Source organism: Lepisma saccharinum, chromosome 12 (assembly GCF_977018435.1).
Source record: "Lepisma saccharinum chromosome 12, izLepSacc3.1, whole genome shotgun sequence".
In the NCBI taxonomy this organism is placed as follows: Eukaryota; Metazoa; Arthropoda; class Insecta; order Zygentoma; family Lepismatidae; genus Lepisma; species Lepisma saccharinum.
The window spans coordinates 5,908,539-5,980,627 of NC_139240.1; the positions used below are offsets into that span (position 1 = coordinate 5,908,539).

The 72,089-nt window shown below is 37.3% G+C and overlaps 2 protein-coding genes across 2 annotated transcripts; both read left to right on the forward strand.

Annotated features, from left to right (window-relative positions):
• The first annotated feature begins 31,204 nt into the window (after positions 1-31,204).
• LOC145996572 (uncharacterized) lies at positions 31,205-45,535 on the forward strand. The gene is made up of 4 exons (XM_083133070.1): positions 31,205-32,342; positions 42,120-42,408; positions 43,082-43,175; positions 44,454-45,535. Exons 1-4 carry the CDS (start codon positions 31,230-31,232, stop codon positions 45,190-45,192), a joined length of 2,235 nt encoding a protein of 744 aa, XP_082989196.1. The 5' UTR covers positions 31,205-31,229; the 3' UTR covers positions 45,193-45,535.
• Positions 45,474-46,417, forward strand: LOC145996211 (uncharacterized; the record flags this gene model as incomplete). The annotated part of the gene is made up of 1 exon (XM_083132629.1): positions 45,474-46,417. A coding segment is annotated over one exon (942 nt), but the record flags the coding sequence as incomplete, so codon positions are not given.
• Positions 46,418-72,089: the final 25,672 nt, after the last annotated feature.

Here is a 72,089-nt window from a genome sequence, read left to right on the forward strand (position 1 = left end):
CTAATTGCAGTAATCTTTCAATTGGTATCGAAAATTTGTTATCACCGGGTGCTTGTGTGAGAAGAAAGGAGGTGGTAGGCCAGGCGTGAGCGAAGGTGATGAAGTGGGCCCCTAGGTCCCCCGATATCACCCCCTGCAATTTTTTTATATGGGGATATGTGAAGAAACTTGTTTATGTCCCTCCTCTTCCACGTAATATTGTGGAACTTAGGGGGAGAATTGAGCAAGCCACAGTTACAGCGGACATGTTGAGCCGTGTTTAGCGGGAGTTTGATTACCGTGTAGACATTTGTCGGGTCACCCATGGTTCCCACATAGAGCATTTGTAACCAAATTGCCATGTGAAAAACTTTTATGTATTCTCTACAATATTTTGTATTCCTGATAGTGATAAATTTCATAGGTTGTTGCAAATAAATTTTTCAAAGTGGGTCCGGAGTTTATGTACACACTGTATAACCAACTACTAGACAATCCAGTTTAACTGGGGACAAGGAATTCAAAACAGGGTATTTGTATGAAGCTAAAACTTCCAGGAAAACATCTCACAAACAAATAAAGATTGATCAGGCCATTGAGAATTCAAGATCAACATTGATTGATTAATAAATTATAGGTGTGTCAACACTTAGGACATGTTGCACCTGTCACATTTATGGAGTCCAGCTCCTTACCATGACAAACCAATTTCTGTCTGAGGACTAAAATATTCTTACCTGCATTAAAAGCCGAGTCTATAAAGGGGCAGTCAGCAGATATAAGGACACACACACACACACACACACAGCCTTACAGAGGATTATACTGTCTCTTTGAGATGCCAGAGCCTCATTAGTCTGCAAACTGCAGTCCAGGGTGTACCATGTGGAAGTGAGGCTGGCATTTGGGCGTACTACGTGGAAGGTCACCCCTTACACACCCTCAGCTCAAGAAAAACAAGGATGAGAGCTTCGTGTTAAAAGCTTCGTAAGAGACTGAACAACTTTGCATAAATTGTTGTTAAGTTTCTGGAACATTACCAAATTCCGAGTTTCCTGGACAGGAACACTGTAAAGAAAATGTTCTGAGTGAGCATCAACAATTCAAACCGGTAATAAAACAAATAAAGAAAACATGTTTGTGTCAAGCTGAAAAAACCACAGCCAGCCAGCACTGGAGTATACGAAAGATTCTCCACAAGTAAATATGCTTAGCTACCTTCTGTAAAATAAGTGCAAGGTACTTTTTACATACCTTCTGAATCTATATATTGAAAATATGCAGAAACAATACTATTTTCAACCATCTGTGCTAGAATCACCACAGAGGATTATCCTGGCTGTGGTTCCAGTCACCAGAGCCTCGTTAGCCTGCACAGCAGTTTCCAGGGTGCACTGCATGGAAGAGAGGTTGATATTTCAGTGATCTTTACTTAAAGAACACTGCTTGCATCCCACAATTAATACTTTAGTAATAGCATGGGAAACATCACAGTAGAAAAACGAGTGTGGCAAATGAAGGGTGTGAAGTGACGTGTGGTTAAGCACCATAAGAAGTACCTTAGATTGCCCAGATCCCTACGCTACTCGAACTGATTTAAGTCCCACCCAATTTGCCAACAAACGCATTGGAAGATTTCTGAAGTATGCTGCCACCTCTGACAACTGCAACAGTTGCTGTTTTCCAGCTAACCACATCACCTCCTTCACTTTCCCTGCTTATATCTTACTCTAACATCTGATCTGAAGTGCACCTGTAGTGAATTGAATCAAAATAACTGGATTTGTTTTACATTATTTAACCACTATATTTATCTATGTTTTTATTTTTATTTTATTTTTTTATTCCTTGATTTTTAGACTACTCCAATGAATGTCCAATGCATTCAATTAACAAATCACAAAAACTGACACAATTATACCAGTTACAGTCTAACATAAATTACTTAAATTTTGTACAAAATATACGATTAATACATTTCGTAGGATGCTGTGCCGAAGTTGGAAAAAAAAAACTTGAAACAGTATCATAAACAGCAGTTCAAATATGAATTTAGAACTCCATAAACTTTGCGTTAATAAATGTTTAGATATGCTACATGCGTGAAGTTACTGGGAGTGTGTGGAGTTTAATAGTAATAAACCAGGAGCATGTCAACTTGCAATACTTGATGAGTTACAACAAGAGTATAAATTTTAATTCAAAAATAAAATTACAAGTTTCTTGAGGATATTTGTTATTATACTAAAGCTAAGGAAAAAAACAAGACTTTGAAATTAACAATTGACATCAGGAAAGCTGAAATGAGATTGTCTCGTGTAAACGAAACAGAAGATATGAACAAGCCCTGAGCAAAACTCTTCTGTAGAGTCCAGATAGTTGCAAAAAAGCCAGATTTTTCAATGGATGTTTTTTTCAATAAAAGCTGGCTTTTTTTTTTAGAAAAAAATCAGGAAATTTTGGCTTTTTACCAATTTCACTTGGAGTGTTTGTTAAGAGTTGACGTTCGTAATGTCATATTTTAAAATTAGCTAAATAATTTTACATGGTGTAGCAGCCAAAAAAACACACACATTTACCATTTAGTTCCAATGAGGGGTTGCTAGTCCCCCATCGGGCGCCTCCCTAGGTGGCAGATAAGGGAAGGCCTTCCAGATATGGAAGGTACCGGAGAGATCCAGGGCGGACCAAAACTAGCAAACTACTGCCTTGTAGTAAGAAAAGGGATCTTCAAAGGCTAAGGGACAGAACCCTGACAGAAAAGCAGCGATCCTGGGAACTGTGAGAGGCAATCCCTTACCAGGTTGGGCGTGGGATTAACAGTCCAACTCCAGAGAAAAGTCCTTGTTACGAAACCAAGTGATAGCAGCCGGATGGATGTGAAGGTACGACACAGGCAATGTAAAAGGAAAAACGATTGGAAAATGGCAACATGGAATGCGAGAACCCTTAATAAAGCAGGAGGATTGAATAACCTCAAACAAATAATGGAGCAATATAAGATCGAAGTTATTGCACTACTAGAAATGAGATGGAAAGGAAGAGGTATTATTGATACGGGAGACTACACAATATTCTATAGTGGACATGGTCAAATATCTTTGGAACTGGTTTTTTAGTGACAAAAAGAATTAAACAGATTGTCATAGATTTTGAACCAATCAGTGAACGTATATGTAAATTAAGAATAAAAGCAAAACTCTTCAATATAACACTTACCACTGTACATGCACCAACTGAGGAAGCAGAAGAAAAAGACAAAGACCACTTTTATGAGTAGCTGGAAAGCATATATAATAAACAGCCAAAACATGATGTTATAATAATTCTTGGAGACTTCAACGCCAAGATAGGAAGAGAGGATGTATATAAGCCAACTATTGGGAAGCATAGCTTACACGTAAACTGTAATGAAAATGGAGAAAAACTAGTAGATTTTGCTACCAGTAAAAATATGATTGTGAGTAGCACGACATTCCCACACAAAAACATACATAAAGCTACCTGGCAGTCTCCAGATAATATGACAAACAATCAGATAGACCATATATTAATAGACAGAAGACATGGCAGTGATATATTAGACGTACGAAGCTACAGAGGAGCAGATGTGGACTCCGATCATTACCTAGTAACCATCAGATATAGACAGCGGATCTCAAACACAAAGAAAGAACAAGGGATTAGACAGACTAAATATAATGTGAAACTGTTGATAAAAATCCAGGAAAAAGAAGATAATATAGAGCCAGACTGAAACAAAATTTTGAAAATATACAAAATCCCGTAACGATAGAAGAAAAATGGAAAAGAATAAAGGAAAACATTCAGAAAACAGCAGAAGAGACAATAGGATGGGAAGAGAAAACTAAAAGAAAGGAATGGTTTGACGAGACTTGCCAGAAAGCATTAGATGAAAGAAACACAGCTAGAAATAAAGTTCTCCAAAGAAAGACCAGAACAAGTGTAGAGATTTGGATAGTGAAAAGAAGAGAAGCTAAAAGAGAATGTAGAAGAAAGAAACCTAATAGAACTATTTGGTCTAGGAATTAATTCGTGCGCCTGAACAAGAGATGGCGTAACGAGCGTATCGTCCCACAGTTCCGTGTATCCACACATGCGTTGAAAACTCCTGTCAGCGTGCATGGTTCATAGTATAGGGCAGTTGATTGACGCGTCAACAACAGCATTTTGTAGTCAACTGAACATGGTGCAGTTCGTGCCAGATAAAGTGTTTTTGCGGGGTGTTCTGCTTCATTACTTTAACATGCAGAAAAGTGCTACCGAAAGTCATCGTATTTTGGTGGAAGTGTATGGTGACCATGCGCTAGCTGAGCGAACGTGTCAGAAGTGGTTTGCACGGTTTAGAAGTGGTGATTTCGGCCTGGAAGACCAAGAGCGAACCTGGACAGCCAAAAAAATTTGAAGACGAAGAATTGAAAGCACTGCTCGATCAGGATTCGTGTCAAACGAAGGAAGAACTTGCAGAAGCATTAGGCGTTGATCAAACAACAGTTTCCAAATGCCTCAAAGCCATGGGAATGATTCAAAAGATGTCACATTGGGTTCCACATGAATTGAAAGACAGAGACGTTGAAAGACGAAAAACCATTTGCGAATTGCTGCTTCAAAGACAGAAAAGAAAGGGTTTTTTTTCCATCGCATTGTTACTGGCGATGAGAAGTGGATCCATTACGAGAACACGAAACGAAAAAAGGCCTGGGTGAAGCCAGGTGAACCAGGTCCATCACAACCGAAACGAGATATTCACTGTGCAAAGGTTATGCTGTGCATATCGTTGGATATGAAAGGTGTGGTGTACTATGAGCTGCTGCAACCGGGTGAAACTATTAATGGAGAATGTTATCGACAACAATTAATGCGTTTGAAGCAAGTTCTGGCCAGGAAACGACCAGAATGGGAGAACAGACATGATAAACTTATTTTTCAACATTATAACACTCGCCCACATGTCACAAAACCGGTCAAAACCTATTTAGAAAATGTCGGATGGGAAGTTTTACCCCACCTGCCGTATTCACCAGACGTTCCTTCGGACTACTACTTGTTCGATTGCAAGAATAATGATTTGATTGGACAGTGGTTCACTTTTTCAGAAGATATTGAAAAATGGGTCTCTGACTGGATCGCTTCAAAGGATGAGGACTTCTTTCGCCACGGAACCCGTAACTTGCCTGACAGATGGGCGAAAGTGGTGGCTTGCGATGGACAATATTTTCCTTAAGGTATTTATGTATTTTGTGTTTGAACTACAGCTTCAATGTGTGCGTAACAACCGCACAAATTAATTCCTAGACCAAATAAATGAACTACATAATAAGAAATATGTATCAAATAATAGCAAATTATAAGAAAGGATTTCAACCGTGAACAAATTTGTGCAGAGATAAAGAAGGAAATCTTATTGGAGATAAAAAGAAAATAATAAGTAGATGGGCAGAATATTTTAAGGAATTATTAGGCTTCGATGAAAATAGGATATTAGAAGTAAGAAATGACCAACAATGGGATGAAGAACAAGACTTGCCTGAACTAATGGATGTAACAAAAGCCATACAAAGCTTTAATAATAACAAAGCACCAGGAAAAGATCAAATTACTGCTGAAATGCTCAAATATGGAGGAGCAGAACTAAAGAAACAAATCTTTGAGCTGATCAAACAGATATGGAAAAAAGCTGAAATGCCAAAGGATTGGACAGTAGCAATAATATGTACGATACACAAAAAGAATGACAAGGCATGTTGTAAGAATTATAGGGGCATATCTCTCCTTAACGTGACATACAAAATATTTACAAAAATTCTGTCAAAGGGACTAGAACCATACGTAGAAACACTGACAGGGGACTACCAGTGCGGATTCAGAAGTAATAGATCAACAATAGACCAAATCTTTGTATTAAGAATGATATTAGAGAAAAGTTTTGAACACAATGTTAACATACATCAATTATATGTGGACTTTCAACAAGCATTTGACTGTATACAAAGAGAAAAACTCTATAAGATAATGAGAGATATGGATATCCCCGAAAAATTAGTAAAATTGACAAAAATGACCTTAAGAAATTCAAAATGCAAAATTAGAATCCAAAACCAACACTCCGAAGAAATTCAAATTGGAAAAGGACTACGACAAGGGGATAGCCTCTCGACACTGCTGTTGAACGTAAGTTTGGAACATGTAATTAGAAAGATTGAAATAAATCCTGGAGGAACTATCTTAAATAGGACAATATAATACCTTGCATTTGCTGATGACGTTGCCTTACTAAGCAGATCATCAAAAGCATTAGAAGATGCCCTGAAACAATTACAACAAGGTGCACATGAGATTGGACTGGAAATAAACCAGGATAAGACAAAATACATGATAACAACAAGAAACAAGATCAGATATCAAACTATAAATGAGTTCGAAACACACAGCCAAAAGTTTGAACGAGTTGGAAATTTCAAATATCTAGGTTCAACAATAACAGAAGATAATAACATTGCCGAAGAGGTAAAAGCAAGAATAACAGCAGGTAACAGATGCTACCATGCATTTGGAAATGTTTTAAAATCCTCACAAGTGAACCGAAAGCTGAAACTAACACTGTATAGAACCATAATGAGACCAATAGTGATGTATGGGTCGGAAACCTGGTGTCTGACAAGAAAGGAAGAAGAAAGGCTAGATATATGGGAGAGGAAGGTTTTACGTAAGATATATGGACCAATCAATGAACATGGCATCTAGAGATTTAGGACAAACGAAGATCTAGCAACACTTTACCAGAACCCAAGTATAACAAGTGAAATAAGATCCAAATGCCTTAGCTGCACGTAGAAAGGATGCAAACAGACAGAGCGGTATATAAGATCTACCAAGGGAAACAGGAAGGCAAGAGGAGTGTTGGCAGACCCAGGAGGAGATGGCTCGACCAGGCAGAAGAAGACCTCAAACGAATGGATATAAGAGGATGGAAAACTAGAGCGAAGAACCAAGATGAGTGGGCAGCTATCACCAAGGAGGCCAAGTCCCTGCATGGGCTGTAGAGACACAGAGTAAGTAAGTAGTTTCTTAAGAGTTGACGTTCGTAATGTTATATTATAGAATTAGCTAAATAATTTTACATGGTGTAGCAGCCAAAAAAAGACACACATTTACCATTTCTACAAAGGGTGTCCAAAAAATCATGCAACTGAGATGTTGTACATACATAAGTTTTGTACAAAAAGTGAGAATGAGGAAAAGAAGCATGAGTAAATGTCTGTTATATCGGATGTTTCCAGTTTTAAATGGTTCGTACTTACCAATTGTGTATTGCGGAACATAGTTGAAGGTGCCATTATGCTTTTTACACGAAAATAACTTCGATTTTTCACATTACGAGTAATTCTTTTGGGTCCTTTCTTCCATTGCGGAACATACAATATGGCGCAGCTGTGGATCAACGTGCGTCGTGCTTGTGTTTTGTCGATTTGGAGTGGGTATGCAGTGTTGCAACCTTCTTAACTGAAAAATACCTACTTTCGTGTTCATTATGTCATCACAAACCATTGACAGATAGCCCCAAAAACCATTCACGATATCCCCACGAACCATTTCTGGCAAGGTTAGGTTAGGTTGGGTTAGGTAAGTATAGTTAAAAACTTAAAAATAATAAAATTCTGGTAAAAAAAAGGCACGTTTGGAAACACTGGCGAGACCGCGTGACTTGACGTTCACACCATCTGCAGGTACATAAAGGAAACAACGGCATAATGTTGTCGCTTTGCACAAAATGCAAGTTTATTATATCAAAAGTGCTTATTTCTTGTTGTGCAGCATTCTACGGTGAGAAAATACCTCCACGACCTTTTAAAATACTACAGAAACTCATTTCCGTAAGTAGTTTCTTCTGTAAAAATGAAGAAATGTGTCTCCGATATAACAGACATTTACTGAATCATGAATCTTCCATTGGGTATTATATTAAGTTTGTTCATGTGGATATCTTTTCAACACTAAATAGAAAATATACATGAACATTCAGTATGCGGAAAATGTTTCTGAACAAAGTGAAAATAAACATGGATAAAAAACAGCTGTGGAGTCACTTGCAAAAATTTTGACATGCATGGAAGGTCTCTGAGGATATTTTCCAAATTGATAAAAGCCAGATAAATGTTTAGGCATTTTATGCATTACAGACTATTTATATTTTACACACCAATATTGATCAATATTTTCAACAAATTTTAATTATTGTAATTTTAAATTATCAGTATTGGTGGGAATCTGTAAGAATATCAGCATCAGTTCAATGTGGTATCGGCTCAGCCCTAATAAAAAGTGTGTTTTTCTTTGTTTTTTGTTTTTTTAATTATGAGGTATACTCGCAACATTGGTCATGTCAGAGAGCAGTACCAAGTGTGCCTGACATCTCCCTATGACATTCAATCAGTGTCCACATGAAAAAGAAGATTTGAAATTTATCGTACAAAAACATAACTTTCTCCCCATTCTAAACATTCATGTGATTTTCTAATTTAATGTATAAAAAATATCAACATGGACAAAATTAATGCCCACTGTAAGTTTCATGTCTATACCACGTTTTGTACAAACGTTACGTACGGTCAAAATCTTCATTGTGTGACTTTTTGGATAACCTATAGTTGCAGTTACCTACACAATGCCATAGTGATAACACTGTCGTCTTGTAACCAATGGATATTAGGTTTGATCCTCAGTGGAGACATATTGCATAAAGATTCGGATTCCATTTTAAAACTGTAGACCCAATCCTCATTACACTAAAATAAACTTAAGAGCCATTATTTTGAAATTCGAACAAAGTGAGAGTTGTATTTTTTGATTGGCTTCATTTTTTATATGTTGAAGTAGGTCATGAGAAATTAATATTGTGCAATTTTGAGACCTTGAAAAATTTGTCCCTCGCCTGTGGGGAATGTCAAAGTTCAAGGTTATTATTATTATTATTATTATTATTTTTTTATTTTTTCAAGAAAATTGTAACATGGCTAAGTTCGGAGTGCTGTATCTTTGGAAATCAACAACATCCCAAACTTTTGTTTTGATATACTGTTAATATAAAACTGATTGCTTATATACATTCAATTGTTTTGATAGAACATTGTTGCTTTCCATTATTATGCCACAACAAGGAGGGTCCAAAATGCAGTTTTTTTCCTGTTTTCAGCCCTTAATATCTTGGTTAAGCAACACTACCCCAAAAATTTGTTTACTGGGCATTCAAGCTCACTAATAGGACAAGCTACCTGATATGGCACATTACCGGGATATTGATGCTGTTAGCAGATATAACCCTTTGAAAACTCAAAAATTGCGAAATCTGCATCTTTAGAATTAGGCCTATCTCAAAACAGCATCAAGGTAAAAATACACTAAGTATGCTAACTTGTAGGCATAGGTGTGCGCAGACCCTCTGATTAGAGGGTTCAAACCTTGATGAAAGTTCAGTTGGGAAAGAAAATCCTCATTTTATCTCACTGTCTTAGTTCTATTGCATTGATGGGTCTATGTATGTATGTATGTATGTATGTATGTATGTATGTATGTATGTATGTATATATATATATATATATATATATATATATAATATGACCAAAACAAATAAATAAATTGTCTCTGAAATGTTTTGCGCTCCTTTTCCAAACAATTGTGTTCATGCATTTAATAAAGAACTGTTTAGCAGCAACAGTCTGTAGTATTTGGTATAACTTGACAAGTTTAAAAACAAGATGCTGCAATCCATTGTTTGCACACTTCATATCACATTTCCCCACTCCATTGTCTGCGGCGACGTTCATTCGCAGTGTTGCAACCTGGAGGGAGCGGAATTGTCTGAGAATTTTCAACGAAATTTGAATGTGAAAGGCATGAATTAGTATCCCCTCACCTACGCTACCTATTGATTATGCTAAATTCTAAATACATTTTGATACTTTCCCTTTAAACCTTAAATGAATTATTGTACGGACGCGATAAGAAGCGGCGTGCAATCAGAACGCAGAACGTGACCAAATTCTGTCTCCTCGTTGGTTGCCATGTGGCTGTGGGGTTTCTACGTTGCCACGTTCGCACAAACACACGGACAGGTTAGTCAGCTGTTGGCAAGCTCGGGCATTCTGGCAAGCATGAAACATTTCATCTTCCTGCTCTACACAGCAACGGAAAACCTTCACTGAAAGAACCTTTGTTGTGTTTTTATTATGGTACATTGCAAGCATCAGCTACCAGCATCTTTTTACTTATGTTGTATCGTATCACAATTACAGTAGAGCGTCGATTATCCGAACGTCGGTCAACCGAACGACCGCTTAACCGAACTGTGTACTCGCTCACTTTCAGATATCTGTAATGAAAAAAGTACGTGACTTAGCTGCTCGTAAGCGTGTAGGCTTGCTTAGACAGACCAAAATAAAGGATTTTTTTAAACGTTAATTTTGTGTACTGTGTGTATTGTTCATGCAAAATGCGTATGTAATATGTACATATTTTTGTTTAATAAACTGTACCACATACTATATATTCCCACTAAAGTTGCCTTTGTACGTTACTTTGTAATACATACTTAAAGAGATGCCTGTTTTTATGAATACATTTACTGTACAGTACTTCTTTTTGGCAAATAAACATGTACAGTTCGATTATCCGAACAAACCAGTTTTCCGAACACCCATGTCCCCCAATTACTTCGGATAATCGACGCTCTACTGTACCAACAAAAGAAAATGCATCTTGTGTTATGAACAACACTGTGGCAAATCGTTCTCCTTTGATTTCATGCCGCCTCTCTTTGCCTTCTTTGTCACGCCGCGAGTGTTGAAGCTTCAGAACGTACAAATGAAATGTATTTATTGAAAATTAGGGCAAATTACGTATAAACAAATTACGTACAACTTCGTTTCGTTAACACATTTTTAAATTATATTTTGAGGAACCTCCAAAAATTCACCTCCAAAACAGAATTTTACAGAACTGAGTTACTGTATTACGGAGAATTTATCAAGAACAAATCAATTGTGTGTGAATTGATTGATTGAGTTGGTGTTTTAAAGTCCACTTTATGCACACTACAGCTAATCTGGAATGGACCTACAGTTGGAAGTGGGATCCGAACCACTATGTGCCTCGACAGGGTATCAAACCCAGGACTACTTGATTACAAGGCAACAACACTTACCCTACCACTGTGCCATCGGGGAGGCACATGTGGGTGTGTGAAGTGAGATAATTTGGGAGCTATATGAGAACACAGGCTCTGGCAATACAGAGTTCAATAAATTACAACGAACGCTTGGCAATTGCTCGATTTCCTTAACATTAATGATACATTTGGTGCATGTGTTATTAATGCTTTGAGCTACCTGTATGTAAAAACATAAAAAATGAATAAAAGAACAGAAGTAGTAGTTAAAGAATCAGTTGTTTTTGCTTACCGGCTATCATTGCAGTGGCGCTATCCCAAGATCATCTTCATTGTTGGTTGGTAAAGGAACATCTTCATCTGAGCTACTACTGTCACTGCTGTCTTCCCGCCCAAGTGAAATTACAAAATCCTCCATTTCCTGCTCTTCAACTCCCTCCTTTTCCCATGCTTCGGAAATAATCTTCCTTGTGTGTTCTATAGCTGAACGCCACCTATCTGCTGTCACATGCCCGATAGCCTGTTCTGTCAATTGCAAAATTTCAGACGGTGTAAAAGGTGGCAAAGTGTTCCTCTGTGCTACCAGCCCTTTGACCTGTGCCCAAATAAGTTCGATTGCATTGTACATACAATGATAAGGCGGGAGACGAACCACCGTATGTCCCGCTTCTTCTGCAAGCTTGTCTATTCGATATATGGGGAACTGGGGTTTGTATAACATAAGGAGCTGCAGTAGTTCAGCCTTCCTCATGTTTTTGTGGGCTCACGAGAATCCTGAAGTAGGTCAATCTGGCAACAGCACGTCGCTACCAGAGTGGGTGGTCCCACGCCGCTTGCTAGCGCGTCCCGACAATAAGTTATATTAGGGATATTTCTAACCAGCATAAGAAATGTATGAAATAAATTGATAGAAAAATGAAAAATATATAAACGATAGAACTGAGCTCACCTTCTAAATGTTTTCCAGTTCTCCTTCTTCAGTTTCACTCTCCCACTCATCCGAGTCTGTGTCTACCAATGAATCTGTGTCCGTGTCTGAATTGGCTTCACCAAGTCTAATTATCAGTTCATCTACACACTCGTCCATAAGTCCATCTCTTTCAAAGTAAGAATCTTGCAGCCAAGAGTAAAGAGCATGAACATTTCAATGCTTTAAAAAAGAACACAGGCAAGCAAGTTATCAGATTGCCTTCTCCTAGCGATTGTTGTACGATAAACAAATGAACCACCACCCCACTCGGTTTTTTTTATAAAAAAAAAAAACTGGCCACTGCTCGATGTCGCATTCAGAAAATGGAGTCATTCGCCCTGTAGTTTCTCTTCGTTATAAACCTTAACACACGTGTGTAATACTACAGTTTACGATCGGCGCACTGCATGCATTTTCAAAGGCCGGATTAAATAAAATGAACAACTGATGTAATAGGAGCCTGCATGCACCATCACGCTAAACAGTGAAAATTGTTTGTCATATTTGTTTTATCTTAATTTTGCTGAGTTTGCACCACTGGTACTCTCAACGCCAGATCAGTGAGTAGAAGAGTGGTGGGGAGGATGACGTAATAGGAAGTGCTCCGCAGCGATCTGCGCATATCGGGCTAAAGTTATAACTAACCTACCTACCTACCTACCTCTCTCTCTCTCTCTCTCTCTCTCTGGTAATTTACAATGCATTACAGAAAAGAACAGAATAGAACAGAATTGCGAGAGAAGCGAGCAAGAATATTTTTATATCCAAATTTTTGCAAACTGAAAACAATATTGAGGTAATATGGAGAAAAAAACAAACTAATGGGCCACCATGGCATTGTTTTACAATGTTTTCATTTGGACACCCAGGTCCAACTCCCGCTGACCCCTAGCTACGGCTCTGAACTTGACAAGACTGTAAGAAAAGCAGATACTGCGAGCGAAGCAAGAAAGAACATTTTCTGAAATGCATTTTTATTTGTACAAAATTTGATATCGAGAGGCCAATTGCCCCTGTGTGCCCCTTGCAGGTGCTCTTGGACATCTGGAAGAAATAATGCAAGAAAGATGTGAAAACAAATTCAATCTTGAGTATATTTTTGTCCTGCTAGTCTTAGATTCTACTAGTCTTGCTTTCTTTTACCAAAATGTTTGCCCCCTAGAATTGATTCCCGTCAAAAGTCGGGGAGGGCCAATAAGAGTATATCATCATCTCATAACGGCAATAAGAATCCTCAACACAAAATTTCTAGGTGAAAGTATAATAATGTAGGACAGAAATAGATGTCTGGAAGGGGGCAAGGATGGGCTCACCTTTCAATCCCTTACAAATCGAATCTCAACGTAAAAGTATATATTTCACACTTATAATTTGATTTCAGTCATAGTAATCTACATTAATGCGATAATTTCAAATTGAAGTGGTGTTTTTTGAAGGGGCAACACTATTATCGAGATAATATGTCCCATGGAAAAATACCTAGCTTGCCCCTCAGTGGAAAAAATCTGCGTATGTCCACGATTAGTGGGGGCAATTGCCCCCCCCCCCTTTCTCCACACCTATGCTTGTAGGTGAATATATGTACTAACACGAGGAAATGAAAAAAACTTTGGGGCCTCCTCCCACTTTCGAGAAAATATTTTTTTTAAATATTAGGAAATATCTGTCAATTATCACACTTCCTCCCCTATCAGAAAGTGGAACAGACCTTTATCCTACTTTTCTTTGTTCCAAATGGAACAGCCCATGTCTTGACAAGTTGTGGGACAGTGTTAGTTTTTCTTTCTTTGATGGATAGCATAGTGGTAACATTTCATCCTTGAAATCAAGGGGTCCTGGGTGTGATGCAAGGTTGAGGTATAAGTTGTTCGCACCCCACATTAAACTGCAAGTCTCCAGTCCCGATTAGCTTTCCTGTGAATAAAGTGGGCTTAAAAACAAAGCTCTATATACAATAGCGTACGAAGGGCTTTCGAAAGGGGGGGGGGGGGCTATACACTTTTTAGTAGGCAGCCATGTATTTGCCATCTTCTTTCCTTTGACATTCTTTTTACTGGGCCAAAGGGGGAGGGGGTATTATCCTCACAACCCCCCTTTATGGATGCCACTTTCTATATTGCAATAAGAGTATGTTTGTAAATGATTCTGTATTATTGTACCAAATAAAACATAACTTTCTTGTTATAAAAAAATGTGAGATTCTCAGAATAAACCAATTTCAATTCAGGTAGCCCTAAGAGCGGACATTCGTGATGCAGTGGTTACCACAGCTATCCAGAATGCCAGTTGTCCCGGTCTGGGATGATTGATTGTTCTTTGCGAGTGTCACTTCATCGATTTCATATATCACTCACCCTCTTTGACATGATTAGTAAATGTAAAATAACCCAATATCAGTCATTCAATCTCAAATAGGCATCTGAAAAGTAGGCTTAGGATATTTCCATCATCTTTAATATTGTTACTGCAAATAACCAACATGCATTTTTTTATCATTATGGCAATTCTTTTAACGAAATTTTTAAAGATCAGCCACAAATTTATATTTTCGGGTGCTTCACCTTTCAAGGATAATGGGGTATTCCAGATTTGCTTCGTTTTCTTTGAATTGTGGTGCGGACAAGCCTTCAAAAAGTGATCAGTTCTCCCGTCTGACAGAACTAGATGATGAGACTTACAACAAGCAACACTTTTTGAAGGCTGCCTATTAAAAATGTATAGCCCCTCCGCCCCTTTCAAAAGTCCTTGGTACGCCAGTGTATATAGAGCTATGTTTTTAAGTCCACTTTATTCACAGGAAAGCTAATCGGGACTGGGGACTTACAGTTTAAAGTGGGATCCAAACAACTTGTACCTCAACCTTGCATCAAGGATGCAACATTAACACTCTGCTTTCCATCAAAGAGAGAAAACTGTCCCACAACTTGTCAAGACATGAGCTGTTCCATTTGGAACAAAGAAAAGTAGGAGAAAGATCTGTTCTGTTTTCTGATAGGGGAGGAAGTGTGATTTTACATTGATATTTCCTAATATTTCAAAAAACACTTTATCCAAAATGGGACGAGGCCCCAAAGTTTTTTCATTTCCTCGTGTTAGTACATATATTCACCTACAAGTTGGCATACTTACTGTATTTTTACCTTGATGCTGTTTTGAGATAGGCCTAATTCTAAAGATGCAGATTTCGCAATTTTTGAGTTTTCAAAGGGTTATATCTGCTAACAGCATCAATATCCCGGTAATGTGCCATATCAGGTAACTTGTTCTGATAGTGAGCTTCAATGCCCAGTAAACAAATTTTTGGGGTAGTGTTGCTTAACCAAGATATTAAGGGCTGAAAAGAGGGAAAACTGCATTTTGGACCCTCTTTGTTGCGGCATAACAATCGAAAGCAACAATGTCCCATCAAAACTATTGAATGTATATAAGCAACCAGTCATATATTAACAGTATATTCCAAAGATACAGCACTCCGAATTTAGTCATGTTTCACTTTTAATGAAAAATGGGCAGTCTGACCTTGAACTTTGACATTTTCGACAGGGGAGGGGATAAAAATTTCAAGGTCTCAAAATTGCACAATATTCATTTCTCATGACCTACTTCAACATATAAAAAAATTAAGCCAATCAAAAAATACAACTATCCAAATATCCCTTTTTTCTTCGAATTTCAAAATAATGGCTCTTAAAACCAACTTGCACATGTTTGGGTCATTGGTGCCACAAAAATTTAAGCAAACATTAATATTAAACTTTTATATCTTTCAGGACAATCAAAAACATTACTATTCATAATATGTATGCAGAACTACAGGCGTATATACCATATTTAATACTTATAATTATGAGTACTGTTGTTGGAAAATGGACAGACATATAAAAGAATAAGCTTTCCTAATGGCATAAAATAATGATACCACATTGTAATGTAATGAAGGGGGTTCCAGGTTCAATATCCAATGAAGGCACAATCGTTCAGGTCTCACGTTAAGCTGTAGGTCCAATCCCTATTAGCATATCTGAGATAAAGTGGACTTATAACAAAATTTCACTGAGAGAAAGCCAGATTTCTTAAATGAACTTTTTCCTTGCCATTTGTGACAAATCTATTTCAGTTTCTGCCTCACTTTAGGGCCACTGTGCACTACAGCAGTGTCTCAACTGTCACACTGTATTCTAGTACCAGGCTGTAAGAGTTCATTAGATCCAGTGGTTGCCAACTATCTGAAACCCTATTTTACATTTGTCAACAACCTACACATGTACCATATGTCATAATTTATTTATTAATATTTAATTTTATGGGGCATATTAATGTATAAAGTTTAAAAAATTAGAAAGGGATAAAATATTTCAGCAAAACATTGACTTTTATAAAATGATGATCTGGTCTCTCACTGGTTGAGAACCACTACACAAGGCTTGATCCATGACCAGGTTTAGCAGCTAATACATGAATACATGATATACTTGAATACCAGAATACAAATAGTTTATGCTAAATACAGAGCATTCCCTGACATTCGCTACGAGACTCTGCAGCAAGCAGCCCAGTGCCAGCGCTTATATTTCCTGGTGAACGGGATCTGCGACAGTCGCTAGTCTGCTATTAAAATTACAGTTTTCATATTGTGTACTAACCTTGACTACAGAAGGTGTTCAAAATTATGTCCCTCTGCTGCAACACATTCCTGGCATCTCCGAAGGAAATTGGCATTTACACGTGCAAGTTCGTCTACTGTAATTATCCCGATTTCTCGTATAATATACTCTCTTTTAACTCACGGATGGTGTGCGGATTGTCTATGTATACTTTATTTTTTAGATTTTTTATTTTATTTTTAGATTTAAGTATTTTAGCGGTTCTAAATGCTGTGGTTTTTGAAACCAGTTTGTTATGAGAGGCGGCGGATAATTTCCGAGAAGACTGTTTTAACCTTTCTTCTATCTCATCGAGCCTTTCCTCAGTAAGTACACGTGGGTTTTTCTTTCCACTTGATACATTTTATAAGTTTGTTAAAAGATGTAGCATAATTTTCTTACTTTCTTCTTTCGTTAGTATACTATTAGAGTCTATTTACAAAATACTGTATATACAAAACTACTCTGAGTAATGTGGGTACGTACACATATATATTTGATCTTTTTCATGTGTTTTAGAGTATATCATGGTGCGCCAAATATATTTTTTTCATGACTTTTGGCGATGACATATTTTAAGATATTCAAGGGCAAGGTCATGTAACAAAATTTGCTTCTTATAGGAATGTAGGCTTGTTAAATACAATTGGACAAATAGGAGGAGAGTTAGAGAACATTTAGTATACCTAAACAAGCTCAGAAAGACAAACAAGACTCAAAATTTTCATAATTACTAAGTTCCATGCATGCTTTCACGAAAATCGGAGATGGTCAGGTTGAAAAATCACACATATCTGTGTTGATTTGGCATGGTATGACTCGTAAACAATGTCATTTGGCTCAAGTTCTTTAGTACAAAAAAAAAAATTAACAACATTTCAGATCAGAAAATAAACTGGGACATATATCAACAATTTGAGTGAACATGACAGTATGAATGAATACACTTCAAAAATGGCTGTATATGAAAATATGCTGAAAATGACCGAAAATCAATCAAAATATGCTCTATCACATAGAAATAACCAAATGTACCCTTGAAAAAAGCAATTTCATTCAATTACTTTCTTCACAATATAAATTTCTATGTACTTAGGAAACACATCACCCTCACCAAAAAAAATAAAAAAAATGCTAAGTCATGAAAATCCTAGAGGTACTCATCATAATTCTTTTGTGTTTATCATAAGAACGGTTCTAAGTAATGTGGTATATAAGTGATCATGCATACATGTACTCACACACACACTTCTTTCATTAAAAAAAATCATCTTTAGTTTGATTCTCACATATAAAGGTTACCGGTACAGCATGCTATTGCATACTGCCTGAAAAGAGCACTGATTTTTATTATTATTGCATCCAAAGTAAATGTATAAACACAAGATCTACCACATCTATCATTTCAGGAAATTGGGTTCTAATTTGCATCTTAAATAGCACTCACCCCAATATGTTAGTTTTTCCTACATTTCCACAGACAAGAGAAAAATTTAGTAAAATAACTTTATTTTATTCCTTTCATCTATTCTTTACAAGAATTAATGTAAGGAAGAATGGACTTTTGTTTGGTGCATTAAATAAATAAAATAGATGTCCAATGATGCAGCAGGAACCAAGTTTTGCCAAAATGGAGTTCCGGAGCATTCCGGATCACTTTAAACGCTGCTCCCCACCAAAAAAGGAAAAAGTTTAATTCGCGTACTGCAACTACATAGATATTCGAGCAATAAATATCAAACTGGCCTGAAGATTGTTTTTCTTGTACAATCTACGATATGTACATTACAAGATAAGAAGCCTATTTTTTCACGTAATGTAATTGTAATTCATCTGCTGTGCCACTTCATTCCATAGTGCATCAATTTTGTTGGTATTGTGCTCAATCGATGAAGAATCGTACAGTGGAGGCTTCGCTTGCACAAGAACAATTAGCTGTTCTGTATCAAATTATTTTAAACCTTGAGCGCACTGTCAAACAATACAGTGACGAGTCACATGCAGGTGGTGCAATAAGAAGAAAGGATTCGCAGGTGCACAGAGTTTTTTCGCATCATAAGAGCCCCATGTTAAACGTTCCCCTAGTCGGTTCGCAACAAAAATGTCGGATCCGGAGAGCAGCTGGCCTAATGAGACCTAATGTGGTAACGTTTCTTTCTATTCACAATACATATTTTGATTGAACTACGAATATCATGAAGGTGAACATGAAAATGAACTCAAAATTGATTTTAATTACTTAAATTAATTTACATGCACAGCCAAAAATGATATACCAAATTTACCCCTTTCTGAGAATAATAGCTATTTTTCTTTAATTCTTTCCTAAATGGAATTAATTTTCATGAATTTTCAAGCGAGGCTCTAAGGCGGCTTTGTGTGCTTCAGACCAGATGTTACATGATCAGATGTTGCAAGCATTTTGGGGCATAATTTCAATGCTAAGAGCCCTAAACCTTACCTGCCTACACTACCAATAAAAGCATTTAGCTATATAAACCTCTTTGCACACACAGCACTCACATAAGTGGGCGGTAGCAACAGGAGTCTGCATCCAAAACCACACTAAGTGAATGGCTAATTTCAAACAAAGAATCACATAGAAGTACACTACAGGGAAAATCTCTCACCAAGAAACATGCATGAAGTTATCACCAAAACTGAAACCACGAAGAAGAAAAAAGAAAAAAAAAGGTACACAGATTAATTCGGAATTAAAAAATCGGAACTTGGGCTTCAAGGGCTTAAAAAAAGCACACACAAAATGTTTCTTTTACAACATACCTTTCAACTTTTTATATGAAAACTGCATGTAATTAAATCAGTCAAGCATTTTTAAGACTGCAAATATCAAGATTGGGTTACGTTCTTCGATACTCAGGAAGCTATGCAATGTATATGGAACAAATTTAATTCTTTATATAGATCGGTAACAGTTTGATACATCGGAGACACATTTCTTCAATTTTACACAAGAAACTACTTACGGAAATGAGTTTCTCCAAGGTTTACAACCTTCGTCGATATATATTCTTCCTAAAACTTCATCGTACAATGCAGCAGAACAATAAATAATCACTTTTCATGTAATAATATTGCGCATTTTGTGAAAATCGACAACATCATACCGTTGTTTCCAAGATGTACCTGCAGATGGCTCTAGCGTCGGAAGTCACGCGATCAGGGTTTCCAAACGTGCGGTTTTTGTCGAGAAAGGAAATTGGTTTTTCTTTGAATTTAGGGGTGAAATGGGTGCTAATGGAACCTAACCTAACAGGCCTAACCTAACCTCGTGTGAATGGTTCGTGGGGCTACCCATGGATGGTTTTTGGGGCTAACGTCAATGGTTTGTGGGGCTACCCGTGGATGGTTTTTGGGGCTAACAAACAATGTTCCATCAAAATGTACAATTTCCAGACGTGATCCCCGGTTTTTTACAACTTTCATGCACAATAGAGTTGGAAACATTGATATTCAAAAACAAAAGAAGCGTTACCATTCGCAAAGCAAGCGATATCGCACCGTGACGTGCTTTCCGTAGCATTAAGGAAAATGGTTTATTTTAGCAGAAAAAGTGTTTGTTTTCGTGCAAAAAGCATAATGGCACCTTCCACTATGTTCCGCAATACATAATTGGTAAGTACTAACCACGGGAAAGACAAAATATCCGATTTAAATGTGTCTCCGATGTATGAAACTGTTAATATATAGATCATATGTTCATAACTTCACAAAAATTCTAATTTACTTTGGTTCTGTCAATTGGGGAACCTAACTTAAAATGCATGCCTCGTAATATGAAAATTGCTACGGATGTGTAAAATGTCATGGAAAAAATCTTCATTTTTCTGCATCTGGAACAGTTACTGAAATATGAGCCAAAAAAAACAACTGGCTGCTGGGTCATTCCACAGAATTTCATCACAAAAAAATAAAAATGGTTGCTCGACCATTTATTATTTTCTTCATATTTAGTATGTTGAACCCCTTGGAAAAGAGAAGTCAAAAACAGGTTTCAATTTTTTTTTTATCTGTTATGGTTTTTAAGTTTCAGGGTGTCGAAAATCGTAAAATTGCGCAATTTCACGAAAAATAAGCTTTTGCAAAATATTTAATATCTTCATAACGAATGAAAATATTTTAAAAATTCCAAGTTTATTGGAATCTGCATATCTTGCAGTACTAAAAAAGTTACATGGTTAAGTTTTGTAATAAAAAGCAACCTATGATCAGTGTATCGGAAATATCAGAACAAATTGTGTAAAATCGCTGAGTTCTGTTTTTTTTCTATTATGAAAGGGGGACAGATAACATGTTAATTTTATTTTTATGTTGTAGTAGTATGTTAGTTAATTTACCCTAAAAATAAGCAAGTTGTTAACTGCTCCCCTTTCTGAGATACAAGAGCTTAAATATCGGAAAATTAGCAAAAACCAGCTTTTTGACCCCCCTGTAACTCAAGAGGGGGAGCAGGTAGGATTACCAAATTTTGAAGTTGCTTCATATGAGTGAGCATGTTCAAAATCTCAAAATTTGGTGTTGTTATTCAAACTACTTATGGAGATACAGGCATTTTCCTTTATTACATTTCAACGTCAATTCGTCATATGCCTCCTGCTATAAGAAACAGGAAAAATTCTAAAAATAATGTTCACACCTTAGAGGATGGATTTTTAAGAAAGAATATCACACATTGACTCACATTAACTGCAGCAATAACAAGATAATGCAGTATAGAGAATGAAGACTGTATGCTTCGTGGTTGTCCTAATTGTCCAGGACTGAGTTGTTCCACCAGTACCTGCGTGAAGGCATATATGTTGACAATGAACTGCTTGATTCACCTCTTAACTACAAACAGTGGACCACAACTGAACGTTGTGAGCTACTGTCTATGTCGGATAAACAAGATTATGAAACTTAGAATGCATCATTATATTGCTAAGAGGCAGTCACAGTACATAAAAGACAGAAAAAGTAATCTCAAACCACATGAATGCATAGTACAAGGAGACTTCGCTGAGAACTTCACCTTCATCCTTCAGGATGAGATTCAATCTTACCACTGGGTAAATGCTCAGGCTACAGTTCATCCATTTGTTCTGTATTTTAAAAAGGAAGATGATGCTGATATCACAAACGAAAGCTTCTGAAACACCAAAAGAAATGTTTACTTTCTGCAGAGATAATATACCAGGGGTAAAATATTCATATGTTACTAAAGAAAAGTATGAAGAAACAGCTGAATTCCTAGCTGAAAGATTTCATTCATCTATTACAATAAAGCATATTCGAGGTTTCCACAGTTTTGTCCCTGCTAATAAGACCACTATCAGATTCCGTCAGACATAATTTTCTGCAAACTTCGAAGATATGAGAATTTCTATTGAGGAAGACTGTGGTTGCAATGTATTATTTGAGTCTATTAAAATAGGCAGCCATGTGGCATGTATTTATGATGGAAAGTGGTGGCTGGCTAGGAGTCGTCAAAGATATATGTGAACATGAACAGGACTTCCATGTACACTTTTTTCATCCTTGTGGTCCAAGTAGAAGTTTCAAATTATCCAAGGATGACTATGTGTGGGTAAAATCAAAAAACATTTTGAAGGATTTATCACCATTAGAGGTAACAGCACCTACAGGAAGAGTACATAACATCCAACCAGAGATGAGTGAAGCAATTGAGAGTTGCTTAAATGCAAGACCATGATATAATAGCCCCCTACTTTGTTAATGAGGAAATATACATTGTTTTTACCATTAGTTATGGCTTATCACAATTTTCTACATTTACACAACTAAGCCTACCTACTCATCAATAAAAAAACACTATTATACATTTTCTTTTTTGTTTAACAAAATGGTTATTTTATTAAATTGAGATAAGTCCCCAAGTTGTAGAGTATGAGTGCTTATTGAACTGGCTGATTAAAAAAACACCTAAAACATTAATTAAATCTGTATTATATGTTTTCTTTGTGTCAGAGCAGAATAAAAAATAAAATTATTTGTACTTTAACAATTTTTTTTTAGTTTTATTTCTCTAGCGATATAACGAATTAACGTTGAAATGTCATAAAGGAAAATGCCTGTATCTCCATAAGTAGTTTGAATAATAACACCAAATTTTGAGATTTTGAACATGCTCACTCATATGAAGCAACTTCAAAATTTGGTAATCCTACCTGCTCCCCCTCATGAGTTACAGGGGGGTCAAAAAGCTGGTTTTTGCTAATTTTCCGATATTTAAGCTCTTGTATCTCAGAAAGGGGAGCAGTTAACAACTTGCTTATTTTTAGGGTAAATTAACTAACATACTACTACAACATAAAAATAAAATTAACATGTTATCTGTCCCCCTTTCAAAATAGAAAAAAAACAGAACTCAGCGATTTTACACAATTTGTTCTGATATTTCCGATACACTGATCATAGGTTGCTTTTTATTACAAAACTTAACCATGTAACTTTTTTAGTACTGCAAGATATGCAGATTCCAATAAACTTGGAATTTTTAAAATATCTTCATTCGTTATGAAGATATTAAATATTTTGCAAAAGCTTATTTTTCGTGAAATTGCACAATTTTGCGATTTTCGACACCCTGTAACTTAAAAACCACGACAGATAAAAAAAAAATTAAAAACTGTTTTTGACTTCTCTTTTCTAAGGGGTTCAACATACCAAATATGAAGAAAATCAAAAATGGTCGAGAATATGGAATAAAGAAGAAATCCCTCAACATTAGAAAGAATCCACAATTGTTCCTGTGTTTAAAAAAGGTGATAAAATGAACTGCAATAATTACCGTGGAATTTCTCTACTCTCAACAACATATAAAGTATTATCTAACATTCTTTTAACAAGACTAACCCCATATGCTAATGAAATTATAGGTGATTATCAATGTGGATTTAAACGTAACAGATCAACTACAGATCAAATTTTTCACATCAGACAGACACTTGAAAAAAAGTGGGAATATAATCAAAATGTCCATCAGCTATTCATTGATTTCAAAAAAGCATATGATTCGGTCAAAAGAGATAAATTATATAATATATTAGTAGAGTTTGGAATACCTACGAAGCTTGTTAGTATGATAAAAATATGCACCAGTGAAACAGAAAGTAAAATTCAAGTGGGTTTTAATATGTCTGACAAATTTACAATTCATGATGGGTTAAAACAAGGAGATGCATTATCTCCATTGCTCTTTAATTTTGTCTTAGAATATGCTGTAAGGAAGGTAAAAGAAACTAAAGAAGGACTAAAATTAAATGGTGTGACTCAGTTGTTAGCATATGCAGTTGATGTAGACTTACTGGGGGATGATGTGAATACAATTAAGAATAATGCTAAAATATTTCTCAAAACTGCTAAAGAGATAGGTTTGTAAGTTAACAAAGAGAAAACTAAATATGCTTACAGGCCGAAACCATGTTAGGTAATAATCAAAATCTAATTATTGATAACAGCTCGTTTGAGCCAGTTTCCAAATTCAAATACTTAGGAGTAATATTAACAAATGAAAATTATATTAAAGAGGAAATAAAAAGTAGGCTTAATTCAGGAAATGCATGTTACTTCTCTCTTCATAAACTTTTGTCTTCTCGTTTAATATCTAAGAAACTAAAAGTTAAAATATACAAAACAGTAATTTTACCTGTAGTATTATATGGATGTGAAACTTTGTCCCTTACATTGAAAGAGGAACATAAATTGAGAGTATTTGAAAATAAGATCCTTAGGAAAATATTTGGACCTAAAAGGGATGAGGAGACAGGTGTGTGGAGAAGGTTACATAATTTAGAACTACATAATTTGTATTCATGTCCAGATATTATTAGAATAATTAAATCAAAAAGACTTAGGTGGGCAGGCCATGTGGCACGAATGGGAGAGGAAAGAGGAGTTTACAGGATTCTTGTTGGGAAACCTGATGGTAAGAGACCTGTAGGAAGGCCAAGACGAAGATGGAGGGACAACGTTGAGATGGACCTAAGGGAAATCGGTAGGGATGGAAGAGAGTATATAGATCTTGCTCAAGATAGGGAAAGATGGAAGGCCTGTGTTGCTGCAGCCATGAACCTTTGGGTTTATGAAAGGCTAGGGAGTTAGTTAGTTAGTTAGTTAACCACCTTGTGATGACATTCTGTGGAATAACCCTGCTAGCTACTTAAATCTAGCATGGGTAACAGTTCATTATATCGGATACACTTTTCTTCTAATTTACAGGAGAAACTATACTGAAATCAGTCTCTGTAGCATTGTCAAAGGTCTTCGAGGTATTTTCTTTCACGGAAACTGAAAACTTCACCATAGAATGCTGCAGAACAAGAAATAATCACTTCTTATGTAAGGAACTTGCGGTATGACTTGAGATGACCGGACCGCTCTCCGATTTTCTTTATATTTGACATACTCACTAACTGAGGCCTCCTAATCACGAATCTGAAGTTAAAATTTGTCGGTAACGTCTAGAAATTGCGAACCATTGACGCTAGCCCCACAAACCATTGGCGCTAGCCCCACAAACCATTGGCACATGGTTATCTTAGTTCGGTTAGGTTAGGCAAACATAGTTAAAATTTGGTGTCATGGTAGTATTAGGAATATATATATTTGGTTGTAAAACAAAATATCTCACGAAAATCGACAGTTCCCATTCCGAAAACTAACACCTTATTTTCGCTTATTTTGCAATTTCTAGACGTTTCCGACAAATTTTAACTTCAAATTCATGATTAGGAGGCCTCAATTAGTGAGTATGCCAAATTTGAAGAAAATCTGAGAGAGGTCCGATCATCTCAAGTCGTTCCGGAACTTGTATTTTCTGTAAAGTGACAACATTATGCCATTGTTTCCATTATGTACCTGCAGATGGCGCGAGTGTTTCCAAACGTGCATTTTTTTTTAACTATGCTTACCTAACCTAACCCAACCTAACCTAACCTTGCTGGAAATGGTCCGTGGGGCTATAGTGAATGGTTTTTGGGGCTATCCGTCAATGGTTCGTGGGGCGGTAACAGTATGGTATAGTGAAAACACATTTCACTTGTTTATTTCCTAATTATTTACATTTGTACTTACCTGTTATGCATAGCGGAACATTTTTGAACGTGGGATTTTGCTTTTTTCACTGTATTGTTCGTTGCTAATTCGCTTTCGTTACACACAATATGGCGGGCGAATCTTGACTCACGTTGTCTATCATCAGCTAATATGTAGTGTTTCCAAACTTTTTAACCGAAAAATGCCACACAAACTATTCACAGAAGGTTAAGCGAAAATTGATACACAAACCATTCACAGATGGTTAGGTTAGGCATACATAGAAAATTAAATTGGAAAAAAAAATTCACAATGCAACCTTCACATGTCATCTTGTAAAACTACCGTGTGGTTGCTACACTAACAGGGGCTTAAATAATCGAACGCATGGAACATTTGATTCGGTAACACTTTACTATACCGGAGACGGATTTCTTCAAATTTACGGGAGAAAGTACTTACACAAATCATTGTCAGTAGTGTTGTTGATGATGGGATTTAGCTCTTTTCTGGAAATCCAATGTGACAGCACTTGCTGATCCGGTAGGCCGCAGCAGCAACAGGGCCCCTAAACAGGCATATAATTAACCCCGTAGCACACTTGCCTCCTCAAGTCTTTCCCCGCTGTTTCCGGTTTCCTTGCATTGGCGCTAATTGGCAGCCTTTCCTCCTGTTGCCTGTTGAGGGGAGCGGAACGGCCTGTCTCTTCGCTTTTGTCGGCTGCAAAAAAAAAATGTCCTCTGCAATATACACTCAACTCGGTTAACTTATTGGTAACACTTTACTATACCGGAGACGGATTTCTTCAAATTTACAGGAGAAAGTACTTACGCAAATCATTTTCTGTAGCGTTGTTGATGTTCGGGAATGTAGTTTTGATCCATTTTAATGTGAATGCATGTGGTTTTCTACGAAAATCCATTTCCTACACGCTATTGCTGCTACCGCCATTTGCTTTCTGCATGAGAGCACAATACGCGATATTGCTGCTGCTACAAGCCGATGTTGTCCGTATATGCTAAATTGAACGAAAGGAGTGCTAACGGAACCTAACCTAACGGAACCTAGTAGGCATACCTCGTCCCCGTGATGGTTCGTGAAGCTATCGTGAATTTTTGGGCTAACATCAATGGTTTTTGGGGCTACCCGTGGATAGTTTGTGGGAAATAAGGAACAACAGTAAGTACTCGTTAATGTAAGAAATAGACATTATTTTCGTTAGAAATTCATTATTTCACCTAAACAAATGTTCCGTAATGCAGAATAGTACGTTAGCAATGTAAAAAATTGTGAAATAAATCATTGATAGGTGTCTCCGGTATAGTAAAGTAGTACCTTTGATTCACGTAGTCGACGGTAATGGTGCCAAAAGCTATTGTGCATCGGAGATACATTAATGTCGAAAATACATGAAATAAGTTGAAATAAGGGAGAACAGACTCCCACGAGCTTCCATAAGTAGTTTCTCCTGTAAATTTGAAGAAATGTTTTTTCACTATACCATACTGTTACCCGATGGGCTATTGTGAATAATTTTTGGGGCTATCTGTCACTGGTTTCTGATGACATAATGAACACGAAAGTAGGTATTTTTCGGTTAACAAGGTTGAAACACTGCATACCCACTCAAAATCGACAAAACAGCATGACGCGCGATGATCCACAGCTGTGTGTGCCATATTGTATGTTCCGCAATGGAAGAAAGGAACCAAAAGAATTACTCAATGTGAAAAATCGATGTTATTTTCACGTAAAAAGCATAATGGCACCTTCAACTATGTTCCGCAATACACAATTCGTAAGTACGAACCATGAGAAACACAAAATATACGATTGTAATGTGTCTCCGATATAACAAACTGTTACCCTAACATGTTCATTAGGAAGGCAAGTACATCATTTCTGCGAAATTATTTCTAACTAACTCGAGCCTTCTTGAACCCGAAGGTTTATGGCTGCAGCAACATAAGCCACCCATCTGTCCCTTTCCTGGCCTAGATCAATCCAAACCTTTACATTCTTACAGATTTCCTTAGGTCCATTTCCATCGAAATGATTTCACCTAATTTTATTACACAACAGTACAGTACTATTATCGTATGAGGGAAACACCTACGAATCATATATTTCAGACTTCTTTACATTGCTAACGTGTTATTTTCGAATGTGGAACATTTCCTAAAGTGAAATAATTCATATCAATGTCTATTTCTCAGATTTACGAGTACTTACTCTTACTTGTTGTTTCGAATCAGTAACACATTATGGCCGTGATAGCGTACTGGTTTAGGGGACGTTCTGAGAGTGTTTTGTCGATTTATGCAGTGTTGCAACCTCGTTCACCGGAAAATATCTACTTTTGTGCCCGGATTTGAAATTATGCGAATACGTCGCAAACCATTGATGTTAGCCTCACAAATCATTGACGTTAGCCTCACAAACCATTGACGTTAGCCTCACAAACCATTGACGTTAGCCCCACAAACCATTGACGTTAGCCCCAAAAACCATTCACATTAGCCCCAAAAACCATTTTCTGTAAGGTTTGGTTAGGTTAAGTTAGGGGTAAATATGCGATAACACCCGGACACCTTTCACTCATTTATTTCCTTAATTTTACCACTGGTACTTACCTAATTTGCCTTGCGGAACATTCTTTAAGGTGAAGTTATGGCTTTTTCCATAAAATACTGTCAACTTTTCATATTACGATTGATTATTTGTCTTACTTGTTCCGCTTCTGTAATATACAATATGACGTGTACCAATTACTCTTTATGTCGAAAATTGAAATTTTTCCCGTGAAAAAATTTTGTGAAGTGTTTTTAATATTTTTCAAAATTCAGATATTTTTCGGTGAACAAGGTTGCAACACTGCATGCACACTCCAAATCTACAAAACACTGGCACAACGCGCGATGAACGGGTAAGCTATTGCCATATTGTGTGGAAATAAGGAAGAACAGTAAGTACTCGTAAATGTAAGAAATAGGCATTATTTTCGTTAGAAATTCATTATTTCACGTAAATAAATGTTCCGGAATGCAGAATAGTACGTTAGCAATATAAAAAAGTGCGAAATAAATCATTGACGGGTGTCTCCCGTATAGTAAAGTAGTACCAACTTATTTAACAATGTTGTTATTTTATTAAGAAAAAAATACTTTTCAATTTCTTTACAACACCGGTTACATGAGTTCATGTAATTTTTACAAGTAACATTATTGTATGAGGGAAACGGATTCCTTCAAATACATTATCGTGTGAGGGAAATGGATTCCTTCAAATTTACAGGAGAAAGTACTTACGGAAATCTTTTTCTTTAGCATTGTGGAAGTTTCTGAATGCAGATTTGATCCATTTTAATGTGAATGCATGTTGTTTTCTGTGGATATCTCTGTTCGACATGCTGTTTCGGCTCCCACCATTCGCTTTCTGCACGAGAGTGCAATGTTCCGTGTGTTAAGATGATGCAACCCCATAGCCAATGTTTCAGCCTCGCGGTGTTTTCACTAGAACATGACGTGTCAAGTATTTTTAATTTTTTTTTTTTTTTTTAACTATGCTTGCCTAACCTAACTTGGTAAATATGCAATATCGCCCGGACGGATTTCTTCAAATTTACAGGAGAAAGTACTTACTGAACTGAGTTTCTTTAGCATTCTGGACGTTCTTGGAGGTATTATCTTTCACGGAAAGTAAAAACTTCGTAGCTTAATGCTGCCGAACAAGAATTAATCACTTTTTATGTAAGAAATTGGCATTCCCTGCCACATTATGCCGTTGTTTCCATTGTGTGCGTGCAGATGGCGAGGGGGCTAGAGTCTAGTTTACGTCCTTCTTGCCCACTCCTTCTTACCCGTTTACGTCTTTCTTGCGCACTCCTTCTTGCCCGTTTACAAAACCATGCTAGCAGACAACCGGCGCTCCGGCATCCGTAGAGTAAGTAAGTTGTTCTTTTTACACTTTCTGTCACTAACCATTCACGGGAACGAGGTATGTCTACGAGGTTAGGTTCCATTAGCACTCATTTCACCCCTAAATATGTGCTTCATCATCGAAAAATGACCTCAGTACGTTCAATCACGCATATCCGGACAACATCGGTTTTTCTCGATTTTCTCCTCCAGGAAATTTTTCCTCGCCTTGGGATTTACTTTGTTGAATTCCTTATCAAATAACCGTTCCAACGATATATGACACGTATTCCTTAGGAAAAGGACGTAAACTAGACTCTTACTAGCGAGAGCGTTGAAAGTCACGCGATATCTGCAGTGTTTCCAAACGTGCTTCTTTTTACGAAAATTTCTATTTTTAACTATGTTCGCCGCACTTTCTTTTTCGATGAATTTAGGGGTGAAATAAGTGCTAATGGAACCTAACCTAACAGGCCTAACCTAACCTTGTGTGAATGGTTTGTGGGGCTAGCCGTGGATGGTTTTTGGGACTAACGTCAATGGTTTGTGGGGCTATCCATGGATGGATTTTGGGGCTAACGTGCATGGTTTGTGGAGGTAAACATGAAAAAAAAATCGAAATAGTACGTAATTTTCCGTCATGAAGGTTTGAAACACTGCTTGCACACTGAAAATCGACAAAACACAAGCTGGCGCGTCATGACGCGCGATGATGCATTACGAGTGCACGCCATATTGTATATTACAGAAGCGGAACAAGTAAGACAAATAATCAATCGTAATATGAAAAGTTGACAGTATTTTATGGAAAAAGCCATAACTTCACCTTAAAGAATGTTCCGCATGGCAAAATATGTAAGTACCAGTGGTAAAATTAATGAAATTTAAGTTAATAAATGAGTGAAAGGTGTCCGGGCGTTATCGCATATTTACGGAGTAATTATTAAACCATTGACTTTAGCCCCAAAAATCATCACGGGGACGAGGTATGCGTACTAGGTTAGGTTAGGCCTGTAGGGTTAGGTTCCATTAGCACTCCTTTCGTTCAATTTAGCATATACGGACAACGGCACGTCATCTTATAGCAAAAAGACGGCGTGGGTTGAAACACTGACTACGGCGTTTACGTTATCAAACACATGGAACATTGTGCTCTCATGCAGAAAGCAAATTTGAAGAAATCCGTCTCCGGTATAGTAAAGTGTTACCAATAAGTTAACCGAGTTGAGTGTATATTGCAGAGGACATTTTTTTTTGCAGCCGACAAAAGCGAAGAAACAGGCCGTTCCGCTCCCCTTAACAGGCAACAGGAGGAAAGGCCGCCAATTAGCGCCAGTGCAAGGAAACCGGAAACAGCGGGGAAAGTGATGGCGCCAATGAGTGAAGTACTTTTATCAGCTCCTCTCAAATTGAAGACAAAATATGATGATAAATGTGCAAAGTGTAAAAGATCTGTAAAAAATGGAATTCTTTGCGACATGTGTGACGAATGGTTACACTTTAAGTGCGGCAACTTGAATGCCGATGAAGAAATCGACCAAAACAGTGAATGGTTCTGTCCGCAATGTGAAAACGGAGAAAAAAGTGTTGAAAATGAGGAACTCGCGAATCTTTTACAGGTAGTGAATCTACTGCAAAGTGATATAAAGGAGTTAAAAAATGAAAATGAAGCCCTGAAAAACAGACTAGAAACTATTGAAAAGGCAAAGGAAATAACAAATTCTACATCCTCATGGACTCAAGTGGTTAGGAAATCAACAAAGAAAAAACATCACATCGATAGCATAAATTTCGAGAGTAAAAACAGATTTTCTACACTACAAGATTTCCAGACTGAAGAAATACACCCAGAAACTAATTCAAGAACGTACAGAAGAAATGTGAAGTCAAAAAACACAACCACAAACATCTCGAAAATTAAAAAATCGAGTGTTAGTCAACCAGAAGTGATCATCTATGCTGATAGTCATGGCAGAGGAATGGCAGAAAAAGTGAAGAGTCAGCTAGGCGATGTTTCAGTGTTAGGTTTTGTCAAGCCAGGTGCAAAAATTGGGCAGATTGTAAGTAGCCTAAAACCTCAAAACAAAGAAATCAGCAGCTGTGTAGTGCTAATGGCAGGTTCAAACAATGTAGCATGCAATGAGGGTCACAATGTGATATATACATTGGAAAAGAAATTATCTGAAATAAGAAACTCTAAAGTGATCATAGTTAATATACCAACGAGATACGATCTCATACCGGAATCTTGTGTTAATGTGGCCATAAAAGAGACAAACAAGAATATCAGACACCTGTGTAAAAACTTTAGTAATGTCGATATTGTTGATGTAAGCAGGCTAGAGAGAAACAATTTCACAAATCACGGCATGCATCTGAACCGATCTGGAAAAGAAAAGGTGTCAAAAGCAATAGGTACGGTGATAACTAAATACATTATAGACCAAAGAAGAAAGTGCAATCCTATTGAACTGAAATGGCACCCCATAAATAATCAGGGAAGTGAAGTGGTAAATGGAAAGAAATATAGTGATGTGGTAAATAGCGGAAAAGTCTGTCTTGTGATGAATGGTGAAAAATGCAGTCAAATGGTAAGTGATAAAAATGAAGATTACAGTGAAGTGAGAAAAAATGAAAAAGACAAGGAAGTGGAAAATGATAAAAGAGTTAATGTAAAACAAAAAGAACCATCTGCACGAACATCCGATAGAATAAGGAGTGTTCCGGGCAAATTTAAAGATGATTTTTTATTGTAAAATGTAAAAATGCAACAAATATTGTAAATGGTCTTACACCCAATAGTTTCTCTCAAATGAAAAAGAGAGTTATACAATGCAATATTGTGCATCTAAACATTCAAGGTATTACAGGCAAAGTGTTAGATTTAGAAATGCTCCTAACCGATGAATGTTTAGATGCACATGTACTGTGTGTTACTGAGCACTGGCTGTCCAAAGATGAAATTACTTACCTTCAAATTCAAAATTTCCACCTAGCTAGTTTCTCATCAAGGTCTCTAATAAAACGAGGGGGAACAGGCATATTTACAAAAAATGATATAATTGCCAAACAAATTGTCCCCAAAACTGTGAGACCTATAGAAAAACATTTTGAAGTTAGTGTTGTACGTCTTGCACAATATAATTTAATAATAGTATGTTGCTACAGAACACCTGATGCAGACTATACAATATTCATAAAAAATCTGTCAGTATTGTTAGATGAATTAAAAAGTTATACATGTGAAATTTTGGTATGTGGGGACCTAAACATTGATTTTCTAAAAAATACAGGATGGAAACTGCACTTTGAAGCCACAATAAACACTTTTGGCCTAAAGCAAATTGTAACTACACCCACGCGCATAACGAAAGAGACACTCTCCCTCATAGACCACATGTTATTAAGTGTACACTCAAAAGAGTTTCAATGTGAAAACATATCAGTCCACTTCTCCGACCATGAAGCACAATTTTTATGTCTCACTTGTAAAAGAGAAGCTACTGAATATCATAGAAAGCCACTAAAAATGCAGAAACGTAAATATGATGAAGGTTCTATACTCATGTTTATTGGAAAACTAAACAGCGAAAATTGGGAAGATATTTATAACTTACCTTCCACAAACGAAAAATTTAATCTCTTTCTGAACAAAATTATCTTGTTACACAATGAATGTTTTCCACCTAAACAAGTAAACATTTCCACCGAGTGTAAACCATGGGTCACAAACGGAATCAGAATCTCAAGTAGAAAACTAAAAATGCTCCATTCTGAAAGTAAGGTGAATCCCAATCCATCTTTTCTGAAATATTACAAGAGGTATAAGCAAATATATAAAAATGTACTCCACCAATCAAAAATTAATCATAATGACCGTAAAATCAATAATTTAAACAATAAATGTAAAACAATGTGGGAAATTATAAGAAATGCATCAACAAAACACCAATCTTTAGGTAATAATATGGTGATATGCATTAATGGAAAAGAAGTCCAACATCCCCCTAATATTGCGAATGCTTTCAATGAGTATTTTGTAAATGCAGTTCCAAATAGAAGGAATGGGTTTATGGCTGCTCCAGAAGAATGTTCTACACACATAACAGTGAATGACAAATCCTTGTTCATTTCCCCCATTACTGAACAGGAATTAAAGATAATCTTCAGAGGTATAAAAAACAAACGATCTTACGGCATTGATGAAATACCAGACTTCCTAATTAAGAAATGTTATAGTTCCCTATGTCAACCATTACTACAAATAATAAACAATTCCATTGAACAAGGTATTTTCCCAGACAGGCTAAAGATAGCTGTTGTTAAACCATTACTGAAGAAAAATGACCCAAAGGATTTATCAAATTACAGGCCCATTTCGCAACTCTCAGTCTTCTCAAAAATTATTGGACATGCAATAATGATGAGAGTAGAAAATTTCTGTAGTAAACACTCAATCTTAAGCTTGTCGCAGCATGGTTTTAGGTCCGAACGAAGCACGAAAACAGCGTTATCAGACTTAGTAGAATGTGTCACACAATCTCTGAATAATTGTAATCACACGGTAGGAGTCTTTTGTGACCTATCGAAAGCTTTCGATTCTGTAAATCACGAGATATTGCTGTGGAAACTTCAAAAACTTGGTATTCGTGGACTACCACAAAAGTGGTTTCAATCTTATCTTACCAATAGAAAGCAAATTATAGAAATCGCTCACACCACAGCAAAAGGATACGTAACACATCAACACTCCACCATGAAAAGTGTAACATGTGGGGTGCCTCAGGGAAGTATTCTTGGCCCTCTTTTGTTTCTTATGTACATAAATGATTTACCAAATGTTATACCTTAGGCAAATGCAATATTATATGCTGATGATACAAATATTATAGTAACAGACACTTCCAAAGATGCTCTACAATCTAAGGCTAATAACGTATTAAACAAATTAGATGACTGGTTTTTAAATAATAATCTACTCCACAACAGCAAAAAAACAAATTATATTACATTTTCTACAATCCAAACCAGAAACCAAATAAGCCTCAATCTAATATCTGGGAATACACAACTAGAGCCTAAAAAAAATTCAAAATTTCTTGGTATCATTCTGGATGAACACCTTAACTATACAGAACATATAAACACGCTACAATCAAAATTAAGTAGTGTGTGCTATGCCCTTCGAGAAATGGTAGACATCTCAAGCACCCAAACTGTAAAGTGCCTTTATATGGCAAACTTTGATGCTTTACTAAGATACGGTATTATGGTTTGGGGTAACAAGGGCCACTCCAATGTCCTTTTTATGCTTCAAAAAAGAGCTATAAGAATCATAGCTCGAGTAAAGAAAACTTATTCATGTAGAACTCTTTTCCGTAAACTTAATGTGTTAACTCTCCCCTGCATATGTATTTATGAATGCTTAATTTATGTTAAGCAAAATATTTCCAACTTTGCCACAAATGAGGAAATACATGGCCTAAACACAAGAAATAAAGACAAACTTCACATAAAACACTGCCGCCTTAACTTATGTAAGAAAGGCCCCTTAAATTCTTCCATAGATCTCTACAATAAACTACCACAAGATGTGAGGAAAGAACCAAAATTGATGATATTTAAGCACAAGATAAAATCAATGCTTCTGAAGCATGTTTTTTATTCTATAGCTGAATACATGGAAGCAACTTTTACATAAGACAAATGTACATAATGTAGAATAATCACATATTATTCTTGTAAAATTAAATGTCAAATGAAAGTGGGTAATTAGTATATCTTCTCATGTTATATTTTTTTGTGATTTTGATATAATAGCAGAGTAAGACCCAATTTTTTACAATTTTTGGCTATATATTTTGTATTTGTAAAATCTATTAATGTACCTGTATTGTAATGTAAGTATTGACATGTCCTATATTACCATGTACTGTAATTTGTACACACCGGTAGTCCTTGGACGCAAATAAACCGCTAACGTAGACGTTCCTGCTACACCCCTAAAACCGGAAGTAAACAATGTCGTGACGTCATCGATGGGAACATGGCCGCAGTGGTGACGTTGTGTAACTGTAATGACGTCACTACTATCTAATCTTTTCATTGGAGGATAAAGAGTAAGGAGTGCGGAGGAAAGTTCAAACGTCCGGCATCCATATTGTTCTTTCTTTTCGTGTTTGTGAAAGGAAGCTGCATTTCTTGGTGTCATAGAAGACCTTATTTAGCAGTAGTTTCAGCTGTATATTGTAAGTACAAGCTTCGTTATGCTTTCGAACTGCATATGTGTGTATGTGTGTGTGCCAAGTTCGTATTAAATTAATCAATCCATGCACGTCAGGATTGGCATATATGCGAGAATTGCAATCTCAGTATCGTGATGGCTTTCAAATTCAGATTGTTTATAGATACAGAATTCTTGCGTAAAACGTTCCTCTACGGCTTTATTGCGGCATATTTTATACTCATAAATGTCCGATGGCTTATTAAAAGCCCATTACAATTAAAAACGATGGTTGGCTTGACCTGCGATACAACCCTCCATCCCAGATTTTTTGTCGTTTTTTGTTGTATCTCTTTGTTGGCAGTTTTCAAAACTAATTTTCATAGTACCCGGGAACAAGGAAACGTGTATTTACCTAGTTGCATAGGTTGTACGAGGTATCGTTCAGTAATGGCTATTCCAGACTTCAAAGGCGGTCTTATTTTTGCTTTTTTCTCTCTCACTTTTCAGATGCATTGTCGATTAATTTCATTCCGTTGTTAATTTTTAATTCAACGCTTGAATTATGCATAGCATTTTTTGTCAGTTGTTCGATATTTCTCCCATACCATATTTAATAGGTAGCTCTTTGGGTGTCGTTGACCTACTGTACTCCCTCCAGAATTATGTTGAATTTGTTTTTAATCTATAGATTTCGATGTTTTACGTAATATAAATTTGGTTCCAGCACGGAAAAAGCAAATAATGGAGATATTTGACCCCAAAGTATGGCCCACGTAAGTTAAAACCTGCAATTTCAGAGTACTTTCGCCGCTTTTTGTTAGTAAGAACTGGTGGTATGCACAGTAAAATAGCGTAAGAACACGTCAAAAATAACTTGTCAGTACCAAACCTTGCAATCCTAACCTAATATGCAAAATTGGTAAATATGCGATAATGCCCGGACACCTTTCACTCATTTATTTCCTTAATTTTACCACTGGTACTTACCTATTTTGCCTTGCGGAACATTCTTTAAGGTGAAGTTATGCCTTACCTCCCAAACCATGCACGTTAGCCCCAAAAACCATCCACGGGTAGCCCCACAAACCATTGACGTTAGCCCCAAAATCCATCCATGGGTAGCCCCACAAACTATTGACGTTAGCCCCAAAAACCATCCACGGCTAGCCCCACAAACCATTCACACAAGGTTAGGTTAGGTTCCATTAGCACTCATTTCACCCCTAAATTCATCGAAAAAAGAAAGCGCGGCGCCATCTGCACGCACACAATGTAAACAACGGCATAATGTGGCAGGCAATGACAATTTCTTTCGTAAAAAGTGATTAATTCTTGTTCGGCAGCATTAAACTACGAGGTTTTTTTCTTTCCGTGAAAGAAAATACCTCCAAGAACGTCCAGAATGCTAAAGAAACTCATTTCAGTAAGTACTTTCTCCTGTAAATTTGAAGAAATCCGTCCGGGCGATATCGCATATTTACCACAAAATTATATCTGCTGTTGTGGAAAGTCGTTTTGGGTGCTATATTCACTTGTGCGAAGCTTTCGGGCTGTTCTGCTACACGTTAAAGTAACAAGATAACAGCTGTACTTTACTTCACAATAACACATTTCGGCGAGCTAAAATCAACTGAAAACGTTCATAAACAACAAAATCTTCATCAACCATGTAAGATATTTCAGTTTCTCAAGGGGGTACAGAGGGTCAAGGGTACAGCTATTTGTCGATCAGGTCCGGAAACAGGTTGTGTGATAATTTTCGCAAGTTTTACTAGGAGTGAAGGGTCATTTAGTGGATCGATATTTATGGGCATTATTTGGAAGTTTGGAGAATGTGATTAGTTCAGATTAAGTCATTGAAAGTGCCATTCAGTCAGGAATTATTCTGTGGAAAAAAAGTTCTCAAGCTATCATGATTCTAAGGTCCAAGTTCCGATTGTTAAATTCCGAATAAATCCTGGTATATGGGAATTTTTACATTTTTTTTTTTTTTCAGATCACATTTTGGAGCTGTCCAATTGTCCACAATCCTATTATTATGCGGCAAGGGTAAAAAAAAATATAACTAGTAATAATAATGAAAGAAATATAGAATGATAAAAATAAAAGAAATATTAAAAGTATTTCAATGTTAACGGGTTACTAATGTTAATGTGGCTAAGGAGTCCGAGCAGTCTTGTTTATGGGTCTAGTCTTTTGAGGGGTAAGGCTCAGGGGCCAATCGGGATAGTTCCTTCATTCTTGTAATGGTGAGTTTCCTGCCGGTAGCGGTGCGCACCACGATCCTGCCGTCTTCCGTGTAGCACGCGCGGCGCCCGAACTTCTCTTTCGCCGCCCGCAGCATCTCCTGTCGCACTGGAGTCAGCAACTCGGTGATCTAGATTCGCGACCTGGCTTCTTTTAGCTTTTTCTTCGCCGACCACACGGAGTGCCTGGTTTTGTAGGTTGCGAATTTAACAATAATGCAGAGTTTTCCTTCCTGCATGGCCTCGGCCATGCTACGGTTTGGTTTTCCCAAATGATGGCACCTCGCGATCTGGTCACTCTTGATGTCGACGTGCATCTTATTTTGGAATAAGTCCAGGACCTTCTCCTCCACGTTCTCCTGCACTCCGTGAATAAGGAGACACTCGCGCCTTGAATATTGTTCCAAATCGTCCAGCCTATCTTCTTGCGATTCTATCCTATCCATTAAATAATGGAAGTCGTCCTTTTGCACTCTGAAACTTTCCTCCAACCGTGCCTCCAATTTACTCAGCTCGTCTTTGAGTTTCTTCATTCCTTCGGAATCGTACGTAGCACTTAGGTCCCCGTTTCTTGACTGTGTTTCACTATCAATTTTTCGTTTGAAATTGTCCAGCTCGCCACGCACCTGCTTTTCGAAGCTTTCTAGCCGGTCGCCGAGTTCCTTGGCCACAACACGAGACATCTTGGGTTGGTAGGCGTGAAGCACAGTGGTTATGGCTTGCGACGAGCGTCAGATAATTATTCCAATATTTTCTCTTAATTAACGTTGAAGTTGCACTTGCACACGTCAGTCCTGAACCTTGACACTACCTCTTCCTTGTGTGAAGATAAGAATCAGCCAGCAGCCCGATGTCCAGCAGAGTTTTACAATCTTCTCCGGAGCCGATCAGCACGTCCTTAGCACTCTTCCGCCATCTTGAATGTGAACACATAAACATATGTTTAAGAAAGGAATGTTAGTTAGGTATTTAGGTCCGCACATCGAAAATGTTAACAGGTACGTTGTAATTTCGTAACTTCGATTTTAATGAGTGCCTACTGACTGCCAATACAAGATTATAAATCTATAAATAAAAACTACTGTTCTAGGTTACGGTAGTCTGTTTGAAGTTGATAAATTTAATTATATTAAAATGGCATTTCAAAAGAGGTCTAAAGATGTCCATGCACGAAACGCCAACACCTGAAACTGCTTAGGACCTGAAGCTTTTTTCCTTAATGAAACATACATGTGTAGTACGGTTCTTTACATTATGTTTGGTTATTTATTATATGATGAAATGGTAGTCATGTACATTGTACATGGAACAGTTGATTAATATGATATTTTTATATTATATTTGATCGTGTATATGATTTATCATAACTGGTGAAAAAAAAAGAAGTGCACTCTTAGACAATATCATTACCACTTGTACGTATGTACAAGGAATAATTTCCGAATGGATGGTAGTGTATTTTATGTCACTGCACAATGTCAAAATGTTACAATGTCCATGCACAAAACTATATACCTGAAACTGCTTAGGACCTCAAGCTTTTATTTTTAATAAAACAACATATGTAATCTATATTACGTGATGAGATGGTAGTCGTTCGTAAATGTATCTTGTACATGTAACGGATGATTATTTTTTTCAATTTTTAAGTGCTCTTTGAGTTTGTTAGGAATATGATTTAATTTCCATTTGCACTGTTATTAAGTCAGCCCATTTTCAGTATGCTGCATAATAATTGTTTGTGATTTTGTGATTATATTAAGACTCACGTTATATTAAATAACATGTTTTATTGTACAGTACTTACATACAGCTATGAGCTGAATAAGTAATAGGTTAGGCAGGTTTTCTTTATTTCTGTACTTGGTTAGGTTAGGCAGGTCAGGTTTGGTGCTTTTAACATTTATCTCCAGGTTGCTACAGCTGTTGCTAGCCGCTTGTGGTTGCACGCACTGTGATTCACAATATAGAATGAACATTTGTGTCGAGCATTCTCTTCACTATAAAATCATTTTTTCCATTATGTAAATTGGAGTAGGTGGTTAATAATTTGAAAAGTTCGAAAGAACAATTCCCTACTATTTTCAAAGATTGCAGGCTACATTGTGTAATGTCACAGATTTATTTTACATTAAATGAGAGTACAGGACGTGTATTGCCTATTTCTAGGACAGTTGCTTCATTTTAATTTTATCATAAGTTTTCTGACATTTTTCAGTTTAAAAAAAAACAACATAAAATTGGAATGGTAGTTATAAGCAGACACAAGCATAAACACAACAAACCCTGACTTTCCTCAGTTTCTACGTAATCGACTGGAAAACGGTGTGGACGACGACACCGAATATTTTGGTAAATAACTTTACCTTATACAAATTAAAATATGTAAAAGGAGGTTACATTATTTTAAAAAGTCATGTGATGTTTTGTGTTTATGGTTACAGTGCATTGAAGGTGGAAGCCCAATATGAATTTTAAAAAATTCAAGTTCGTATAATTAACTATAAACATACATTTTTTGCTCGACAGGCAAAATTAATAAAATTTGAAAAATGTGTGATGATCACGATGCCATTATTGACAAAACTTTAAAAAGTACATTGATACAATATTTCTCATTTAACTTACATGTGATTTCTGATTTGCAGTACGAATTTATAATATGAAATACGAAATGGGAAAATTATTTTTGCTGTAGAAAGAAATCGAACTAGTGTACGTTTTGCGATGGTATGCAAATAATGTGTTCAAATTGGTTTGGTATAACCTTTAAACACAACAGCTGGCATATGCAATTTCGCCATCTTATTTCCGACAACACAACGTGCTGTTAAGAACTTCAATGAAGCAAAAGAGTGCCTTTAGATTTAACGACGACATTAGAGGTCTGTTAGCCTTAGCGAAGGTTGGTGAAATGCCTCGATGTGCTAATGTAGCGTTAACTTGATTTAACGCTTCTTTAAAATTTAACATGCGTTGATCGAACCGGGCAATGGCCTAATGAAGGCTCAACTGGTAACAGCATGAATAATTATGCAATACATTCTAATGTATGGCAGGCACTATGATATCACTGCAGATTTTAGAATTTGGCTAGCAACCGTGCATAAATATTTAATTGTATGTTATTCTGATTTAAACGCACAACAATTAGAAAACCCTGCTGCACTCATTATATGAAAAAAGTAATTGCAATTTCCACAAGCGACTCAAACTTTTTTTTAGAAGTGAATTTTGAAAATTCAGGCACCATGGAAACTGGGGACCCTGGTTTTTAACTATGTCGCACAAATATTCACATTCAACCAGATCAGAAACCTGTGTGTGTAATATGTTGCTTTTTCCACACTTTCCTTTCTATCCTGCATCTTCTATGATGAAATGAATTTCACAGCAACTTTCAAGCCTTAACTGAAACAATCTACTTTCCACGACAAAAACTGATAATGATATTAATCCATCTTGCATTTTTGAAAGGTAGAGGTGAGTTCTCCAAAGTGGAAACTTGTCTCTACACTGAGTTTTGGGTCTTCTGAACACCTTTATCTTGTGTTGTATAATAATTACATCGGAGCTCAGATTAATATTAATTTTCCAGTTTTAGCCATAAATATTTTTAAAATCTTGTATTTAATTCATTTTAAGTGTATATTCTATTATACATTCAAACATTCTATCACATACATATTTGAAATCAGTCTCGTCTTATAAGATCACAGACACTTATGGGATGTAGCAACTTCCAATAGGATAATTTAAATTTAGAAGTGTCCACAATTGTAGAAGCCAAATTGATATTCATGTAAAATAGCTTCACCATTGTGAATAAACTCTGATGTTTTTCAGTATATAATATTTCATTCACTTCTACTCACATGAGACTTTTCTAATTACAGATGTTTCTTATCGTTGGACACAGCCAGGTTAAGTACCTGCACACATGTGAAGGTGAAGGGAATGACTACCATTCCCTGGCTTTTCCTGGGTCAAAAGTGCACCAGTTGTGGGAACACATTGAGGACCTTGTGCCTTATTTTGATGTTATTGTTATCCACACTGGAGCAAATGACCTGTCAGAGAGAAGTGGGAGACCATTGACAAACGTTGCAGCTGTATTGCACAACTTTGAGGTCTTGCTGTCGAACATCAGGTCACTTCACCCAACAGGAAATGTTGTTGTTTCAGGTATTGCATTATTTCTTTTCTTTCTTAGTTTTGGGTGTTTTTTCTTTTTCACATTTGCATGGTACTGTTGGGGATCACAAATGCATAAATTCTATGCACCACACTCATAAATCTAGACTAATCTCATACTTATTAACTGATTTCTTTGTATAGACTTCATGATGAAAGTTGTGCAAATACTCACAAATTTAATATAAAAATATAAATAACTTACGTTTTGCGAGTATCTAGGTAACTCCTGCGACGTTTCAGGATGCAACTGCTCCCTTCCTCAGGCTGCTCACATTTAGGTTATCGGGGAAACAGCATGGTAGTCTGACATGCACCTGTAATGGCTTTTAGATTTTTATTATTTTTTTAACAACGCACCTTTTACCAATCCTATATCCTGTACCTATGGTGAGTTTGACGTGGTTATGATTTATACATAACCTAAATGTGAGCAGCCTGAGGAAGGGAGCAGTTGCGTCCCGAAACGTCGCAGAAGTTACCTAGATACTTGCAAAACTTAAGTTATTTATATTTTGTATAGACATTCAATCCCAAGCCATCTGCCTATAAGTGTGAACTTAAACTCTGTAGAATGGAATGTACATTGTTTTTTTAAATGTTTGTCTGGTTTTTTTTTGTGCAGATAATTGCTAACTTTATATTTGATTTGTCTTATTTTCAGGGATTTTGCCCAGAAATGTGAACACCTTTGACCTCAACAGCAAGAAGTCTCTCTATCCAGAAGAAATTTCTCGGGTTGGGCTGATCAACACTTGGTAAATCCATTTCTTAACCTCTTTAATCCGTTTTCTTTATTATTATTGTATGTGGGCCATTCTCAAAATATAAGGTTATAAATTATATGATTTCACAAAGCCATAAAATTGTTTTAAAATTTGTAGAAATAATTAAATGTTTTGTTCTCAAAGAACCTAGTCCAATTCTAACCTTGGCCAAGATCATTTGCTCCTAGTTAATCTAAAAATTATAAATTGGTAATAATTGGCTTGTCCACAGAGTGAACTTCCATCTCCATAGTGGGTTTTTGGGTCGTCGATGTGGATTTGTGTTCTATTGCTATTATTTAGTAACATTACTAATAAAATTACTATTAAAAATGAAAATATAAAATAAATATTAAAATAATTAGGTATCGTTTAGCTATCAGCAGGACCATTAATGACAATATGAAAACAACAAAATGTGCTTGCTAGCAATAACTTTTTCATTATATTGCTACCTAACATGGTTATGAGACACCTGTTCAAATATAAGAATATAATCAGACATAATATTGAAGCAGATATCAAATAAAATATTCTAGCTAGCAAGAACATTTTTATTCTATTACTATATCTATTTCACATTGCACTGGCAGATCTGTAACGAAATATGTATAATACGTAGTAGCTTGCATATGTAGTTTTTGGTGAAAACATGCAATGTAAAGTAACACACTGTAATGTTAATTTTTCATGTTTGAGGGGCGTGAGGTGCATTTTGCTACCATCTTTTGTTACGAAATGAATTGCAAAATGCAAAATAAACTCTTAAACTCATTTACTGACTCAGCGCCTTCTGAGGTCTGAATTAGGTCAAATAATAATGTTAGCATCATGGTAGCACCTCCATTTTTAAAATTTCGTTGATCTTTTTTGGTTCTCAACATTACTTTTTGTTTGTTATGTGAATACATATATGCTCAGTTCCTCCTGTTGGTTGACATGTGGGCATTACACTAACATCTCACAATGTGTTGACGGTGATCACTGCATAGCTCCTAATAAGTTAATGGAACACTCCACCCTATTATATTTTACTACCTGTAAGAAAACAGTTAGACTGCATCTCAGGGAGCTTTCGTATTTTACAACAGATATATAAACATAAATTTCAATGTTAGTGGAGTGCTAACATGTCGAACGGCAGGTTAACAGTGTGCACCATAATGTTACTTATTTAGCATTTGGGGGGAGGGTTGCTATATGAAATCTGAACGTGGTAACTTTTCTTTACTAATTTTAACATTCTGCTAATGGTTTTTGCTTTTCCAGTGCAAGAAAGCTGAACAATGAGCTGCAGGATCTTTGTTCCAGAACTGGTGCATCATTTCTGGACTGGGGAAGTTTTCCAGGGAAATACCTATCAAAGGATGGACTTCATCTGAATTTTGATGGTGTTTCATACTTGGAGCAGGGGATTCTGGAGCATGTGCAACAGATAAGTACTTGTTTCAATATCTCAAGCATGGCTCCTGATCCTGTCCCCTCACTTTCAGTGTCCAACTTACCTGCTATTCCCGTTCAGTCTCCTCAACCTTCTTTCTGCATCCAAAACCCGCCTCTGACTGATCCTCATACCCTACATAAGCCACTGTATTCCTCAATCGTAAAGTTGCATTCTTCTACCATTCCTCAGAACTTCATTACTACACTATCTTCAAATGCGCTTCATACTCCTTCTTCCTCTCCAGAAATACCTCTTCCTTGCCCCCCACCAGCAAAATCTGACCCTCTGAAGTCTCTTCCTATACCAAATTTTTCCTCTATGAAGTTTTGTTCCCTTTCCACTCTACCTGAATCTGGCCCTTCAAAGCCACATCTTTCACAGCCTGTTACTCCTACATTTGTCCCACCTAAGTCTGCCCCACCAAAGTCTCCTTCTCGTCCTGCTCCACCAAAGTCTCCTTCTTGTCCCAATCCACTAAAGTCTGCCCCACCAAATCTCCTTCATCTCATCCTGCTCTACTTAAATCTGCCCCACCAAAGTCTTCTTCTTGTCCCACTCCACTAAAGTCTGTCCCACCAAAGTATCCTCCATCTCATCCTGCTCCGTTTAAATCTGCCCCATCAAAGTCTCATCCTGCTCCACCAAAGTCTCCTCCATCCCATCCTGCCCCATCAAAGTCTCCTTCTTGTCTCACTTCACTAAAATCTGTTCCACCAAAGTCTCCTCCATCTCATCCTTCTCTGCTTAAATCTGTCCCATCAAAGTCTCATCCTGCTCCACCAAAGTCTCCTCCATCCCATCCTGCCCAATCAAAGTCTCCTTCTTGTCCCACTTCACTATAGTCTGTTCCACCAAAGTCTCCTCCATCTCATCCTGCTCCACCAAAGTCTTCTCCATCCCATCCTGCCCAATCAAAGTCTCCTTCTTGTCCCAATCCACTAAAGTCTGCCCCACCAAAGTCTCCTTCATCTCATCCTGCTCTACTTAAATCTGCCCCACCAAAGTCTTCTTCTTGTCCCACTTCACTAAAGTCTGTTCCACCAAAGTCTCCTCCATCTCATCCTGCTCCGTTTAAATCTGCTCCACCAAAGTCTCCTCCATCCCATCCTGCCCCATCAAAGTCTCCTTCTTGTCCCACTTCACTAAAGTCTGCCCCACCAAAGTCTCGTCCATCTCATTCTGCTCCGCTTAAATCTGCCCCACCAAAGTCTCCTCCATCTCATCCTGCTCCACAAAAGTCTCCTTGTCCCACTCCACTAAAGTCTTCTCCTAAGTCTGCCCCACCAAAGTCTCCTTCTCGTCCTGCTCCACTTAAATCTGCCCCACCAAAGTCTCCTCAGTCTCATCCTGCTCCACCAAAGTCTCCTTCTTGTCCCAAACCACTAAAGTCTGCGCCACCAAAGTCTCGTCCATCTCATTTTGCTCCGCTTAAATCTGCCCCACCAATTTCTCCTCCATCTCATCCTTCTTTGCTTAAATCTGCCCCATCAAAGTTTCATCCTGCTCCACCAAGGTCTCCTCCATCCCAACCTGCCCCATCAAAGTCTCTTTCTTGTCCCACTTCACTAAAGTCTGTTCCACCAAAGTCTCCTATATCTCATCCTGGTCCACTGAAATCTGCTCCACCAAAGTCTCCTCCATCCCATCCTGCCCCACCAGTCTCCTACATCTCATCCTGCTCCACAAAAGTCTCCTTGTCCCACTCTATTAAAGTCTGCACCACCAAAGTCTCCTCCACTCAAATCTGCCCCACCAAAGTCTCGTCCATCTCATTCTGCTCTGCTTAAGTCTGCCCCACCAAAGTCTCCTTGTCCCACTGCACTAAAGTCTACGCCACCTAAGTCTCCTCCTGCTCTTCCAAAGTCTCCTCTTTCTTGCCGTACTCCAAAATCTATCCCTTTTGATCTGTCTACCCCACTGTCTTCAACCTCCCACAAGCCACTCCAAATTTCAGATGTCAGACACAGTACTTTCAGTAAATTTGTTTTGCTTATCTCCTCCCTGTCCGCATCCTTTGTGACTACACATATAATTTGTAAAGTAATTGTTTTAGCATTTATATGCTGTACTTTGCTTCTTTTACCTCCATCTATATTTTATAACACCTTTCAATGTCCTGCATTTCCAACCTTTTTCTCAGCATCAGAATATTGTAGCCATTCTATTAGCCGTGGATTGTCTCCTAACACATCTTCAATTTTCTCATGCTTCTTCCTTCACTGTTGCTCCATACACGTGATTTCTTTAATGTTTCCTTTAACTCATTTTCTGACTTGTTACCAACCTGTCCAATCTTGAATGTGTGTCCAGAGTGTGTGTGTTTTCTAATTGCTTTCTTTCCAGTAATTCTTATTTCACTGTTTTTCACAGCAAGCTCTTTCATCAAACTATTTGTAATTTGTTGCAAAGTTCAGGAATGTCATTTGTACAGGCAATATATTTTCGAGTCAAAAAAACTGTTTAAACCATTGTTCTTCATGTACGCACACCAAACTGTGGGGAGGGGGTGATCTTCATACTGGCATGGAGTTTGGATCTTTTCAAGATTTTATCATTGCATTCAATCAATGGTGTTGCGAGAACTTTCAGCCAATGGTTGTCCGAAAGTCTGAAAAACATGTTGGTGATGATTGTACAGAAGAAATTTTGTTGAATTTCCCTATTAGAAAAGCTAAATATTACTGTACCCATTTTGGTAAGCCAAAGCCACGGGGCAAAAATATTAGGAGAACACAATCATTTCACGCTTTAGGTTGCACAGCACTTGTTAATGTGAATTTGGTGACCAAACCATTCAGATACAGAATTGGGAAAGTTGATACCAATCACTGCCATGAAATTGGTGAGTCTCTGTTTGCATCGTATAATAGAAATCGGTTATTGACAAAAGAAGGGAAGGGTAGATATGCACATCTCTTAGAGTATAGTGTTAGTACCAGGGAGTTCAAACGTTACATTTTGAATATTACCGGGAAGAAGTTAACCTCTCAGGATGTTAGAAATATTCGCAGGGATTTACGAAGAGACAACAATGAAGGTAAGACTGAATCTGAGCTCTTCATTGATGCTGTGCAGAACTTTCAATCCAGAAACCCTAATGGTAATGTTGTTGTTGGAAAAAATGATGATGATACGTTTTCGTATGTTTTTTTCCAAACTGAAACAATGAAGGAGCTTGCTGAAAAGTACAGTGATGTTCTGTTTGTTGATGGAACCTACAAAGTTAACATTGAAGGTTTTCCTCTATATACAATTTTATGCGAGGATGGGAATGGCAAGGGGAGACCTTTGGGGTATATCTTTGTTGAAAATGAATCAAGGGATGTTCTCTGTGCTGCAATGTCCTCTTTCATTGATGCAAATGAATGTATTTGTACAAAGTGTAAAGTTTTAGTAGTTGATAAGGACCTCAATGAAATCCATGTACTGAAATGTCTTTTGCCTGATACATGGATAATACTGTGTATTTTCCATGTTATTAAGGCATTCAAGAAGAAAATACAAAGCATTGGTAGTGCCGAAGTACGGGATGTATTGATGTCTCTCATCAATAAGATGGTTTATTCCCCACATGAGGAAGATTATAATGAATGTCTACAGTTGTTGGAGAAAACAGATACAGATTTTCATAAATATTTTCTACAGAACTGGCATTCATGCAAGGAAATGTGGGCCCCTTGCTTCCAACAGGGCTTGTGTCATTTGAGCAACAGAACAAACAACAGAATGGAGAGACATAACAAGCTCCTGAAAGAAGTCTTAAAACCACATGATCACCTTTCTTCGGCTCTTCACAAATTGATACAGTTTGCAGAAAATCTTGGTGATGAATTGGGACAATCTGCATACAATCAACTAAAGACTACAGTTGATACGACAATGTTGAATTCCACCACCCTGTCAGTTTCTAGTTGTTGCACGTCCATGGCAAGCAAGTTGATCTTCTCCCAGCTCCAGTGGTATGAGAAGAACAAAGTATCATATACTGTCTGCATGGAGGCTGACAAATGTACAGTTTCGTTGGGCAAGAAGTGTTACTGTGTATTAAATAACGCATGCTGTTCTTGCGATTTCAATGTAAGGATGGGTCTCCCATGCAACCACATATTTGCTTCAAGGGTCCATTGCCAGTTGGAGACTTTTTCTTCTGAATTGGTTTCTGAAAGATGGCTAAAGTCTCAATTCCTGGGAAAGGTTAAGGTTGAGCCACCAACTGCCAGTGTAATGCAGACGACTAAGAAAAAGCCAAAAATGGACAGTCCTGAATCAAAGTACTGTCATGCAATGGTGCTTCTCAAAGGAATGGACTCCTTCTTGTCAACCTGTGGAGAGCATGAGTACTGGGAAAAGTACAATATGCTGGAGCATTTATTCAAGGAGTGGAAAAGCAACTCTGATCTTGTGCTCGTGAAACCTGAAACTCTTGCTGACCAAGACCGGGAAGTTTGTATCTTATCTTCAATTGATGGTGAGATTAAGTCTGTGGAAACAAACCCCACACAGGATCTTCAGCATCAAACTGTTGAGATTGAGGAAAGGCGCATGCAAGTAAACGATTATGAAGAAATCATAGTTGCAAAGGTAACAGGATCGCCTCAAAATGACAAGCAAGAAGACATTGAGGTGAAGGAAATGTTGATAAATGATGGAATTAATGTTGAACAAAAGATAAATCATGAACTGGAAATGAGCGGCATAAATGGAACCTGTGGACATGTCACATCAAGTAACAATGGTAGTTTGGACAACTTTGTCATCACCATCAATGCTGCAAAGCACAGGCGAGGAAGGCCAAGAGAAAAAAGGAAGGCTCTGCTGAAACCAAATGTACAGATGAAGATGAATGCCTTTCTAAAACCTTTGGAAACATGATGGCTGCTGAGTTCAATCATACCTGTCTTCCTCCATCAACAGCTTCATCACATGATGCTGTTGATGTTGAGTGCAAACCTCCAGTGAAGAGGGTCTGCAAAAGAAAGGATGGTCCTTCTCAAAAGCCTGCTCTTCCTCAAGACAGCTTAGTTCATGACCGAGGGCTTTCAAAAATTTCGAAAAATGATCAACCGTCACCTATGTGGATTACTCACCTTGATCTGAGGGAAAGTGACAGGTTGGAACTTTTAGGAGAAGGGCTCATGGTGAATGATAGGATCATGAATGCTGCACAAAGGTTGATTAGAGATCGCTTTCCTACAATTCAAAGCTTGCAAGATTCTGTTGTAGGTCAATGTTTGCAGTTTCAGCCGGTTTCTTCTACAGATAAATTTGTGCAGATTTTACACTGTGGGTCTTTTAGACATTGGATCACAGTCACAAATATTGATGCACCTTCACATACTGTATATGTGTACAATTCTCTTGATCAAATGATACCAGTTGATGCTCTCCATCAGGTGTGCAATATTGTCAAGTGTGATGCTAGCAGAATAACGGTTGTTACAAAACCGAGTCAGCTGCAAGCGGGAGGTACTAACAATTGTGCCTTTTTTGCAATTGCTAATGCTTTTTCTGTAGCAGCCCAATTGGATATGACTGCAGTTGCATATGATGAGAAGTTGATGAGGCAACATTTGCTGCAATGCATAATTTCAGGAAAAATGCAACAGTTCCCAGCAAGTGTAGAACAGCCCAGGAGGACTGTTGAGCGTGAAGAACAATTTGACCTGTACTGCATTTGCCGGCAACCATTCACACGCGGTAAAAGCATCTACAGTCACACAGACACAATGGTGAAATGTTCCAAGAAGAAATGTGGGGAATGGTATCATAAACAGTGCCTGGGCATCGATGACACTGTTTTTGATGTCAAGGGAATTCCATTTAGATGCCCCAAGGAGCACACCTTCTAAGTAGCTTGACATTTTCTCCCAAGACAAAAAAAATTTATTTGTGCCTGGTATAGTAATTCGCATTATGTATATTTGTGTTTATTTTATGTATATCTCATATTTTATATTATATATTTTTATTGTATTATATATTTTTATTATATTATATATTTTATTATATTATATATTTTTATTATATTTAAGATTCTATATTTTTATATTATATGTTTTATACCATATACTTTGATACTATATATTTTTATATATTTTATGTGCATTGTTGGTTGACTTTGTGTGTGTGTGTGTGTGTTTGTGTTTGTTTGTTTGTTTGTTTGTTTGTTTGTTTGTTTGTTTGTTTTCCCACTTGGCATACTGTGACACTTTGGATGTTTCCCTATACTTTTCCTTCTGAAATGTTAAGTGTATGTAAATTCCAATCCCCAGTAAGTTTTCATTTTTGTATTTTTTGCCTTCTTTACCCAGTGATATTTATTTATTATTATAAATATATTAGTTTCATTCTTACTAGGGATAAGACCGATTAATCGGTACTCTATTGGTATCGGCCGATATAGGCATATCGGTAAAATTACCGATTATTTTACCGATCCGATATATCGATAAATATCTGATAGTTTAGTGCAAAATTCTGCCATTTTGTTGTAATTTTTATGGATAATCTCCATGCCCTACTTTTTTAAAAAGTAAATGTCTAAATATGCAATTTCTCTTGCACTGCAGTCACTTTGAAACACACATTTTTTAAGGAGGTCAATGAACCTTTCAGGTTTTTCCAGGACCATTTCTAATTTTATATCGGGTATCGGTAAATTTTATATCGGTACTTTATCGGTATCGGCGAAAATTTCATATCGTCCCATCCCTAATTTTTACTGTGCTTTTGTTGCTTTGCAAAAGATGACAAAAATCTTCAATGATGTTATCCCAGTGTGTCAGTGGTGTGTGATAATGCATTTTACATTTATTTTCCCCACTCTTTCATTCCACGCTTACAACATAAAATGGCTACAATTAATTTCCTTCCCTAAATTTATCTTCACTTACACATATCCAGCTTTAGTATCACTTGCATTTTAGTAATGTCTTTCTACTTTAAAGTATTGCAGTGAACATTATTGCATGCATATTTTCCATTCTTATTCCTTTAATTATTCTGTAAGGATGATACAAGTCCTAGCAATTATCATTTTTGATGATGCACTTGCACATCATTTTCCTTCAATAGTACCTTTTTTTGTGGGGTGTCAATAAACATGTTCCTACTACCCTTTTTGCTTTCATGTGGTTTTGTTTTTTGCAGCTGAAGAACATTTCTTCATCTGTACAATGGGTACCACAAATAGAAGCCTGTAGGCGAATTTCCATTATGTGGACTTGTTGTGTTTCGAATTTCAATGAAAAGATAAGTGGCACTTTCCTAATTTATATTGCATTTACGTAGTTTGTTAATTTATCTAGTTTTCCCTGTTCATTTATCCAGTTTGCCCTGATTCCCATTGACCTGTAAAACAAAGTGAGTCAGTGGAATTGAAGTTATATTATTTTTACTAAGGGTGTTTGTCAGACCTTTTTTAACCTGATTGTATGCAAGGGGTCATGCTGGGTAAATATGTATTGCCCACAAGCAAATTTCCTTAGGAAATTGAATTAATTGTAGCATGTAAATATTAAAACCTATATTGATAAATGCCATTTTATTAAGTGTGAAGATTTTATTTAACATAATTCAGAAAGTAGAGAAAGAAGACTAAAACAAACATTCTCTGTCACAACATAAGAACCCACTCTGGGTATGTAGCACACAGGAAAAAAAAATACTTCATAGGTCTGCATTGTAATTGCTTTAAAGTAGGGCAGAACAGGTGCCAATAATCTACCAATTACCACTGATGTCGATACTTGAAAATTAAAGTAATTAAAATTTGTTCAAAATATTCAGTAATTAATCTTCTCCAATTATGTGCATGAATTTTACCAATAAATTTGCTTTAGAATATTCAAGAATTACACGGTAAAGGTAAGGTAAAGGACACCATGCCATGAAGGCGTATAGGGGTAACGCCCTACACTTTCTTGATCCGGTCGTGAGTTTGAGAGTATTAAAAGTAGATGTTATGGAATAAAAAATAGTTTTTCTTTCATAATTTGTGCGAAAGATAGAGGAAGTTAGAATTTTGCATGATTTCCAAGATAATTCAACTTTAAAAATGTCACATGGTACTTTCGTGGACTCCGTGAAAGACCAGTATGCCGGAAAAGAATCTTGTCAGTGAATTCCAACCGATACTTTCCAATACCACTGTTAACTGCCAATACCGATGCCCTATTTTATAGACAACAGTGATTTGAATAATTTTGAACATTTAATTGTATTACAGAATTTCCTGTTGCCATATTAATATGCTTTTCCTTTCAGGCTTCGTCATGGATATGATGCACCGTGTGAAGATTTTTGATTGAAGATTGTTGCAGGGTGTTTAAGTTTTCTTCTTTGTCTTTCTTTTAATGTGTAATTGCTGGGTCTTGTAATCTTTATGTATTCTATTAATATGTAATTCCTGGCTCTTGTAATCCTTATGTATTGTATTTTTAATATGTAATTTCTGTGTCTTGTAATACTTATTTATTGTTTTTTTAATATGTAATTTTTATATACAGGGTGGCCCAAAAGTAGGTATACAGTACCAGTGACTTTATTCATCAACAATTAATGAACAATTTTTAGTGGGTAGTAGGATGACTTGTGTACTTTCAAATTACTAGCCATCATTCATAGTATCAAGATATCTTAAAAGGATAATGAACTTACAAAGAACAATGTCAGGCTGACAGTCGTATATACTGTATACCTATTTTTGGGCCACAGTGTATTATATGATCAATATAAACTTCCTTTACTTATGCATTGTTTTTTTTAATATGTAATTTTTATATATTATATGAGATCAATATAAACTTCCTTTACTTATACATTGTTTTTTTTAATATGTAATTTTTATATATTATATGATCAATATAAACTTCCTATACTTATACATTGTTTTTTTTAATATGTAATTTTTATATATTATATGATCAATATAAACTTCCTGTACTTATGCATTGTTTTTTTAATATGTAATTTTTATATATCATCCATATATACTTCCTATGCTTTCAATAAATTAAATATTTGACACATTGACCTTTCACTTTCTTGGAGAATTCCCTTCATCATTCTGTGATGCCCCATGTATGTTGTAAGTTGCTTTACATGCCATGAAGTAAATATTAGGTTGTAGTGTCTAGAGCAGCTGTTCTCAAACCATACCTTTTTGTTTGTTTGTTGTGGGATACGATTTCACCATGCATAATGTGTGTTCATGTTTTCCCATTTTTATAATGTTTCATATAGGTTTTCATGTTTCACTTTTTGAGAACTGCTGGTCTGTCAAGCAACTTAGACTGATGCCTCTTTGGCTTCAGCAGTAGATTTTCTTCCATTACTGTGTCTGATACATGGTGTATATGATAAGGTAACAGTATTGAGTTTTTATTCATTATTCCACATCTTGCAGTGTTTTATGGAATGGTATTGAGGTGAGACTGCAGCAAGTTTCCTCTGCATTTAGGCATTGCCATTTTACTTAGATTTTCACATTGTCTGAAACTGAGAGAGCATCATAATAGAAATCAAACTTTTAACTTTACCATCAGCTGTGAATGTCTAGTAAATCATTTGTCTGTGACATGCCAATTTTGAGCAGTTATGCTTTATAGTAACTTCATTCCTGTAAGAGAATGAACCACGTGTATGTTAATACAAAATACAGGAGTCTGGACATTTTGAGATATTAAAACATATGATTAATTAATACAATATTGAATTAAAGGTCTTGAATTATTGCTGCTGGAGTGGCATTCAACAAGACTCAACTGGTAACAGCATGAATAACTTCACAATACATTTTAATATGCAGCAAATCCAAATATTTTAAAATTCAGCTAGCAACAGTAAAACAATTTAATGTTTATTATTCTGATTTATTGATACACGTGATACAGAAAACACACCACCATAAGAAAACACACTGTATTTGTTCTTTTTAAAAAAAGGTAGTGGAAATTTCCATATTTTTTTTAATAGAAAAAGAAAATTCAGACACCATTTGAAAATTTCCAAATCTCATGGCAACCATAATTTTTCTACCCCTGCTGATGATGAATATACCAATTTCGTTACTAGATTCATTGATTGAAATTAAAATTTTGGTGACATCAGCACAGGTTCTTTACTGAAGTGTATGTGGATATGCATTTCTCACAAAGGATGCATGATGGGATCCATGTGTAGTTGGGTCTACACAGCATGTGAACAGTAAACCTCTATTGGTGTTTGGTATTCTCTTTGAGAATGAGCTATGAATGTACGTATGTAATATAATATATTTGTGTGTGTAATGCCATGAATTATTTTGCTGAGAAAAGAAACGAGGAGTAACTGTGCTAGTACTCTTTGGCAGTTGAACCCTCAGGATTAAGATAACACCTTGCTTACAAAATAAGTTTCTTCAATAAAACACAAGGAATTAGACTACAATGTGACACCATTGTCTCGGTAAGCACTTCTCTTCTTGGTTCTATCCGCTTGATTTGCTTTTTTCTCATTGTCGAGCAATTGCTAGCGTGGGAAGTGTGAAAGGGTTTACCACAAACCAGTTATGAAAGAAAGATCTTTTGCATTTATTGTAATTTTCAGCTTCTGCTGCCTCTGTAAGGTAATTGTGATGATTGATAATGAAATGTTAAGTAGGAAAATTTGCTAACACCTCAAGGAAACGCCCGTGCTAACATCAGGACTCAAAGATTGCATCTGTGGTGGTCAATCAGTCAACATGTTTAGCCACAACAGTTGTAAGTGAAAATGTATGAACAAATGGGAACAACTAAGGATGGTATTTTTCTATACGCGGAACTGCAATTTAATTTACTCTTTGATTTGGCTATGAGGATACAAAATTTGTTTATTTTACCCTAGATGGAGAGATAAATTATTTTCTGTTTGAAACATTTCAATCTCGTTCAGGAAGACATTCTAAAGGAGGGCTATGTGTGTGTGGTTATATTCTAAACACACAAAAAATTCAAATTCATGGAAGTTAAAATTCTTTCATCGTGGTCTGACTACACTCTATACCAGCATTTGATATACTATTTCAAAAGAATTTCACCCAACCGATGCATAGTGGTAATGTTGTCACCATGTAACCCAGGATGGGTTCGATACCCAGAGGAGGCCCATTGCACAGTGGTTCAGATCCCACTTTAAATTGTAATTTCAGTCCCAACTAGCCTATCTGCCTAAAGTGCACTTAAAACAAGAATTCAAACAAAAGAATTTCATTCTAATTCAACTGCAATACATTGATATGTGCTAATGGAAAAACACCTCATCTAAAAACTTTGATATTCAGAACTGTTTCAAATATCTCAAAAGCAGATAAGCTGGTAATATATAGGGTGAGGCACTCAAGCGGGAAGATTTAATAAATTCACAAAAAATAGAGAGAGCAAATATTTTTTTTTTTTAACATGCATGTACTGTACATGAGTGAAAATTACTAGTGTACCTGAAAAATGTTATTTTTTAAAAAAATGATGTCAGCAAGATGGCATCCTTGGTTTTGCACACATTCTCAGAGTCTCAGAGTAAATCCGTCCGTGAGGTTGCGAGAGGTGGGGTGCATTATTATCTTGTGGAATCATCGACCTCTACTTTTTCGAAAATGAACACGGTGACGGTAAATGCTGGACGTTATGCTGACAAGTTTGTAACATATTTCCTGCCTGCCCTCAATGACTAGGAGCCAGGTGAAGAAACTCTTCCAGCAAGATGGTGCAACTAGCCATACGGCCAGCGTGTCTATGGATGTGCTTAGACTCGCATTTCCTGGTCGTCTCATCAGCAGATTCGGGGATATTCCATGGCCTGCACGTTCACCTGACTTAGAAGCTCCTGAAATTTTTTGTTTGAGGTTACCTCAAATCCAAAGTATTCAAGGACAACCCTCCAAGAACCAGGGAAGGTTTGAAGGAGCGAATTCGGCAAGAGATCCACAACATTCCGTTGGAGATGCTATGCAACGTCATGGTCAGATTTACTCCGAGACTCCAACAATGTGTGTTGCACATTGGATGTCATCTTACTGTCACCATATTCAAAAAATGAAAAGTTTTTCAGGTACACTAGTAATTTCCACTCATGTACAGTACATTGATGTCTAAAAAATAAATAATATTTGCTCTCTCTATTTTTTTTGAATGTTTTAAATCTTCCCGTTTCACTGCCTCACCCTGTGTGTGTGTGTGTGTGTGTGTATATATATATATATATATATATATATATATATATATTATATATATATATATATATATATTATATATATATATATATATATATATATATATATATATATATATATATATATATATATATATATATATATATTAAAAAAAAGTTATATCGAAGAGTTTTCTATTTAACTTGGCAGCTGTGTTTTAGCTCCATAAAGCAATCAACTGTACAGAGGAATGTGCATTGTAGTCACCGGCCCTTTCGGGTTGTATCAGTTCGAATAAGATTCAATCAAATCATTCCAACACAGAAATATTTTTCATCATAACACCAATTATTCAGTACTTTTTTCAGGGGTACGTTTCCAACAATTTACCATCAAAATAAAAGCCAATTTCGAATTTTTTGTTATCTTTTGTATCTATTGTCTACAGGAATGCTCTAAGTCGAATTTCGTGATGTTCAGACAATAAATCTAGATTCTAGAGCGAGGGGGTAACACGAACACTTCCCCAGTTTACTATAAAAATGAATAGGAATGTGTAATTTTCTTTTATCAGTCGTGTCTATGGTCTATACAGATGCTCTCAGCCGAGTTTCGTGATGTTCCGATAGAAACTCTACATTCTAGAGTAGGGGTGTAGCACAAACGCTTTTCCAGTTTACTATGAAAATGAATAGTAATGCCGAATTTCTTGTTATCTCTCGTGTCTATGGTCTACATGGATGCTCTCAGCCGAGTTTCGTGATGTTCGGATAGAAACTCTAGACTCTAGAGTGGGTGTGTAGCACGAACGCTTTTCCAGTTTACTATGAAAATGAATAGGAATGCTGAATTTCTTTTTATCTTTCGTGCCTATGGTCTATGTGGATGCTCTCAGCCGAGTTTCGTGATGTTCGGATAGAAACTCTAGATTCTAGAGTGGGGGGTGTAGTACGAACGCTTTTCCAGTTTACTATGAAAATCAATAGGAATGCCGAATTTCTTGTTATCGTTCGTGTCTATGGTCTATATGGATCCTCTCAGCCGAGTTTCGTGATGTTCCGATAGAAACTCTAGATTCTAGAGTGGGGGGTGTAGCACGAACGCTTTTCCAGTTTACTATGAAAATGAATAGGAATGCCGAATTTCTTGTTATCTCTCGTGTCTATGGTCTACATGGATGCTCTCAGCCGAGTTTCGTGATGTTCGGATAGAAACTCTAGATTCTAGAGTGGGGGGTGTAGCACGAACGCTTTTCCAGATTACTATGAAAATGAATAGTAATGCCGAATTCCTTTTTATCTCTTGAGTCTATGGTCTACATGGATGCTCTCAGCCGAGTTTCGTGATGTTCGGATAGAAACTCTAGATTCTAGAGTGGGGGTGTAGCACGAACGCTTTTCCAGTTTACTATGAAAATGAACAGGAATGCCAAATTCCTTTTTATCTCTCGAGTCTATGGTCTACATGGATGCTCTCAGCCGAGTTTCGTGATGTTCGGATAGAAACTCTAGATTCTAGAGTGGGGGGTGTAGTACGAACGCTTTTCCAGTTTACTATGAAAATGAATAGGAATGCCGAATTCCTTTTTATCTCTTGAGTCTATGGTCTACATGGATGCTCTCAGCCGAGTTTCGTGATTTTCGGATAGAAACTCTAGATTCTAGAGTGGGGGGTGTAGTACGAACGCTTTTCCAGTTTATGAAAATGAATAGGAATGCCGAATTTCTTGTTATCGTTCGTGTCTATGGTCTATATGGATGCTCTCAGCCGAGTTTCGTGATGTTTCGATAGAAACTCTAGATTCTAGAGTGGGGGGTGTAGCACGAACGCTTTTCCAGTTTACTATGAAAATGAATAGGAATGCCGAATTTCTTGTTATCGTTCGTGTCTATGGTCTATATGGATGCTCTCAGCCGAGTTTCGTGATGTTCGGATAGAAACTCTAGATTCTAGAGTGGGGGGTGTAGCACGAACGCTTTTCCAGTATACATTGAAAATGAATAGGAATGCCGAATTTCTTGTTATCGTTCGTGTCTATGGTCTACATGGATGCTCTCAGCGGAGTTTCGTGATGTACGGATAGAAACTCTAGATTCTAGAGTGGGGGTGTAGCACGAACGCTTTTCCAGTTTACTATGAAAATGAACAGGAATGCCAAATTTCTTGTCATGTTTCGTGTCTATGGTCTACATGGATGCTCTCAACCGAGTTTCGTGATGTTCGGATAAAAACTCTAGATTCTAGGGGGGTGTAGCACGAACGCTTTTCCAGTTTACTATGAAAATGAATAGTAATGCCGAATTTCTTGTTATCGTTCGTGTCTATGGTCTATATGGATGCTCTCAGCCGAGTTTCGTGATGTTCCGATAGAAACTCTAGATTTTAGAGTGGGGGGTGTAGCACGAACGCTTTTCCAGTTTACTATGAAAATGAAAAAGAATGCCGAATTTCTTGTTATCGTTCGTGTCTATGGTCTATATGGATGCTCTCAGCCGAGTTTCGTGATGTTCCGATAGAAACTCTGGATTCTACAGTGGGGGTGTAGCACGAACGCTTTTCCAGTTGTGACTGAAGATGAATAGAACTGTCGAACATATCATGTCGTTATTTTGTTGTTGCGTGATTTAAGGTGCTATTCTCTTTCAGGTGAGCAATTTCAAGGTAATCTAGCGAAGACTTCACATTCTTGAACATTTATACATTGTGAAACGTGGGATATTTTCGATTGCATCGTGATGTATTAGATGGTGGTCATGTATAATTGCTCATTAGGACGTCATCAATTCCGCGAGTTTTTCATACATGACGTCATTACTGTGTTTACTTCCGTTTTATGGGGTGTAGCACGAACGCCTACCATAAACTAAACTAAAGACTTGAGGAGGCAAGTGTGCTACGGGGTTAATTATATGCCTGTTTAGGGGCCCTGTTGCTGCTGCGGCCTACCGGATCAGCAAGTGCTGTCACATTGGATTTCCAGAAAAGAGCTAAATCCCATCTTTCTCTGAAGCAACACAAGCTAGACTGCAAAGCCAAAGCTGGATTTAAGCCCCTATCACACGGAACTGGATTTCTATTTGGAATGCTCTAGTTGACGCTGGACTGGCTACCCATTTGCTAGTTTTCGCCTCACACGGGCCGTGTCCGAATCGGCAGCAGATGTCACCTAGAGCACCGTTCCATCCGGGGACTCAGCCAACCTCCGTTGTCCGAATTCGCGGCAGACGTGGAGTCGGAGGGGAGAGCTGAGAGGAGCGACAGATGCACGCTTGAACTCGCTGTGACGCTGCGCTTGGCAGCCATATTCTAACTTTCACTTTGTACAGACAACATTTACTGATTAGAGGATGTAAAACTCAGTTATACTTTAACATTTTACCGATAATACTGAATGTAGAAAAATTATAAATGATGAAATAGCGTGTTGCATTTTTAATATGAGTAGTAAATAGGTGGAAATCATTGTGATGTTTGTTTGGCGTCTGCCTTCTGCTTCCGTGCGATGCGCCTGCGCCCCAGAGCGCGGAGGGTGAAGTTCGGGCTGACACCTGGCGGGAAAAGTGACAACCGTACTACAAGGGGACATGTAGATTCGGACGACTTGGACGTGACTTCGACGGCACGCGAGAGCAACGGGAGAGAACGGGACGGAGCGCTTGCCAATCCGGACACGGCCACGGTACTTGTTATACCGTACTTGTCGATACTCTTTCGTTCCCATAATGGCGGCCGCGCGAGATGTAAACAACGTATCACTTCGCACTTTTAAAATACGATAACTATCCAACCGAGAGGAATATCGTATCGCATTAAATGGTTTTAGGTGGAGAAGAACGGCGCTGATAAAATACGTACTTTACAAGGTTTACTATACACATATGGAAGAATATTTTAGCTTTTTCAATTGTAAACATGCCTTTCGTGTTGTATGCACTCGGAAGCCACAGACAAAAAAAGGCTACTTTACAAACTCACAGAATATCTTCACATGGCCAAACTTTGCTCTGATTGGCTGTTCCACAGAATCTAGTCGAAGAAGTTAGTAGCAATTAGAACATGTCCTATTCCTCAAAACCAGTCAAGCAGTCAGCCAGCCGGCCATGATTACTACCCAGAAAGTCAGTTCATCGCCAACTAGGGCATTCCAACTAGAAATCCAGTTCCGTGTGATAGGGGCTTTAACTACATCTGAAACCGCCCGTCCCGATCCCGACTTTTCGGGATCCCGAGCAGTCGGAAAATACCATTGAACTATATATAACATGGACGGACAGCTTTACGGGGCAAAAGTGAAGGCGTTCTCTCGCGTAGTTACGCCAGGGAACTAAGGCCGTGTGCGGATTGGCGCAGGCGCAGTGGCGTACGCAAGGAGGGTTCCGGGCTTAAACCCCCTTTTTGAGCTTTTGAAATATTATGGAAAATGTAGAAAAAATTAAAAATGGCTAATTTATCACAGTCAAAGATCTGCGACAGTAATAAGAATTTGAATTATTATTCCAATGCAGCATGGATAAAAACAACATTCCAAACACAATCTAAGCGGCCACAAAGTTCAATTTTGCAATTCTTTTGCAAAAAATCGCGCAGTCTCTCGCGAGAATTGTGAAAAGTCCTTGCTTCGTCGCAGTGTGCCGACTTTATTGCAAACGTGCAAACGTTCTTCCCGGTACTGACTTTGCATCCCCTTGTGATCTCTCAAGTGATGCTGAGTCTACATCCACATCATTAAATAATGTTGAAGAAGTGCTTGGTGAATCATCTAGAAGTGATAAATGTTTTGGAATGTCTATAAACTTACTTTTGAACGAAAACATAGACGCGGTGGAATTTGGCAACATGAATTCTCGCGCCTCATCATCATCCTGGGTAACTTCCATAGGTAAAGGTATTGTAAATTTCCCCGTGCATATAGAACCGTGCCATGAAGGCACATGTAGTGGTGTGCTGGGGCCCACACATTCTCGATCTCGGCCATTTTGCAGGGGATGTGATCACCACCATGCTCCGGCAGCCATTATCCCCCAGGGTTGCTCTCAGGTACCCATTGATATGAGGCTGGGTGCGGAGACAAGGCTGGATATATTCCAACCAATTCCTGAAATCGAACCCGGATCTCCCATGAGGTTGTCAGACTAGACCACCGCGGACCCTTCAATGAGTTTCATATTTTGATTATTTCAATAAATTTAATATATTTGCTTGTTTTTATGGATTTTCTTCACACTTAGAATGCCTCACATATCATATACAAATAACAGTTGACTAGACAATTATTTCGTAACAAAGAAACAAAAAAAATGTAATTTTGTTCTATTGCTTTCATATGTTTATGAAGATCTCTACTACTTAATAATAGTAATGATATAAGTAGTAACAGCAGCTGCATTAGTAGTATTATGAGTAGTAATTAAACGAATTAATTAATTGTAAGTATTATTAATTAATTAAAGTATAATAAAACAATGGTAATGTGAATTTGTAGAAAGTTTTCGAAATAACTCCCCCCCTTGATGAAATCCTGCGTACGGTACTGCGCAGGCGCACCGTACGGAAGCAGAAGGCAGACGTCAAACAAACATCACAATGATTTCCACCTATTTACTACTCATATTAAAAATCTAACATGCTATTTCATCATTTACAATTTTTGTACATTCAGTATTATCGATAAAATGTTAAAGTATCACTGGGTTTTACATAGTCTAATCAGTAAATGTCTATACCAAGTGAAAGTTCGAATATGGCTGCCAAGCGCAGGGTCACAGCGAGTTCAAGCGTGCATCTGTTGCGCCTCTCTGCTCCAACTGCTCTTCCCTCCGACTCCACGTCTGCCGTGAATTCGGACAACGGAGGTTGGCTCAAGGAGGTTGGCTGAGTCGCCGGATGGAACGGTGCTCTAGGCGACATCTGCTGCCGATTGGGACGCGGCCTCAAACAGACGAATTTTTCTGTGGCGGCAGATTATTTCCGAAATAAAAGCCATAATTTATGAGAAAGCATTGCATTAAGTACATTACCTGCATTCAGACACCACGTTCTATGCATATTCCTGTTACTTGTGAATAAAACGTGTGCAAAATACCTTTTAAAATATATAAAACGCTTAACATGTAAAAGTGATAACAAGAAGGGAAACTGAATACAAACCGACTGTTGGAAAGATTTATCAGGGGCGAGCTTTTGCGTAATACTTGACATGTATTTACTTGTGATTAACGCAATATGTTTTTACATAAATTATCAAAATTATAGCATGATGCATAATTACAGTGTAATTGAGTAAAAGTATCTGAATTATTTATTCCTCATATCAACCAAACACAACCTAAAAAATTGCAAAAGAAAGTGGGAAATTTCGAAATTTTACCTTCTCCTAGAGTAATTAATTTCTACTGTATAATTACCTTCATGTACTGAACACCATTCATCAGAATTAAGAAAACACGATCCACAATAATCCATCTCTTTATGTCTATGGCCTCCCCGATGGCGCAGTGGTAGTGTCGTCGCCTTGTATTCAAGGGGTCCCGGGTTCGATTCCCTGTGGAGGCACATAGTGGTTCGGATCCCACTTTAAACTGTAGGTCCAATCCCGATTAGCCTTACTGTGCTTAAAGTGGACTTAAAACAACAAGTCAATCCATTACCAGTTATACTCAGTACGTCAGATTGAATTAGAGTCTGCCCGCAACAAATTTTAAATGTATTGCTTGCAGGGTTGGCAAAATTTACGTTTTTTAAAAAAAAAGAACAAAACAAACTGTTTTTATGTTTAAAACATAATTTTAAGCATGAGTTTAAAGAATGTTTTAAACAGAAGAAAGTCAAACCTTTTCCCAGTAAATTATAGTTAAAGTCGTTAAAGAAAAATACCCATTTTTATGAGTACAGTAGCGGCAAGGACAGTTTATTCCACTTTGGAGATAAGGTTTACCATACTACAGGGTAGAGGTATGCGGGACAGAATTTTTTGGGTCGGGACGGGAAATTCTTTAAATCCCGATATTCGGGATGGGGAAAATTCTCAATTTCACGACAAAGTCGGAAAATTTTCGGAAAGGAATATGTTCGTAATTTCTCGAATTCTACGCGCAATTTCCATCTTAAGTGCTTGTTTCTTCACTTCTGGTACAAATACTAACAATTTCCGATAGGTTTCAGACATTTACAATGCAGAAAACTCGTGAATTGACGACTTTTTAAAATGACCATTCGACATTTCCAGACTGCTTGGGATCCCGAAAAGTCGGGATCGGGACGGGAATTTTTTTCCCGATTCCGGTCCCAACTATTCGAGATCCCGCACACCTCTACTGCAGGGACAAAACTCGGGGGCAATAACCCCCCCTTTTTCCGCCACTGCTGAAGTAGGTTAGGATTCATATGGATCTAAATATCAAGAAACTAAATATTATAGAATTACTATCCTCGTCCTGGAAAAATCAGGGTGAAATATTTCCTGCTGCCTGATCAGTTTAAATAGCAGAAAACAACCTGCAGTGTCATAATAGATTCTCCAGATCAATTTATATTTCCAAGTACAAAATTTTGTTACCAAAAGTAAACATCTGTGCTTCATTCAGTTATACAAACCAATGAATCGTATCGCAAGAAAAAATTCACGTCATGATCAAAATCACGCATTGTGTATTCAGATATTAGTTTCCAGCTTCCACTAGTCTCAAATTTATAGGACGGTACGAAACAAAGAACTGAGAAGTTTCGAATTCTACAGTAGGGATGGCCAAACGGATCCGAAAATTCCGGATCCGGGTCTGAAAATTTCGTATCTCATTATAATATTACCACACCTTAAAAGATATGATCTTCGATTACAAAGAAATTTTTCGTTAGTCCTACAAGAATTTTTTTCAAGTGTTGTTCCTAAAATACTTTGCTACGCATCGGCTAACACACTCGTGCACAAATGTCAGAGGTGATTTTGTAAATGCCATTGAAATGAATATGTATTCATTCGAATGTATTGGAAATGAAAACACACATAAATGTGAGACATTCCATTCCAGGATGAAACCTTTAACTCATATAACAAGATAGAAATGTTATACAAAAATTATGTGTGGTGGCCGCGGTGGCTCAGTCGGTAACGCGTCTGACTACCATGCTCAAGGTCCCGGGTTCGATCCCCGGCCGGTTCAAATCCGGGAACTTTTCTAACAGTGGAAGCGGCCCCGGCGCCTACCCAGCGTCGAATAACATGGGTACCTGGGGGAAACCCTGGGGGTAAAGGCGGTCAGGGGCGTGATGCTGATCACATCACCCCCACTCACGACCGGATCAAGAAAGTGTGGGGCGTTACCCCCACACCCCCTATACGCCTTCATGGCGTGGTGCTATGCACAGGGGAACACTTTACCTTTTTTTATACAAAAATTATACAATTGTTCTACAGTTACAGTTTTACAAATTAAAATAAAACATTATAATACATGCAGTGTTATATAATTACAAAGTGTAAGACTAACAAGGGAGGTTATCTAAGTGTCCCCCTCCAATTTCAATGAAACTTGGCAGTATAGTGGGGCCCAAAGGAAGAATTACGTGTTTTTTGTTTCAACTAAAAACGGTTTTAGGGGGCAAAACCCCCTCAAATGTCAAGATGAGGACAAATTGAAGTGAGGATCTGACCCCTGTGTTCCCCTCCGATTTCCATGAAACTTGGCAGGTGTGTGTATAAACGGGCCCAAATGAAGAAATACGTGTTTTTATGTTTCGGCTAAAAATCTGTTCTAGGGGGCAACCTCCTCTCAAATGTCAAGATGAGGACAAATTGAAGTGGGGATCTGACCCCTGTGTTCCCCTCCGATTTCCATGAAACGTGGCAGGTGTATAGAGGGGCCCAAAGGCAGAATTACGTGTTTTTTTTGTTTCAGCTAAAAACTGTTTTAGGGGGCAATATCCCCTCAAATGTCAAGATGAGGACAAATTGAAGTAAGGATCTGACCCCTGTGTCCCTCTCCGATTTTCATGAAACTTGGCAGGTGTATTGAGGGGCCCAAAGGAAGAAATACGTGTCTTTTTTTTCGGCTAAAAAACTGTTTTAGGGGGCAAAACCCGCCTCAAATGTCAAGATGAAGACAAATTGACGTGGGGATCTGACCCCTGTGTTCCCCTCCGATTTTCATGAAACTTGGCAGGTGTATTGAGGGGCCCAAAGGAAGAATTACGTGTTTTTTTGTTTCAGCTAAAAACTGTTTTAGGGGGCAAAATCCCCTCAAATGTCAAGATGAGGACAAATTGAAGTAAGGATCTGACCCCTGTGTCCCCCTCCGATTCCCATGAAATTTGACAGGTGTATAGAGAGGCCCTATGCCCCCTGTTTCTTCCTATACCATATTTACGTGGTTGCGGGGTCAGATCCCCACTTCAATTTCTCCTCATCTTGACATTTGAGGGGGTGGTCCTATACATCCTCACTTGTAAGTGCATTAATTAATTTCAAATCGCGCACGTGCGCACACACACTATATACGTATATATATATATGTGTATGTACATTATATATATATATATATATGTATATTAGGAGGTAACAATATGTTATAAGCACATTCTTACCTTCCAAAGAAGCGCATGTGGGATGGCAAAACGGATCCGGATCCGAAAGTTCTGGATCCGGATCTGAAAATTCCGGATCCGAAAAATCCAAAACATGCTGATTTGACTATTAAGCCAGAGATCCCGGGTTCGAACCCCTACCTGGGCATGGGTGTTATTTGTGTTTGTCCCTTCATCAATTTTATCGTATCATCTTGACGATTAGCCAAAAGTGTAGGGAAAGCGAAGTAACACCTTCTTAGTTTTCGTTCGGTTCAGACGTGTTATCTCAAGGCTCCCGTGCTCAGTGAAGCGTGAAGTGTAAGAAGATGGGAAATTCCTTAGAGCAGTGGCGTTGTGCGATCCGTGCTTGGAATGCATCGGCCAGGAAGTTGCCAGTGACAAAAGTGGAAGCAAAAACTGTTCTCAATCTAAGCGGCTTGTTCTTCCTGGGATTGGTGATAGTAATGACATTGATTATTTCGGGTGTGGAACAGAATCCCGGTCCATACACTACTGATGATATTATCCGAAAGTTGCAATCGATTGACGGAAAACTTGACAATATGGCTCGAACAACATCAAACGTCCAAGATGATGTAAGGTCGTTAACAATGGAACTGCGAGAATTAAAGGTAGAAAACGCCATGTTAAAGGAAAAACTTCAGTTTTGTGAGTACAAATTAGACGATCTCGAAAACCGATCTAGGAGAGATAATTTGATATTTAGAGGGTTCAACGAAATGCAAGGTGAAACGTGGGAATGCTCGGAAGGTCTAGTGCGGGATGCTTTGTGGGACCTATTGGAAATAGACACCGGTGATTTTGATATAGATAGAGCTCACAGGTTAGGGACTGGGTCTAAGAGACCAATAATAGTTAAATTTTCTAACTATAAACTCAAGCAGTTGATTCTTGGAAGGGCTCGCTTATTTAGAGGAACAGGAATTAGTGTGCATGAGGATTTTTCAAGGGGCGTGCGCGAAACCCGGAGGGAATTGGCAAACTATTTGCAACAGGCAAGAGAACAGAACCTATATGCAGTCATGAGGTTTGATAAGTTGGTGATAGAAGGAAGATCGTACACTTTAAGTTATTTGAGTGAAAATGGACTTCCTTGTGCAGCGTGTGACGTAATAAGTGAAAGTGTTGCCAATTCTCAAACTTCAAATCATTTAGTTAACGACAAGTGTGTCGTCTCTCCTAGTGCTGGTCGAGAAACTGAACATCTCCGCACCCAGCCCCTTCTCCCCATTGAATCACCTACAGAACCAGCATCAACATCGTCACAGAACTTTGCTGATCAGCATCCACCCCCTTCCCCCAAAAAAGCTCAAACCAAGAATAGGAAATCGTACAGTGAAGCAACAAGGAAACTAGACGCACCGCAATCAGCGATGCAGAACGGCGCCCGCAGGTATGCAGCAGGAATCGAGGACAGAAGAGTGTTCAATCCTCCCCCTCCCTCAACGAGTCACAATAACTCACCCCCGAGGCACAATAGAAGATTTCCCTCCACCTACCAGGACCGGACAAGATACCGCCCTATGTAGTCAAAGGTTGCAGTAATATATTATAAAAAAAATACCCGTTATATCTCATTTTCAATTTAATTCTTGCAAAACACAAATTTCCCGAAAAATGGAAAGCCACGGCAATTTGTCCACTTCCCAAAAGCAATAACACTAATGACGTACAAAACTACCGACCAATAAGTATATTATCAGCCCCAGCAAAAATATTCGAAAAAATCATGCACCGTTACATATTTACCCACGTAAAACCTGTAATATCATCGTTTCAGCATGGCTTTGTACCACGTAGATCGGTGTTGACCAATCTCTCCGATATTACCAATTTTATTAGTTCAACATTGGACGAAGGAGGTCAGGTTGACGTAATATATACCGACTTTTGCAAAGCGTTCGACTTGGTTAACCACGATATTCTATTAAGTAAATTAGCATGCTTCAATATTTCTGAACCACTGCGTCAACTGTTCGCTTCCTATTTGCAGAACCGTAAGCAGTACGTGACGTATAAAGGCCACACATCCGACGAGATAAGAGTCACCTCAGGAGTACCTCAGGGGTCTAACCTTGGGCCACTTCTTTTCACATTACTTATTAACGATTTGCCGGATTCATTTGAAAACTCACACAAATTGCTGTTTGCAAATGACCTGAAATTTTACAGGAAAATAAGCAAACAAGATGACAGTGTGCAACTTCAAAATGATGTTACAAAGTTAGAAACGTGGACAAAAATCAATGATTTAACTCTAAATATCATTAAATGCCATTATGTAACATATACTCGAAAGAAAAACCCAGTTGAATTTCAGTATCAAATATACAACAATACTCTAGCAAGAAATTTTACAGTCAAGGATTTAGGGGTTATTTTTGATTCAGATCTTACTTTTAATAAACATGTAGAACAAATAATTAGTGGAGCGTTCAAGAACCTTGGGTTTATTCTTAGAATGGGGAGGGATTTCAAGAGTATAGAGACACTAAAAGTTTTGTATTATTCATATGTAAGACCCAAACTCGAATATGCATCTGTTATATGGAATACAGACACAGCAAAGTACAGTGTAGCAATTGAAAGAGTCCAATCGAGATTTCTTAGATTTTTAAAATACAAATTTCAGAAAGTTTACCCCACATTTGAACACTACGACAACCTAATATATGAATGTCGGTTTACAAAGCTGTGTCACAGAAGAAGGTTGCATGAAATAGTATTCTTGTGGAAATTGTTAAATCACGAAATAGATGCTGAACATCTACTCTGCCATATTAATTTTCGAATCCCTTCGTCGAAAACTAGACTAAAGAATGAAGTTTTTCTTATAAAGAAGGCTAGATCCGAAATTAAAAAGAAATCTCCATTGTGGAGAATGTGCACTAGTTACAATAACTTGCTAATCAAGAATAACACCATTGACATCTTTTCTATGAACCTAAGGGACTTCAGTAAAGCCAGTATTAACACAATGGCCTAAGCTTAAACACATAAGTTCGTATTTAAATTGTGTGATAAAGTGTATATATATAAAAATATTTTTAATATATATATATATATATATATATATATATAATTTCTATCTCTATATTACAGAAATATATGTAATTGTAATGACTATGTATCCTTCATATGGGCTCTGTAATTAGGTATGTACCTGTTGAGTTCAATAAATAAATAAATAAATAAATAAAACAAACCAAATCAAACAATCAATTAATGATTTGATTTGATTTATGCTACTTAGCGTCGCTGACACATTTGGTTAATAGCGAAGATGATACAATACAATTAATGAAGACACAAACACAAATAACACCCATGCCGAGGTCGAGGTTCGAACCCGGAACTCCTGGTGTCATAGCGTGCAGTGATAACCACTCCCCCGCGGTTGGTTAATTTGGTGTTTAAGTCCACTTTATGTACATAAAAGATAATCGGGACTGGACCTACAATTTAAAGTGGGATCCCACCCAACAACTATGTGCCTCCACCGTGTACCGATCCGGGGCCACTTGCACTCCCCCACGGAGGTCGGCCGACAACAAGGATGAGTGGAAAGCTCTAACTATTCGGATAGTGGGTATCGGTAAAGCAAACTACGTATTTACTCAGTGGTACGTAAATTTCAATTGGATTTTCGAAACACCATATTTGTATATTAACTTTTTTTCCAAAAAAGAATTGCATTGCTTGATATCCCTAATTTCTCCATCTCACGATCTCGTTACTGAAGGATCCGGGCTCGAGCCCTGGCCTGTTCAAGAGTGTTCCTTTGTAACCACTCTTCATCCGTTTAATTTAATCAACGTTCATCGTCATGGCAGAATTTAGGTATAGTGATGGTAAAGCAACGCTCAAGAAAGGAAAAAGAAAATACAAATAATTTCGTCCCAGTACATCTGCAGGGCACTGTGAAATCAGGAGTCCAGAGTCCTCTATTTATGATTGTCCCTCTTGACGTCCATAAGCTCATTAGCTAGTTATCGCGATTAAATCTATACAGCTAGAAAGAGCGATTGCAGGTGGCAAAAATTCAATATATTAGAGGAGATAAACAGGTAACAAAACATACTTTTTTCTACTTTCTTCAATGATATTTATCTGGCTTTTTGAGTTCTGGGATACATTTTTCATGCCAAATTATTTCATTATTCACTGCAGAGTACAACATATAGGAAGAAGAATGCGCGATCGTCAGGGGTTCCAATCCCGGCCTGAATTGTTCTTTGTTAGGTCCCTTCATCAATTTCACTATATCATCACTCATCCTCATTTTCGCAATAACCAAATGTGGCAGAAACGTGATGTAAAATAAACCAAACCAAACCAACAACAACAATTAGAATGCACGTTTTCTTGCCCAAATGAATACCTCCGTATTTATGACCATTTTCTAAAGGAGGCCAAATTATTAGTACGTATATTTAAATAAAACACTCCTGAAACGAGAGCGAGAGATAGCGTGAGCAAATTTTTGTTATTTAATCATTATATATTCCATATTTGAAAAAAAGAGAAAAGAAATCATAACATTTTTGTCTGCACATAATACAAGTAAAACTACATCTCATGTTATACATACATATTGTACAACGTTTAAAAGATTGTGTAAATACAGAGAACATAAGTACCGTTACATAAGTAACATAAGTACGTACCCACGAATGAAAAAAAAAACAGACTACTTTTTGTGTTCGATTTACATGGCGAGACTACATGAATTATAGGCTACAAGAACAATGAAATTGGTCTGTGAAAGCTATGTAAAAGTGCAAGTTACTAAAAATACTGTTTTATTTGATTACAATGTAGTGGATTAGCATGGGCGTACCCAGAAATTTTTGTACGGAGGAGGGGGTTCCGGCTCTGATAAAAGTTAAAACATTAAAAATAATAATAATGGTTATGATTGTCATTGAACAACAATAACTATTATAAACTAATAAAATAAAAGTTTTTACTTCTAAAATAATTTTATTCCTTGGGCAGGCAGTTCTATTCGGTCTCCCAGATGAGCGAATACGTAACGCAACTATTTATTTATTTATTAACATTTGAAATACAGTTAGTTTACTGAAATGCAAATTATTATATTTTGTTATTTACATTCACACGTCTTGTTCAAGAAAAAATTAAGTTAGGAGTAAATTTTAGTCTGCGACCTCTCACATAAGATATCAAATTTTTGGAATTTTCAGAACTTGAACCACCTATTCCTTGGATTAAATAATAAAAATAGGGATGCTGTAATTTACACTTAACTTTTAGATGTTGCGCATTTTTTTACTTTTATTTTTCTGTTGGAATCATGAGCGTCGAAAGGAGGGGAGTCAGACGCCCCCCCCCCCCTTTTGGAAATTGGCATCGTTCATTTCAAGTAGAAAAAAGAAGGAAGCTTGTTATTTTTATTGTTAATAGCAGAAGTAAAGATCATTGAGTTAGTATTTGAACAGAATATAGCAACAGTAGAAAGTGTAACGTGTAGCAGTGTTCACGTTACAAATATGTATATAAACTTAATTTTTTTTTTGCTTTGTACTTATAATTATCTACGTAACTGGTTAATTACCAAGGAATGTGGAACACACCTCGTATAAAAAAGCTATTCATCCCGGTGTTAGATATAAGTTCCAAGAGTTTGTTTCTTTCTGCCAGCAAGCTGAGCTGGAAGTTTATTATCGGTGACAACAATGCAAGAAAT

What these genes read in the sequence shown, in the direction of transcription:
- LOC145996572 (XM_083133070.1), top strand. Translation starts at nt 31,230, where the DNA reads ATGTGTGACGAATGGTTACACTTTAAGTGCGGCAACTTGAATGCCGAT. An exon ending in GTGAAAAATGCAGTCAAATG is followed by an intron (nt 32,343 to 42,119) that starts GTAAGTGATAAA and finishes TTCTAATTACAG; the next exon opens with ATGTTTCTTATCGTTGGACA. An exon ending in AGGAAATGTTGTTGTTTCAG is followed by an intron (nt 42,409 to 43,081) that starts GTATTGCATTAT and finishes TCTTATTTTCAG; the next exon opens with GGATTTTGCCCAGAAATGTG.